Source organism: Peromyscus maniculatus, chromosome X, assembly GCF_049852395.1.
Source record: "Peromyscus maniculatus bairdii isolate BWxNUB_F1_BW_parent chromosome X, HU_Pman_BW_mat_3.1, whole genome shotgun sequence".
NCBI lineage: Eukaryota > Metazoa > Chordata > Mammalia > Rodentia > Cricetidae > Peromyscus > Peromyscus maniculatus.
Window position 1 is genome coordinate 141,868,826 of NC_134875.1, and position 62,815 is coordinate 141,931,640.

The following is a 62,815-nucleotide window of genomic DNA, read 5'->3' on the forward strand; positions in this document are numbered from 1 at the left end:
TTGGGATCTAGGGTGTGTGCGTGCGCGTGCGCGAGTGTGTGCGAGCGCGCATGGGCGCGTACCAGTTCGGGCCCACTACCTATGAGCACCAAGCTCCTCTTCCGGTTTGTCTAGAGACTGCGCATGCGCATCACTGGCCTTTAAACGTGCACCGCCGGTCCATCCGGTAAAAGGATCCGGTAAACAAATTACAATTTTGTTCCTCCGCCACTGAGATGAACTATTTTCTCTCTGTCTGGTAAATACTTTTAACTAACCACCTCCAAATAAGGAGCATATAACACCAGAATTATCTCGGTCATCACAGAATGAAGGCTTCCTAGGATTTATTCTGACTCAAAGTAAATAAAACTCGGAGAGCCACCTCGCGGAGGGATCTGGTTTGTTGTGGTGAGGTGCAGAGGTGGGGGGAGGAGACGCTGACAAACCAAGATGGCGGTGGCGGCGATGAAACCTGCGGCGACTGGGACTTAACTGTAGTAGCGAAGGCTGCAATAGTTGGGAGGCAGCGGTAGGGTGTGGAAGAAACGGAACAAGAATAAGGGCCGGTAATAGGAACCTTAGCCTGAGACTTTTAGAGCACGGCACCCGCCCCCCTCGGCCCTTTACGGGCGGTGGCCGTCCTGCTTAGGGCCTAGACTCGGAGAAGTGCCTCGGTTTCAGACAGCGGCGGCGCCATGAGTCCTTAAGGGCGGTCTGAGCCCTCCCGATCTCTGGCCCAGCCCTCGGGCCCACCATGGAGCTGGGGTCCGACGATTTCCTACCGCCGCCGGAGTGCCCGGTGTTCGAGCCTAGCTGGGCCGAGTTCCGAGACCCTCTTGGCTACATCGCGAAAATCAGACCCATCGCCGAGAAGTCCGGCATTTGCAAGATCCGCCCACCTGCGGTAAGGCCGGGAGCTGATGGTCGCCGGCGGCGAGCTTGTGGGTGGATCCGGGTAGCCAGTGGTGAAGTCCCGGGTGGAGAGCAGCAGGTGTGGGAAGATGGATTGGATGGGATCTTGTGGATGCCTCGCGAATCGAAGGAAGGGTGCTGGGGTCAGGGGTTCTCTCGTTTTGTGGCATGCAAGAGACCTGGGTTTGAGCCCACTCCCACCCTACTCTTGAGAATTTCTCTTGGTTCAGTACACAGATGCTTAGTGGGCTGGGGAGAGTTCGTGGGGAGGCACAAGAATACATCTCTTTCTTTGTATTATCTAGATCAAAGCTATGCTAAGTAAGGACTACTGTCATTTTAAGGCAGGCTGTGTGGTGTAGTGGAAAGATCACGTCTTTAAAGGGAGACAGACCTGAATTTAAAACTACTTAGAAGGTTAGCATCTGTATGACCTTGGGCATGTAAGCTAATCTCTGAGCCTGTGAATTGTGTGCTAGGAATAATTAGATTAAACTAGGTAACATAGTACACTCTGGTAAGTGGTAATTACTGTGACTGTGAAGGTGCTTGATGTGGTCATTGGTTTGATCCTACGTGTGTTGACTCATGTTTACTCACACCCTGTCAGGCCAATTCATCTATGATAATATCCTGGCCTGATCAGTCAGTCAGGAAATCATTCTCACAGTGGGCGCTCTTTATGGCGTCTCAGAGATGGGTTTAAGAAATTGTTCCGTTTTCTAGTTGAAGGCAGTGTCAGAACTTTCTTGCACATGGTCTCCACAGACTTCCTGTGGAGAAATTTAGACCAGTTAGCTTGGTATGTCCTTCTCAGAAGATTTCTATTCTACCTCTGGCCAGAATGTAGGTGATCCTATAAGATAAGGCTTTCTTGGGTTCTCAGAAACAGTGGAGCTATGGAAATCTCCCCTGATTCCCAAATATTAGTAGAAAGGACCCTATTTTTGGTACTAGTCCTGACTAGACCAGAAGTTTTCCAAAGGCTAGCACAGGCTGCTGCCTTGCTGACACTGGAGGAGTCATTTATCAGTGCTTAGGGACCACATGGGATTTGGTGGACTGGATTGAGTTTGCTTGCAGCAATGTATTTCTGAGGAGGTGATTCAGAATGTGGAGTCTTATTCCCACCTGAGGAGAGCACCACAGGTCTCCTTATCCAATGTAATGTTTTTGGTGCCCTTCCACTGGCTGGTTTTAGATGCATCCTCTAGGCCCTAGGGTCTAGGAAGTGTTGGGTAAGCTAATTTCTTCCTTGTTGGAGCCTGGCTACAGGTGTCTAAGGATGCTTTTCTGTGGTGAGAGAGTCATATAGCTGGCAGAGAGGAAAGGTTAGACTCTTGGATCGCCTTAAGGAAAATTCCTTGAAGTAGTCAGGAGGGGCATATCTGACATGGGATTAATGAGGTCGGAATTTCCCTTTTTGTTCCTTGAGCTTTGGGCAGGTTGGCCTTATATAGGTGCTATTACCCTGCATTGGGGGACCAGGATGGGAAGGAATGACAAGTCCATAGTGTGTGTGTGGCCACAGGGACTGTCCTTTGGTAGGCTTCTTTTCTCCGCTCCGATAGCATGTTTCTTTCCAGCCCAAGAGACCTGACTCTGTTTTTGCTATTGTTGATGATTTTGTGTGGGCGCTCCCCACTTCTCTCTATCTCCCTTCAACCACCTTGAGGCCCTAAAGTGTCTGGCTTTCTTCTGTTTGGAACTTGAATTACTCACCCAAGTGATGCTTGGGCCCAGGATGCAAACCTGTGTGTGAGTAGGTATTGGAGTTTGTCTCACAGGGGTGGTTTTTGGTTTGAATTTCAGAGCGTAGGACATGGATGGGATATATGTGAGCATCACAGTTAGTTTCTTGAATTAGATAGCCGTCCTGTTTGTTACCCTATTCTGAGTGCCATTATCCTGAGCATCTGGACTAGTATGGGACTGAAGAGGTTTGCTGAACCTTCCCCATCTGTCTGTTGCGTCTAGAGCTCCTGCTTTAGGATTTCAGTTCTACACTCCTGTCAGGTGCTTGATGTTGCACTGATTCTTTAGGACTTGGCTGAGCAGGAAAAAGGGGTGCCTAGAGTTTGGGGTTTTGAGTACCTTTCTGTCGGGTTTATCTGTGCTGATGAGAGTGTTGTAGTTTGGTAGAAGGTAAGAGGGTGTGGGGAGCTTCCACTGGGCTTAAGCCATACCATTTTAGCCTAATTTTTTTCTCTCCTGCTTTACTTGGCCTCAGGTGCTTTCTGTCTACTACTGTGGGTTGGGGAAGAACATATGTGCTTTCAAGTATGAATCCTCCGAGAGCATGCATGCAGAAGAGATCAATAGCCTCCTTTCTCTTTTCCCATTCCTTTACCGTCCTTTCATATGTATGCACTGGGGTATGAATGCTAGCAGCTTGGTGTAGTGCAAAGAACCAGTGATCAGAGGACAGGGGTTCTGGTGTTGGCCCTATTGCTAACTAGCATATAATTTCTCCTCTGGGTCTTACTTTTTCCATTTGTAAAATGAAGATATTGATCTAGGTTATTCTAGGGTCTTTTTACTACTTCCTATACAACATAACAGAACAAGGAAGAGAAGACTGTCTGGGGAAGTATTCAGGAGGCTGTTGGGAAGGGGAGTCTTCATAGCTATCGTTTGGGTAGGACAGAAAAAGCTCCAACTTGGCATGGTAAAGCTCTTCCTGCTTTCATTAATTTTTCTTGGCTTCCCCTCCGTAAATCCTTGCATTCTTTGCCACAACTATTAGGCTTCCCACTCCCAGACTTCCTTCCCTGCTTCTTATACCAGGCAAGTGTATGAGAGAGGACCACAGGAAGGACACTTTTGAGACCTGGTGAGTGAGTAAGATGTGCAGATTCATGTTCCTTGGTCTTTCCTGCAGTGTCTTCTGTGACTCTTTAACAGAGAGAGCAGACATTGACAGCCTAAACTGTTAATTCCTGCCAGAACCAGAGCTGAGTTACCCCGCATGGGTATTCATGGGTGGGGCAGACTTAGACATCAAATGTCATGTGAAGAAGCCCGGGCCAGAATTCATATGCCCACCTTTACAGATAAGAAAACAGATTCAGAAAGGTAGCTAGTAACTAGTAGAGCTACAACATGAACTCAGGCAGGTCATTTGATTTTTTTGAGCTTTTTATACTTCACAAAATCCTAGCACTTTATTGTTGGGAAAGACTTAGAAGTTTACCAGGGCATGTACACGAGGCCTTGCATATGGGCCTGAGGGACTCTTATGCCCTGTTATAAGTCCTGGGAAGAGTTAGAAGTGGGTCCGTTCAGATGTTTGCCAGGTTGATGGATTTAAGTTGTCTGGAAGTTTTAAGAAGTATTAATGGAACACTGAGCTGCTTTAGGTGCACTGTGATCTTGCATTAAAGTGGGATGATAATCCAAGTTCCTTTCCACTTTCTATTCTCCTAGGATTGGCAGCCACCCTTTGCTGTGGAAGTGGACAACTTCAGATTTACTCCCCGAATCCAGAGGTTGAATGAGCTGGAGGTGAGATTACCGGCTGGTGATGGGGTTTGGAGAGGGTTAAGTGTGCCCAGGACATAAAAGAAGCTGTGGAGCTCCAGATATAAGGGCAGGGACAATGCACTTTTTTTTTTTTTTTCTGGCTTTTCCAGACAGGGTTTCTCTCACAGAAATCTTCCACTTGTAGTCGTCCCCGTCCGTGTCTGCACCCCCACCCCCCCATCCCCATCCCCACCCCCGCTGGGATTAAAGGCATGCAAAACTGCCTCCTGGCCACTTTTTTGATTTGATAACCCAAAGGCTGGAGATGTTCTTTTCCCACAAAACTTTTCTACTTATGAATTTTCCCTGTCAATACCTACCCTACCTGGGACAACAAAAGGTAGTTGTGTGGCTGGCCGAAACCTCTTCCTTCCTTGACCAGCTCACTGTAGCCTCATATCTAATTTATCCATGGCTTTGTGCTTCCTCCTTCCCCCATTAATATGCATCTTTGAGCCTTTTTAAATATTCTAGTGGAGTATTGGGCCCAGCTGAACACCAATATCCTAAATTTTGCTTGTTTTTGGTCATGGGGTAGTTGTGTGTGGATGTACATGAACACAAAACTGTTCCCCATTGAGAACTACTGCCCTAAACTCAGTCTATATATTGTTCCAGTCAGAACCAGAGTAATGTGTTGTAAGAAGTATGAGTTCCTTGGAGAAATAAATCTGACCAGGTTTGTGGCTGGTATAGCTGTGGCCAGGTATTACCTAGCACTGAACAAGGGCGAGTCTTCCAGAGGCAAGTTAATGAGGGAAGGAGGAGCAGGAATGAGGCCAAGTTTGGAAACGTAAGGGGTTCATATGGAAGGTGTTCTTAGCCCCTTAAGGATTCTCACTGCCAAGGAACTTTAATTTTTTTTTGTTTGTTTGTTTGTGTTTGTTTTGTTTTACTTTTTGAGACAGGGTTTCTCTGTAGTTTTGATGCCTGTCCTGGATCTCGATCTGTATACCAGGCTGGCCTTGAACTCACAAAGTTCCTCCTGACTTTGCCTCCCAAGTGCTGGAATTAAAGGCGTGTGCTGCTACCACCTGGCTAATTCATTTCTTACCATAGGTAGACCTTAGTTTTTCTCTACTTAGGACTCAAAGAACTGACTAAAAAAGAAAAGGACCTCTGTCTCACGTGATTAAGTTAGGGATTTAGGACCTTTGGGGACCCTTCTTAGGCCAGTGAGATTTTAGGCAAGCGTGGGAAGTCTTGTTTCTAGTCTCTTTTGTCCATATCAGGTCTTGAGTTATCCAGGTACCATTCTGTTTCAGTACACCATCTTAGTTCTGATGAACTAAGACCATTCTCATAATCCAGCCACTACAAAACAATTTTTGTGGTACAAAAGGAGATGAATGTGCTATTTTGGAGTCCAGTATAGAACTTAGATAAAATTCTAAAGTTTCCAGAGGGTCTTCACTACTCTTGTTAATTAAGTCCATATCTCTGGGGTAAGTGTACTATTTTCCTTTTCCCATTTTTTATTATCTGGGACAGTGTCTCATGTAACCCAGGCAGGCTGCAAATGTAATGGAGACTATACTCGAACTCTTCATCTTCCTGCCTCTACCTTTCAAATGCTGGGATTACAGGTGTAAGCTACCACACCTGGCACTTATTTTCTAATAAAAATATATGGGGATGGAGTGAGTAGTGCTCATTTGCTAAAATGCAGGAAGTCAGTAGTAGAGAGAAAGCTAAGCTTAGAGTTTACTTGATATTGGTGTATCTTAGTACTTGTTACGTGACAACTCTTCTGGTCCTACTTCTTCATCTGTACAAGAGATAATAACACACAAACAACTTTGTCAGGAGAATATATACTCTTATGACCTTCTGGAAGATGAGAGAGAAGTGGGGCCAAGCACTGCCAGAGGCCAGAGCTCATTTCACTGGGAGAAGTCAACTTTGTTCCTTTCCTCTCCTAAGTTGGAGCCAGAACATGGGTTGCTGCGGAGTGTCGGCGGTGGGAAGGAGTGTTGGTGGTAATGGATGGATGGTGGTAGGAGGTGGCCAGTGGTTTTGAGCCATTTCTTCTTTAGGCCCAGACAAGAGTGAAACTGAACTATTTGGACCAGATTGCCAAATTCTGGGAGATCCAGGGCTCATCCTTAAAGATTCCCAATGTAGAACGGCGGATCTTGGACCTCTATAGCCTCAGCAAAGTAAGAACAGGTTTTTCCTCAAATATTCCCCAACCCTATCTCAGTAAACCCTTGCTACTCTAGGACCCCTTTTGGTTTGGATATTGGGTCTCTGGGCTATAATGGAAGGGGTAGACTGGTAGCATAGCAGCATGTTTTCCCACCTCTTGAAGCAGTTTGAGATTGGGAGAAGGGGTAGCTCCTAGTGAAGGGAGAGGCTGCAGGTGCTTCCTTACCCTTTCTGTAGGCCTGCTTCTATATGTTCACATGCTCATGTCCTTTCTTGCTCTTCCTTTCAGATTGTGGTGGAAGAAGGTGGTTATGAAACTATCTGCAAGGACCGTCGATGGGCCCGTGTGGCCCAACGCCTCAACTACCCACCTGGCAAAAACATCGGTTCCCTGCTACGCTCTCACTATGAACGCATTGTTTATCCCTATGAAATGTACCAGTCTGGAGCCAACCTTGTGGTAAGGATGCCAGGCTGTGGTGGAGTAAGAAAGTCTTTATCCCCGGGCACATATTGGCACACTTCTTTGTTTATTTTTAATATTTATTTATTATTTCTATTTGACACAGGGTCTTGATATGTGGCAGGCTAGCCTAGAAATTACCACGTAGCTAGCCCATTTACCACTTACCATGTAGCTCAGACTGCACATAAAACTTCTTTTTGGTGGCAAGTCCGAGGGTGACTAATAAGTCTTCCTACTTTAGTTCCCCAAGTGGGAGATTTCAACTGCCATGTCATTGTTATCTTAGATTCTTTTTTATTTTCTTTTGAAACAGGGTCCTCCTATAGCCCAAGCTGGTCTCAAACTTTGTAGGCAAGGACGAGCTTGAACTCTTGATCCCCCTGCTTCCACCTTCTAGGTCACTGAGATTATAGGCATGCACCACCATGCTGAGTTTAAGCAATATTGGGGATCAAACTCTGGCTATGTCCATGTTAGGTAAATACTTTAACAACTGAACAGCATCCCCAGATCGATAACTTGAGCTTTATAAATTGCATTTATGGTGTGTGCATGCAGTGCACATGGAGGTCAGAGGATCATTTTTAGGACTTCATTCACTTCTTCTACCATGTGGATCTGTGGGATTGAACTGAGATTCTCAGGCTTGACAGCAGGTACCCACTGAGCCATCTCACTGGCCCCTTGGCCTTGAACTCTAGATTCTCTTTTTCTCAGCCACTCAAATGCTAAGATTACCAATGTGTACCACCGCATACTAGTACTCTTACTAAGACTGGTTCCATGAATTGGAGACTAGGAAAGTAGACCTTACCCTTTCCTAGTGGTACTTTTTTGTTTTCTTATAGTCTATTGTCAAAGTCCTATAGTTAGTTATCTGGGTTTAGTCCCACCAGAGGGGGCAAAAGAAAAGAAAAGGCCTTGTCATTGGTAGGAAGATGGCTCATTGGGTTAAGGTGCTTGCTTCTAAGCCTGGTGACCTTCTAAGCCTGGAATACACATGGTGGAAGAAGAGAACTGATTCCCAGGTGTTGTCCTCTTACATTCACATGCTCACTGTGGCATGAATGCCACACGAATAACATAGACACACACAAATAAGCAAATGTTGAAAGAAAGAAAGAAAGAAAGAAAGAAAGAAAGAAAGAAAGAGAGAGAGAGAGAGAGAGAGAGAGAGAGAGAGAGAGAGAGAGAGAGAGAGAAAGAAAGAAAGGAAGAAAGGAAGAAAGGAAGAAAGGGAGAAGGAATTCCCAAAGGTGTTAGTGATAAAGACCAGTTAAACTGGGGCTCTTGGTGTTGATCAGGGGTATAGGCCACAACTTCAGCCATTGGATGAAGGTGAAAGGAAGGTCTTACTTTGGGGGCTGAGATTCCATGCCCTGTGCCTTACTCTTTACTTACCCCTAGCAGTGTAACACACGTCCATTTGATAATGAGGAAAAAGACAAGGAATATAAACCCCACAGCATCCCCCTTCGACAGTCTGTGCAGCCTTCTAAGTTCAACAGTTATGGACGACGGGCAAAGAGACTACAGCCTGATGTGAGTACTTTTCTTCTTGCCACTAAAGGGGCTTTGGGGTAGAAAGAATCCTGCTTGCTGACTGAAGCTGTGCACACTGTTGCACTTTCTTTTGTGCTCTTAAGCATTAGCATGCCTCGCAGTGGCTTCATTATTGATAATTTCTCTACTCAGTTGAATTGGAGATCTGTTTGTACTAGACTTTTTATATATATGCCCTGTGTGCCTGGTTTGTTCCTTTCTTTAGTCAGTCTGCTCAGAGTAGAAGTCATCTTATTTCTATACCCTACCTTCTTCAGACAGAGAGGATTATATGCCATACATTTTTTTTTTGGCAGACAACAGAGAACAATATATACATTATGTGCTCATTGAGGAATACTAATTTATCAGGCCATATTAATAATGTCAAACATTGTTTTACTTTTTTTGGAGACAGGGTCTCACCTTGTAACATTGACTGGCCTAGAACTTGCTATGTAGACCAGGATGTCTTCAAACTCTCAGAGAGCTACCTGTCTCTACCTCCCAAGTGCTGGGTCAAAGGCATGCACCTCCTACACTCAGCAATAATGTTACTCTTTATTTATTTATTTTGAAAGATTTTTTTAATTGGAATTGACTTAATTAAATTATTTCTTCCCTCCCTTTCCTTCCTGTCCCCTCCCAGTTATCCTCCTTCAAACCATGTCCCCTCTCAAGTTGATAGCCTCTTTTTCTTTGATTATATTTTTTGTGTATGTACATGAATATATGCAACAAATATACATATAAGTATATGGTTTCAAAGCTGATCACTCTGCATTGGACAATCAAATAAAGGGGAGAAGCTAATTCTTCTAGCAATCAGTATTTGCCTGTAGTTCTTTGTCTAGGGATGGGACACCATGAAATTTCTCCCTCCCTCCATGTTAAAATATCCATTGGTATTGCCATTGTTCTGGTCTTGTTTATGCAGTCGTTTTTGTGTTATTTTGTTTTGTTTTTGTTTTTATTTTTTGAGACAGGGTTTCTCTGTGTAGCCCTGACTGTCCTGGAACTCACTCTGTAGCCCAGGCTGGCCTCGAACTCACAGAGATCTGCCTGTCTCTGCCTCCTGAGTGCTGGGATTAAAGGCGTGCATCACCACCGCCTGGCTTAGATTTGTTTTTTAATTGTGTGTATGCACATGTGTTTTTGTGGAGGAGTATGAGCATGTGAATGCAATTGCCCACAGAGGCCAGAAGGAGGAGTCTGATTGTCTGAGTCTTTGGACCTGGAATTACAGGTGATTAATTGTGAGCTGCCTGCATGGGTGCTCTTAGCCACTCAGCCATCTCTCCAGCTCTTGAAATTTTATATTTATTTGAAAATTTCATGTATGTATACAGTGTATCTTGATCATATATACCTCTCAACCCTTCCCCCCTTCCTCTAGTATACTCTTATCACATCTCCCAACTTCATATCTTCCTTTTATACTTTTTAATTAATTAATGTTTTTAACCTGTTGAGTTTAATTTGTATTGTTCATTTGTACATGGGTGTGTGCACCAGGGCATGAGGAACCTATCAGTTGCCTATCTCCTTTCCCTGGCAGCTGTCAACTACTAATAGGTCCTCAACTAGAGATGGGACCTCATGAATCCCTCAATTTTTATTATTATTATTATTATTAGATTTGGTGTGTGTGTGTATGTGTATTTGTGTGTGTCCATATCTGTATTTCTGCTTTGGTAAGCATGTACTAGAGGACAGTTTACTGGAGTGGGTTCTTCTCTTCTACCGCCTGGGTCCCAGAGATTCCACTCAGGTTGTCAGGCTTGATGGCAAGCAAGCACCTTAACCTGCTGACTCATCTTGCTGGCCCTTTAAAGATAAGACTTGGGACTTATCCCTAGTCTTCAAAAAGTAACTCTGAATTTTTGCCTTGGCCCATCTGTGCATGAGTTCTTGGTACAAACTTGCTGGTGTGTGTGTGTGTGTGTGTGTGTGTGTGTGTGTGTGTGTGTGTGTGTGTGTGTGTGTGTAGATATGGATATGTAGATATAGTCTGAGCTTTTCTTTTAAGGTTAGGCAGCCTGCTCCAGATAGTAGTCTTGACACATTTCATTTCCTGCTTTCTTTCCAGCCGGAACCCACAGAGGAAGACATTGAGAAAAATCCAGAACTGAAGAAGCTACAGATATATGGTGCAGGTCCCAAGATGATGGGCTTGGGCCTTATGGCCAAGGATAAGACTCTTCGGAAAAAAGGTAAGGTCTGAGATACTGGGGATGACTTCATATGGAGGGGGGAGGCAGGACCGTAAATGTCTCAGATTTAAATATAGAACCACTTTTCTCTCCTACAGATAAAGAAGGGCTTGAGTGTCCCCCCACTGTGGTGGTAAAGGAGGAATTAGGTGGGGATGTGAAGATGGAATCAGCCTCGCCTAAGACCTTCCTAGAAGGCAAGGAGGAACTGAGTCACAGCCCTGAGCCCTGCACCAAGATGACCATGAGGCTGCGAAGGAACCACAGCAATGCCCAGTTTGTAAGGACCCAGCCCTGACTTCCTAGAGCTCTGCTTCTCATCCCTTCAGTGAGCATTTCTCCAACATGGCACTGGACTAGGTTGCTTTAAGTAGAAAAGTGGGTCTAGAGGGCCCTGCCTACAGGTAGCTTACTTAATTGGGGAAAACAAGGCCAGCTAATTTGGAATAAAGAACAAGAAAGAGTAAGCAGCTACTGTCCAAATAAAGTTCTAGAGGGGTCCAGCAAAGACTCCTATTGTCCAGTGCTTCAGGTTAAAGGCTAAAATCTTCATTATCTTCATTATCATGCATGATCCAGTCCTCGCTGACCTCTAACCTCATTGTCCAGCATTGCCTACCTCACTTCTCTTCTATAGCTGTTCTGAACTACTTGTAGGTATATTCATTTTTTTTTTTCTTCAAGAGATGAGCCTTTATTTCTTTCATTATCCTGCATTCCTTGCACATATGGTTTCTTCTACCTCAGAGAATTTCTCTTTGTGCTCTAATCCAGTTGCCAAGCACTAGCTTCCTTTAAAGTTTCAGGTAGCTTCAGATGTCCCCTTCAGAATGACATATTTCCTCCTAGAAGTCCTCCCTCATCTCTAATTAATAAAGTGCTGCTTCTTTCTCTAGGTTCCCACAATATTTCTTATTGGCTACTATGGCAGTTTTTAATTTTTAAGAACATTCTAGAATACCGTGCCTTTTGAAGGCACATACCAGATCTTCCTCATTTCTGTGCCATAGAATGCAATGTTTATTGAATGAATAAAATGAGAAGATTGAAGACTAATAAGACTGTTCTTGCAGGGTGGTGGTAGCACACACCTTTAATCCCAGCACCCAGGAGGCAGAGACAGGTAGATCTCTGTGAGTTCAAGGTCAGCCTGGTCTACAGAGCTAGTTCCAGGACAGCCAAAGCTACACAGAAACCCTGTCTCAAAAAACAAAACAAAAAAAAAGACCACTCTGCTCTTTCATCTCTACTTGTTTGAGGGAGGTGGTACATACATGCAGCTGAACTCCAGACCTTGAATGACTAGTTTGTATAGGGCCATGAACAACCAAGCTAGCAAACCCCTCTGGCTTCCAATGGAGAACTCTCTGGAATAGGATATTGTCTGGAGGGGCCTGGTATTTGAAGATTGGGCAGGGCCTATATTGATAACCCTTTGCTTCTCTGGCAGATTGAGTCATATGTGTGCCGAATGTGTTCCCGAGGAGACGAAGATGACAAGCTTTTGCTGTGTGATGGTTGTGATGACAATTACCACATCTTTTGCCTGCTGCCTCCTTTACCTGAGATCCCGAAAGGTGTCTGGAGGTGTCCGAAGTGTGTCATGGCGGTAAGACCTCCCCAGTCCCAGTCCACATGGAATATCTTACTTTCCTTTGTATAGTCTAAAGGGAGCCTCCTACCTCAGCTATATATAATATTATGTTTGGGGACTTCAGATTGAGGCTAGGCTTTGCAGAACTTTGTGAGAAAGAGGAAGAGAAAATGTAATTTATGCTCCTGTCCTGTGAGAGCTCCCAGACTACCTATGGGGTATCACAATTAGATGGGCTGTGTGTGGATGGATTATGTGTATTGACATGTAAGCAGATGTTAAAACTGATGTTAGAAACCCTCAGTTGTAGTAGTTGACCAGATAGGACAGGTAGGGATTTGTTTGTTTGTTGATTTAGTTGGTTGGTTGGTTGTTTTGTTGAGATAGTGTCTTACTCTGTAGCACAGACTGGCCTCAAACTCACATCAGTCCTCCCTCCTCAGCCTCCCAGAGCCTGAGATTATGGGTAGGAGTCACCATGCCCAGGTCAAGGAAAATTAAGAGTAGTAATTAGGGAAGATGTCAAGAATGAGCTTTAAATGACAGGTTTAACTATTTATCTACAGATGGACCATATAGCTATTTTATTGAATCTAGGGCTTTGAGCATGCTAAGGAAGTACTCTCTACCGCTGAACTATAGTTCCAGCCTGTGTCTTATTTTTTATTTTTGTTTTGAATTCACTTTGTGGCCCAGGCAGGCCTTAAACTTGTAGTCCTCTTTCAGCCATCCAAGTAACTGGAATTGTGGGCTTGTACCATCAGTCCCAGCTAGAAATTAAAAAAAAAAAAAAAAAAAAAAAAAAAATTATGTCCTTTTGATTTCCAAGTATTTTCTTTTTTCCATCATATATATAATTATCTTTAAGACACTTAAAAACTTGTTCTATACTTTATAAAGACTTGTAACTTCATACCTTTTCTTTATTAAATGAATTAAAGATATGAAGTTTTCATCAAATGGGTATAATGATTACTCGCTTTCCTCTTGTTAGGGTATTTAGATTTGGTTTTCAATGATCAAGGCAGTAGAAGATGTCCATTGGTGTTCTAAGTAGGGAAACAGTATTTTGCAGGAAAAGAGATATTCAGGAGAGAAAGTGCCTAGGGCAGGTAGGTGTAGTGTGGTAAGGAGGAGCCACAAAAGTAGCAGTGCGAGCCAAGTACCCAAGATGTCTGACAGTCATTTCATGGCTTTCTCACCTTCGTCTATACTCTCCATGCTCCCTCTACATTTCCCTCTGGGTTTGTGGACCTCAGGGTTTGAGTAGCTAGCATTATAGGCTTGTACGACTGTACCTGACTTAGAGTTTGGGTGTGTGTGTGTTTCAGTGTTGAGGAATGATCTAAGAGTTTCATACATTCTGGGCAAGTGTTCTAAAGTTGTGTTTTGATTTGACATCAGTAAAAGTAAGGAGGAAAGGGGCCAAGAGTATAGCTCAGTGGTAGATGCCTGATTAACATATATAAGGCTCTGGGGGATATATAAGGCTCTGGGTTCAAACCCCAGCACCCCAAAAAAGAAACATAACAGAAACAGTATTAGAAGACATTCCCATGGAGAACGAACTCCGTGAGTATGTTAGTAACTTTCCCATTGCTATAAAGGTGTCTGAGAGAAACAGTTTACTATTTATGTGTATTTTATTTTATATGTATGAGTGTTTTGCCTGTGTGTACCTTGCACCGTGTACATGCCTGGTGCCCACAGAGGTCAGAAGAGGGTTGTGGATCCCTTGGAGTTGGAGTTGCAGATGGTTATGAGCACCATATGGCTGTTGGGAACTGAATCTGGATCTTCTGCAAGAGCAGCAAGTGCTCTTCAACTGCTGAGCCATCTCTCCAGACCCTGAGAGAAACAATTTAAAGGAAGAAAGATTTAGGCTTACAGTTATAGACATTTCAGTCCATCATGGTGGGAACATGCTTATAGTACAACTCACATTATGACAGCTAGAAAGCAGACAGAAAGACACTGTTGGACTGGGGAAAGATACTGCCTACAAGAACCCAACTCCTGACCTACTTCCTCTAGCTAGGCCCTGTCTCCTAAAGTCTGTAGAGCTTTCCGAAGTAGCACCGCCATCTTGGGATGAAGTCTTTAAGACCTGAACTTTTAGGGGAGGGCACTTCATATCCGAACCCTAACAATGAGCAGAAGTATAATACAAATGTTCGTGTGGCATGAGTAGATATGATAAGTTGAGGTGGTAAGAAGGAAAGGTAGAGCTGTAAAGTAACGCTTGCTCAGGAGCCTTGCAGGCAGACCTAGGGCTCTTCTCCCTCCCTACTCCTAGCCCATGTTTCCGTTCCCCTTGAGACGATTCTCTCTTTGCCTTTATTTTTATGACTTGTTCTCTCTCCTTTGGATTTTAGGAGTGTAAGCGGCCCCCCGAAGCCTTTGGCTTTGAACAAGCTACCCGGGAATATACTCTGCAGAGCTTTGGGGAGATGGCTGACTCCTTTAAAGCTGACTACTTCAACATGCCTGTGCATGTAGGTGATGGAGGGCTGGGGTAGTGCTGGGGCTGTTTCATGGGCACTGGTACTGTGCCTCTCCTGAGTTAATATGGCCAGGATAAAATGGGCTCTGATCATCTGCTATCTTTGTTCCCCTAGATGGTACCCACAGAACTTGTAGAGAAGGAGTTCTGGCGTCTGGTGAATAGCATTGAAGAAGATGTGACTGTTGAGTATGGGGCTGACATCCATTCCAAAGAATTTGGCAGTGGTTTCCCTGTCAGTGACAGTAAACGACATCTAACCCCAGAGGAGGAGGTGAGTGGGTGATTATCATGGTTGTTTATGTCAGCTGTATGAGCTTGAGCAAGTTATTTAGTATCTGAAAGACCTGTGTCTTTCAGGGATAATTATGCCTGCCTAAATCAACTTTGCGATTTAGATGAAGTGCTATATGTAAAGAACACAGCCTAGGTAGTATCTGAAATGTGCATGTATAAGATGCTTTTCTCTCCGCCTCTGAGCCCCATTTCTGAATTTGTAATGTGGAGATATACCTACCATGCAAATTTGTTATAAGAATTATGTGAGAAGTAGATAAAGTGACCTAAGGAGTACTTGGCCCTTTCATACATGTTCAGTAAGTAGGATTTGTGTGCACAGGTAGAATTGAAAGTCCAGGCTTGACTGAGGGGGAGAATGTATTTGGGTTGGGGGCGGTGAGGAGTGTGGGGTTTGTTTTGGTGGTTGTTGTTTTGCTTTTTTTCCCCCTTTTTTTTCTTTCTTTGTTTTGCTTTTTTTTCCTTTGTTTTGGTGTTTCTGTTTTTTTCTTTTCTTTCTTTCTTTTTTTTTGGCTTGTTAGGTTTTAATTTAAACTTGAAAAATTGGTTCATAAAAATACTAAAAATATAAATATTAAAATATTGGAGCAGGAGAGATGGTTCAGTGGTTAAGAGTATTTGCTACTTTTGCAGAAGACCCAAATTTGATCCCAGTGCCCACATTGGGCAGTTTACAACTTGCCTGTAACTAGAACTCCACAGAATCCAACATTCTTTTCTGGCCTCCATTTGTATTTAGGTGGTACACATGCATACAGTTACTTAAAAATAAAAATTAATCTTGCTGGTTGGTGGTGGCACACTTTTATTTATTTATTTTTTAAGGATTTATTATGTACACAGTGTTCTGCCTGCATGTATGCCTACAGGCCAGAAGAGGGCACCAGATCTCATTACAGATGGTTGTGAGGGTGGCGCACACTTTTAATCCCAGCACTTGAGAGGCAGAGGCAGGTGGATCTTAGGAGCTCAAGGTCAGCCTGGTCTACAGAGCGAGTTCCAGGACAACCAGAACTGTTACACGAGAAACCCTGCCTTGAAAAACCAAAAATAAGTAAATAAGTAGGAAAACCAAAAATAAATAAATAAAATAAAAATTAAGCTTAAAAAATAAATTATTTGTTTTTATGGAGTGATGTTTCTAAAACATGTATGCATTGTGTAATTAGTGCATATCTTCTAAAACATTTTTATTTCTTTATTATAAAAACATTAAAATCCTTTCATAAAGCTTTTTGAAATATATAGTACATAATTATTGTTTCTAGTAATCCCACTGTGCAATAATGTACTAAAATTAACTACTTCTAACTTTAACTTAATATTCGTTAATCTATCTGTGTATCTCTCCTTCCCCTTTGCACTGCCCTGTCTCTAGGAACCAGCTTTTTACTTTCAGTCTCTAAGCAATCAATTTTTTTTTTTTATATTCCACATTAGAGTGAGATTTGCCTTCCTATGCCTGGAATGTAGTGATCACCAGTTTGATCTGTGCTGCCACAAATAACAGGATTTCATTTTTTTAATGGCTGAATAGTATTCCAATATATGTATTATATATTACTTTTTTTTCTTGGCTGTTTTGTAAAACAAGCAAGTAAAAACAAACTCCCATGTTACAGTAAACATGGGAGTACAGATACCTTTGCAACATACTGATTTTGTTTCTCTTGGTTATGTAACCTGTAGTGGAATTGCTGAATTATGTGATAGTTTTATTTTCCTTTTTGTTTTTTTTTTTTTTTTTTGGTTTTTCAAGACAGGGTTTCTCTGTGTAGCTTTGTGCCTCTCCTGGGACTCACTTGGTAGTCCAGGCTGGCCTCGAACTCACAGAGATCCGCCTGGCTCTGCCTCCCGAGTGCTGGGATTAAAGGCGTGCGCCACCACCGCCCGGCTTCCTTTTTGTTTTTAAATAAGAACTTCCATACTGTTTTCCAGCATGGCTGCACTGATTTAAGTTTTTACTACAGTATTCGGGGCTTCCCTTTGCTCTGCATCACTGCTAGTGTTGATTACTATTTTGTTATACTGGAGATTGAACAGAGGGCTTTTGTGCATGCTAGGCAAATATTCTGTCACCTGTTTTCATCCCTTGTCTATTTGTCTTTTTTTAATTTACTAAAACTTTGTTATAAAAAAGTTACAAATAAAAATCGTCACACAGAACTGTGATTATGAAGCCAGGTGATACCTCATTGTGGGTTTGGCTTGTGTTTCTTTGATTAAGCAAGTAACTTAAAATTTAAGTTCTTGTTGAGTATGATCACTCACTCTCAGCCCTTAAAAGGCTCAGGTAGCATTATTGTGACTTTGATGTTAGTCTGGGCTATACAATGAGATCCTGTTTCAAACTAAAAAAAAATCAAGCCCGAGGAGATGGCTTAGTTTTTAAAGTGACTGCTGTGCTAGCATGAGGCCCCAAGTTTGGATCCCTAGCAACCACATAAAAAGCCAGGTGTGGTAGTTTGCCTCTAACTCTAGTGCTGAGGGAGATAGACAGAGGCAGGGAAATCAATCGGCAGTCAGTTTAGCCAGTTGGTGACCTCTGGGATCAGTGAGAGATCCTGTCTCAAACAACAGCATGGAGAGTGATACAGGAAGATACCTGATGTTGACCTCTGGCCTTCACGTGTATGTTCACAGATGTGCACCCACAAAAACATAGACTCACAATACACCACAGAGAGAGAGAGAGAGAGAGAGAGAGAGAGAGAGAGAGAGAGAGAGAGAGAGAGAGAGAGAGAGAGAATAAGAAAGACAAAAAAAATGCTGGGCTTGGTAATTTATGCCTATAATCCCATCTGCTCAGGAGATTGAGGCAAGAGGATCACAACCTCAAGGCCTGCCAGGGCAGCTTAGGAAGATCCTATCTCCAAATAAAAAGTAGAAAAGACTCAGGGTACAGTGGTAGAACATTTTTGTGAGGCCCAAGGTTCAGTCCTCAGTACTGGGGTCGGGGGAATGCTCAGTTCCTTAGCATAATCCTCATCCTTTTGTACAAATATTTGATCTGACAGGAGTATGCTACAAGTGGTTGGAACCTGAACGTGATGCCTGTATTGGAGCAGTCTGTACTGTGCCACATCAATGCAGATATATCTGGCATGAAGGTACCCTGGCTCTATGTGGGCATGGTCTTCTCAGCCTTTTGCTGGCATATTGAGGATCACTGGAGTTACTCCATTAACTACCTCCACTGGTGAGTGGGGCCATGGCAAGCTGGGGAAGCAGTTAGGGTGGGCTCTCTACATAACCATGTATATGACCATTCTGTATCCCCTTTTAACTTGAACAGGGGTGAGCCAAAAACCTGGTATGGGGTCCCATCGCTTGCAGCAGAACACTTGGAAGAAGTGATGAAGAAGCTGACACCTGAGCTTTTTGATAGCCAGCCTGATCTCCTTCACCAACTTGTCACCCTCATGAATCCTAACACCCTCATGTCCCATGGTGTGCCGGTGAGTACCCAGGAACATAAGCCAAGGATAGGAATGATGTACTGATGACTTTTGTGGTAGTAATTATATTCCTTACTTGTGATTTATCACTGCCTTTTCTTACTCCTGTTCTGCCTTGAGTGGGCTGTAGGTCTGATTGCTCTGATATCCATGGTCATCATGGTTGATTAAATAAACAGTGTGATAGAGTTCTCTGGGCCATGTGTTTGAGGGAAGTACCTCACGGATGCCTTATAGCTAGCTTCCAGCTAGTGGAAAAGGGAAATGGAGGAAGGACAGGGCTAGAAAGTCTCACTTTTCTTTTTAGTTGTATTCATTTGTGTGTGTGTGTGTGTGTGCGTGCGCGCGCGCCTGAGTGTCTGTATGTACACCATGTGCATGCAGTGCCCATGGAGGCCAGAGAAGGGTGTTAAATCCCCTAGAACAGGAATTATAGGTGGTTATGAGCCACTATGTGAGTGTTGGGAACCAAACTCAGATCCTCTGCAACAGTAGCAAGTGCTCTTATCTGCTGAGCTATCTTTCTGAAACAAGGAAGGAAGAAGGAAGAGAGGAAGGTAGGTAGGTAGGTAGATAGATCATTGATTCTCACATGAATTTCTTCTTCCTTTACCTTATTTTTTCATATATGTTCGGATAATGTTTTGTAATAACTTTTAATGACATTTAGTCAAGGATCAGGATATCTAAGGAATTAGACATGGGAAATTGCATCTAACAACATTAGTGCAATAACATTCTGCCATTCTGCATCTTGGGGGCTCTCCTTTTCCTTCTCTCCCTAACCACATTTAAAGATTTCAGGACTAAGTGGTAAAGGAGAACTGCAGAGCTTAGTGTTTGGGTGTATGGTGTATATGCAGCACCACACCACCAAACAGAAAATGATCATGGGCCCTTCCATTTCCACTGATTCACAAGTAGAGATTGGCTCTAACCTTTCCTCAGACTTTTTCTTCCTCTTCCATAGCATACTCCTTGTCTATAATGTAAAGGAAAACTATAGGATAAAAGAGGATTTGCTTAAGGATTAGGGCAGCTAAGATACAGAGTGGGGCAGGGGTCAGAGAGCTGTTCTGTACTTAACCTCTTTTAAAAATTATCACTGACATTCAGACATGCACATTATTTTCACCTCCACAGTATTTTTCTTGTTGATGGTTTACCAGCTTCTCTAGCCAGCTGCTGTTGCCTCTGACTGCCCTGCCCTTATAAACTGAGTAGTTCTCAGCATCTCTAGCCTCTTTGAATTGGCAGTATACATTTCAGTCCAAATCACCTGTGGCTTTCATGTGCCTACTTGGCAGGCCACAGTTTAGTAAGCTATGTTTAGGGCTTTGTATCATGTCATGTTGTGTGGGTTGCGTCCCCACCCCACCCCCCACCCCCACAATACACTACGCTTCCTTTGGGAAAGGCCATTACTTTTAAAGAAACACACCTCCTTTCCAAAAAGTGGAAAATAGGTCATTCCCTATTCCCTCCATCCTAAACATTTGTTATATTTCCATGTTATTTTTTATGTAAAGTTTGATGTAGTAATAAACTGAATTTTATAATCTCTTGTATTTATGATCTAGAACTGCACTGTTCAATTTGATAGCCATTAGCCACGTGTGGCCACTGAACATTTCAAATGTGTCTAGTCCCAGACAAAATGCACTGAGTATAAAATGGATGTAGGAATTGAAGACTTAATATTAAACAAAGAATGTAAAATATTTCACGAATACTTTTATATAACACCTACACACTGCGATGACAGCATTCTGGGTTTGTTAAATAAAAAGTTAGTTTTTTACCTGTTTCCTTTTACTTTTTTAATGTGGCTACTAAAGAATTTTAAAGTGGCCAGACTTTGTTATGTGCTGTATAATCTGAGCTGTTTGAGAAGCTGAGTCAAGAGCATCCTAAGTTCAAGACCTGCAGCTTGGTGTAGAACATTTGTCTAGCATTCACAAGGCCCTGGGTCCAGTACTCAGTACCAGAAAAGGAAGAATATTTTTTTCTAAGCACCTTTGTGCCTGGTATATTTCTTTTGGACAGTGCTGCTCTAGTATGGTTTTATAACTGCCATTGTCTTTTTTAAAGACAGCTTTATTGCAATATGGTTTACAGTCTGTAAAAGTCACCTACTTTAATTATATAATCTAGAGGTTCTTACAGAGGATTGCTGTCGTCACTGCAATCCAATTTTAAAACATTTTGCCACCCCAGAAAAACCCTCTGTAAAATACTCATTTACAGTCATTCTTCATTCTAGCCTGTAGGACTAGGTATCCATTCAATTTATTTTCTAGTTCTAGATTTGCGTTTCTTGCTAGTTCATACAAGTAGAATACTGGTTGGTCTTTTGTGGGAGGCTTCTCTCAGTGTGTTTTCAAGGTTCATCTGGGTTGCAGCATGTATCTGAACTTCATTCTTTTTGTGGCCCAGTAATGTTCACTTCACTCCGGGTTTAAATTTTTGTTGTTATTTATTCATATTTCTCATTTTTCGGCCAGTGAGATGGCTCAGCGGGTCTTACCACCCAGCCTAGAGACATGAGTTTGATTCTGAGGACCCACATGGTGGAAGAAAAGACCTCCTTTTTAATAGCTGTAGAATAGAATGACTGCTTCTTGTTTATTTTGTTGTTGAGATAGTATTGCAGTGTGTAGTAGCCCAGGCTAGCCTTAAACGCTCAGGCTGGCTTCAAACTTGTGACTCTCCTACCTCAGTCTTCCAGATGTTGGGATTGTAGGCATGTACTGTAGCTAGAGTTTTCCTGCCTTGCCCACAGTCAGGACAAATCTTTGTCACCCGCCAGTCCCACAGCCGCTCAGACCCAACCAAGTAAACACAGAGACTTATATTGCATACAAAATGTATGGCCGTGGCAGGCTTCTTGCTAACTGTTCTTATAGCTTAAATTAATTCATTTCCATAAATCTATACCTTGCCACGTGGCTGGTGGCTTACTGGCGTCTTCACATGCTGCTGGTCATGGCGGCAGCTGGCAGTGTCTCTCTGCCTCAGCCTTCCGCTTCCCAGAATTCTCCTCTCTCCTTGTCCCACCTACTTCCTGCCTAGCCACTGGCCAATCAGTGTTTTATTTATTGACCAATCAGAGCAATTTGACATACAGACCATCCCACAGCAATGTACCACCACATCAGGATAGAGGTGCTTTTTCATAACCACCACATAGGAAACGGTAAAGTAACATTGGCAAATGAGCTTAAGAGGAAATCAGGAGCATTATTTTCCTACGTCTGCTATCAGGGACTTCCCTAGAACTTGGCTTTTGCATCCATGAAATTAGAAAGTCTGGGAGTAGATTGTTCAACAGATATTGCTGAAGATCTTTCTGTGTGCAAGGTCACTGGTTACCACCCTGAAGGTCAATAAAGTAATTCCTGCCTTGGGTGTGTAAGCATGAGTGGAAGACAGAGAACATTAAACAATTAAAATAAGTTGAGAGACATCATAGAACAGCAGACTGGGCCATTTAGGACTGGGGTACCTGGATCAGGTTTGTAAAAGTATTTATACCAAGAAGTTTCACAAAAATTTTAAAGATGAACATCCAGTGCCCAATGCACAGTCCTTGATAAAAGAGTAAGAATTTGCCTGCCTGCCAGACTCATGACTCTTTATCCATGTAGTCATGCAGTTTATTCCAGAGGGGCTTGGGCAAGGCATGCCATGGTCAGAGTTCAATTTTTTTTTTTTAACAAAACATTTCTGGTGGAGGCCATAGCAATTATAAAAGCAAGAAATGTTTCAAGACTTACTGCTTTAAGAAGAAAATGTGATGGTGATACATTATTAAATTATTAATTAAATTATTTAATTATTAATTAGATGTTGATTTACCTCAAATTATTCTGGAATACTAGCAGAGGAATTACTAGGCTGAAATAAACTATTTTATTGATATGTATTAGCAGGTTAATGAGCTGTATGTATAGGTCAGAGATCATGGCTTTAATTGTTAGCACCAAGTAAATAAATAATAATAAACAAAAGAAAGAAAATGCTTTTCTGAGAGAATTTGATTCTTATCCTGGTACTTAATCCTTTTACTGTGTATTGGCTAGCATTGAATGTTCATCTTTAAACATTTTGTGAAACTTCTTGGTTAAAGAAACAAATTAAAACAGCTGGCGATGGTGGCACATGTCTTTAATCCCAGCACTCTGGAGGCAGATGCCGGTGCTACACAGAGAAACCCTGTCTCTGATTGGGGGACGACGACAAATTAAACATATAAATGGCTCCTTCCACTCCTTATTGAAACCCAGTAAAGTGACAAAAAGGGATTTTTAAAAAAAGATAAATCATAGAGATGAGAAAACAGAATAAATTGTAGAGGTGGAGAGACAATGATAAAAAAAATTTTTTTAATTGGCATTTTAAAGATTCTTTTTAGGCTTGTATATGAGTTTTTCCTGCATGTATATATATGTGTACACACACACACACACACACACACACACACACACACACACACACACACACACACAAATACACATGCACACAAATGTATGTTCCTGATGCCTGAGGAAGTCAGAAGGCATCAGATCCCCAGAACTGACTGTAGTTACAGAAGGTTGTGAGCTACCATGTAGATGCTTGGAATCAAACCTGAGTCCTCTATAAGAGCAACAAGTGCTCTTAACCATTGAGCTATTTTTCCAGCCCCAACAATAAAATTCTTTACACTAGAGAGCAGACAGTACAATTCAGTCTTTTTTTTTTTTTTTTAAAGTTAGATTTATTTTACTTTCATTAATGTATATGTGTGGCTGTGTGTGTGTGTGGGGGGTGCCCTTGGAGGGCAGTAGAAGATGTTTTAATCCCCTGGGCCTGGAGTTACAGGAGGTTATGAGCTGCCTGATGTGGGTACTGGGAACCTGACTCAAGTCTTCAGTTAGAGCAACAAGTGCTCTTAACCACTGAGCCATCTCTCCAGCCCTGATCAATTGAATCTTAAGCTACTACTGAGAACGTATGAGAACCAACGTGATTTAATACTTTATAATCACTTAAGGGTTATACTCAGCAGAACCTGGCATTCTGAGGGTAGTGATGGATGGATTCATATCTGTATAAGAAACAGATTCCCATCATTTGTGTCTGATGATGTGACATTGCCTCACTTCAGAGATTTATTTCTGAAGAAATTAGAACAGAGGGTTGAGATCTCCAAGGTACAGTTAGTACAGTTAAAGGTAGAATTGGGGTAAAAATAGTAGAATTCACCTTTGTGTACATACTGGATTCCTGACCACCCTCCTCCACTAGGCTGTTAGCTTGCTGACAGCTGGGCCATTTTCTGCAGACAGAAAGTATGAGTATTTTTTAGGAGGGAAGAGGAGTTTGGGAATCTGACTAGTGTAAGAAGAAGAAGAAAAAAAAAAACCTCTAGAATTTCCCAAACTAAATGGTTTATCCAGATCATCCATCCTTCAGTGAAGCTCACAAGTTGATAAATGTCACCTATGTACTTTCTTGGAGCTTCCATTCAGCAGCCTTTTTTGTCTCTTAAAAATAAGTAGGCACCAGGCGGTGGTGGCGCACGCCTTTAATCCCAGCACTCAGGGGGGCAGAGCCAGGCAGATCTCTGTGAGTTTGAGGTCAGCCTGATCTACAGAGTGAGATCTAGGACAGGCACCAAAACTACACAGAGAAACCCTGTCTTGGAGGGGAAAAAAAGTGGGCAACCACAGATTATCTGGTAATCAAAGTGAAACAAAAACCCTAGAAAAAATAGAACCAAATAGTGAGAAGGCAACTTGGAGGAATAGACTAGCCAGGGAGGGGTAAACTTTAAAAGGAAAACAAACCCCATTAATACGTTCAAATGTCTATTATTTTGCTTTCTGTAGTTTTAGTTATCTGTGGTCAATTGCAGCCCAAAAATATTTAGTAAGAAATTCCAGAAGTGAACACTTGTTTAATAAAAATGATATGCTATTCTGAGTAGAATGATAAGATCTCATGTTACTATGTTCTGTCCTACTTGAGGCATTACTCATTAATCAGTTTGTCCAATGTACCACGCTCTAGATGCTACCCATATTGTTAGTCACTGAGTCTGTCTTGGTTATTAGATTGACTGCCAAGTTATGGTAGTGTTTGTTTTCAAACAACCTTTGTTTTACCTAATAATGCCTATAAGTGCAAGGGAGATGTAGAGAGGTCAGATATGACAAAGAGAAGCTATAAAGTTTTTGTTTTTGTTTTTTCTGTGAAAAATTTCAACTTAAGGAAAGACAAAAACTTATGCTAGGGTTGCTAAGATCTGTAAAAGGGAAAAAATGGTGCCAGTTTTGTCATATTGAAGATTGTAAAAGGTACATTGTCAAGATGGAGAGGTCCCATCAAATTCCTATTTGTATGTATGTGTAGGAAAAATGACATTATATGTGGGGTTAGGTTCTGTCTGAGGCCTCCACTGAGTCTTGAATAAGTGAAACTGCAAACCTGAAGAGCAGTATGCCGTTTTAAACAGCATAAAGAGAACACTGGGCAGTGGTGGCACAGGGAAGCAGAGGCAGGCAGATCTCTGTGAGTTCAAGGCCAGCCTGGTCTACAGAGTGAGTTTCAGGATATCCAGAGCTACACGGAGAAATTCTCTCTCTCTCTCTCAAAAAAAAAAAAAGTGCATATAGAGAACATGCTGAGCTCTTGGGACATTGAAATTTTGATAACAAAAGTGAAATCCGGGGGCTGGAGAGATGGCTCAGAGGTTAAGAGCACTGACTGCTCTTCTAGAGGTCCTGAGTTCAGTTCCCAGCAACCACATGGTGGCTCACAATCATCTGTAATGAGATCTGGTGCCCTCTTCTGGCCTGCAGTCATACATGCTGTATACATAATAAATAAATAAATCTTAAAAAAAAAAAAGTGAAATCCAAAAGATGAGGGCATAGAAAATAAGTACTTGAAATAATAGAACGAAAAGATAAAAATGAAAAAAGGTAGAAAAAAATTATAGAATCTATATAGTAAGTTTAATATTCAAATAACAGAAATTAAGAGTAAACAAAATAGTAGAATTATTAATAAAATTATTGAAATTTTTAAAAATGAGATTATTCTTATTTTATATGTATGGGTGTCTTGCTTGCATGTATGTCTGTGCACTATGTGCATTATGGGTATCTGTGAAGGCCAAAAGAGGGCGTTGGATCTGCAGGAATTGGGATTGCAGAAATTTGTTAGTCACCATATGAGTGTTTGTTATTGAACCTGGTTCCTCTGGAAAGTAGTCAGTGCTCTTAACAGCCGAGCCACCTCTCTAGCCCTAAAGAAAATTTCTTGAAGGATTGTTTCTTGAATCAAAGCGGCCACCTAGTTAGTATACAAATAAGACAGATCTATACCAAGATATATATTGTGAATATTTTTTGTCAGACACTGAGAGCAGAATTGTATAAGCATCTTGAAGAAGAAACAGGTTTAATTCAGAATTCTTTTAACAGCACTGAAATCTAAAAGACTTCAGGAAGAGTTCAAAATGAGCTGGGCATGGTGATACATGATTCTCAGTAGTTGTGAGACTCGAGTAGGAGACTTGCCTCAAGTTCAAGGCTTCCCTGGACTATATACCGAATACTTGGCCAGCCAGGCTAGGGTAGTAAGACCCTGTCTTAAACAACAAAAGCCCTTCAAAATGATTTTCATTTTGGAATTTATATGCAGTTAAGTAAGTGTAAGAGTTAGACTAAACACCTCCCTTCCAAATAAGCTGCTTCTGACCATGTTCAAACACAGCAAAGGAATAAATCAACAAAAAGAAGAGCATAGGATCTAGGAAATGAGATCTGTCACAGGATCTAGGGAGAGAAGTGGTTCAGATGAGAAAGATAAGAAATCTGCATGAAGCTAGATGTGTTGATACATACCTGTAATCTCAGCACTGGCTTGGCTGAAGCAGGATTGTGAGTTCAAGGCTAGTCTAGGTTACATATGTAATAATACCCCTATATCCAAAAGCAAAATCCTCAGAAAACAAAGCTGAGAGACTTACAGAAAGGTAAAAAAAATGTATAGGAAAGGATGTTTGGGCTTCTTATCAGAAAGTTAGGGTTCAAGTTAGTATACGTATAGAAAACTAAGCAAATTGATGAAATGGATGCTGTCCTCTGAAGCTGGAGTTATAGGTGGTGATGAGCCACCAATGTGGGGCTGGGAACCCAACTCAGGTTCTCTGCAAGAGCAGTGAACATTCTTAACTGTTATGCCATCTTTCTAGCCAGATAATGCTACTTTTTTTTTAAGATTTATTTATTATGTATACAATACCAGATCTCATTATTGATGGTTGTGAGCCACCATGTGGTTGCTGGGGATTGAACTCAGGACCTCTGGAAGAACAGCCAGTGCTCTTAACCTCTGAGCCATCTCTCCAGCCCGCTACTTTTTTCTTTTCTTTCTCTCTCTCTCTCTCTTTTTTTTTTTTTTTTTTTTGAGGCAGGGATTAAATGTGTGCCCCACCATGTCTGGCTGACGATGCTACTTTTTAATATTTTTAATATAGTCCAGATCCATATTATTATTTTGAGACAGGGTTTCTCTGTGTAGCCCTGGCTGTCCTGGCGCTGGGATTAAAGACATGTGCCACCACTGCCAGGCTCAGATCCATATTATTTAGAGTGGTTTAGGCTAATATTCAAATAATCAGAAGAGATGAACGTGATTGGCCCTGGGAAAGAGACATAACAGCACCTGCTGGTTTTATAACCAATATCATAGAAACATTTGACTCTCCAAACCGAGTAATAAAACAAATGACTATTAAAGTGAAATCATGGTCATCTTACTGGAAAGTGATATTTGTAATTTTATTAAAATATAAACAGGAAAGTTGAAGTGATTGATGCATATATTTCCTACCACTTGTGACTCGAATCACCTTTCAGAACCAGAGGCCTGGGATTCTGTTGTCATACTCTGTTCCCTGAAGCTTTCCTTTGTTTCCTCTAGGACCCTGCTCTTAGGTCAGGTTGCTGACAACTAGAAAAGTTCGATTTATCTCAGTGGTCTTAGCCTTTTTTGTCCCCCCCTTAGGTTGTTCGAACAAACCAGTGTGCAGGAGAATTCGTCATCACTTTTCCTCGAGCTTACCACAGTGGTTTCAACCAAGGCTACAATTTCGCTGAGGCAGTCAACTTTTGTACTGCTGACTGGGTGAGTCTGGAGTGTGGTGGCTAGTAGGGAGAAGCAGAAAGGTTGTGGGGAAGCCAAGGCACCGCTTCCTTCAGGCTTGGCTAAGTTCAACTTTGAACCTGTCCACAGCTGCCTGCTGGGCGCCAGTGCATTGAGCACTACCGCCGGCTACGAAGATACTGTGTATTTTCTCATGAGGAGCTTATTTGCAAGATGGCTGCTTGCCCCGAGAAGCTGGATCTGAACCTAGCAGCAGCTGTACATAAGGAGATGTTCATTATGGTGCAGGAGGAGCGGCGTCTACGAAAGGCTCTACTGGAAAAGGTGAGTGGTAGTGCTTTTGATCAGGCATCCTAGCCTGGTAAAGGTTGAGGAAGACAAGGTTAACTTCCAGGGATAGATGTAGCCTTTATTCTTGGAGTGTAGTGAAAAGAGCTAGGTACACCTGAATTGAAAACCATATTCTATTCTCAGTGCTTACAGTGCCTGGCAACATTACACAAATCAGTTTATTTCACTGAGGGTAAGCTTCCTCATCTAAAAAATGGGAAATTCTGTTTGTCTTTTTAGGTACCTAAGTGAGTTATGGATATTTGTTCAATAATAGACTGTGGTTATAGATGCTATGACCGTTATGCAAATGACCCACTAAAATAGGCAGGTATACGAAACCCCTGTTGCTGATCATTTTGGTCATTTCATCAAGTTACTTAAAATGTGATAGTCTCGATTTCTCACCTTGTAAAATGGTAATAAATTCCTAAGTTTGATTTTGTTTGTTTTCAAGACAGACTTTCTCTGTGTAACACACCTGGCTGTTCTGGAACTTGCTCTGTAGACCAGGCTAGCCTCTAACCCAGAGATCTGCCTGTCTCTTCATCTCAAATGCTGGGATCAAAGGCATGGGCCACCACACCCAGATTAAACTTGTGTTTATAATGGTAGTTGTAAAGCTTGAGTGAGTTGATACTTGTAAAAGAATCTATTATTACCCTTGCAATGTAGTAGCTGCTAATGTTAGTAGTATTAATGCATGAAGATGAAGTGTGGACTGTTTCTTAGGAAATTCTGTTTTATTTACTTAATTTACAAAAGATTTACTTAATTTTTTAATCCTTCTTCACAATCTCCTGAGTCCTGAGATTAATAGGTATGCTCCACCATACCTAGTTGTTCTCTTGAATTTCATTTTTAAGATTTTTTTTTTAAAAGATTTATTTATTTATTATGTATACAGAGGAGGGCGCCAGATCTCATTACAGATGGTTGTAAGCCACCATGTAGTTGCTGGGAATTGAACTCAGGACCTCTGGAAGAGTAGTCGGTGCTCTTAACCTCTGAGCCATCTCTCCAGCCCCATTTTTAAGATTTTTAAGATTTTTGTTGTTGCTGTAATTTATTTTCGGCTGAGTGTAATGGTGCACACCTTTAATTCCAGCATTCCAGTGGCAGAGGCAGAGGCAGGCAGATCTCTATGAATTTGAGAAAGGCCTGGTCTATATAGTAAGTTCCAGGCCAGCCAAAGCTACATAATAAGATTCTGTCTCAAGTGCAGGGAGAGGTTCTATTTATTTTTATGTGTATGGGTCTTTTGCCTGCACATATGTGAGTGCGGTGTGTGTATGCAGTATATAAAGAGGGGTGTTAGATCCCCAGGAACTGAAATTACAGATAGTTGTGAGCTGCCATGTGGGTACTGGGAACTGAACCTAGGTTCTCTGCAACAGCAGCAAGTGTTCTTAACTGTTGCTGAGTCATCTCTCCAGCACCCTCCGCTATTTTCTTACTTTCCAATGTTCCATTCATTAACTTGGGTAAGATAATGTTATCTAATAGAAAGTGATCCTACTTCAATAGATTTTCCATAAGCATGTGTCAGTTGTGTGTGGCTGAGTGGCTGTTGTTATAACTGCCTGGTTAGGGAACTGCTGTAATGAGGATCCTCTATGAGATGATGTGGAAGGTTTAGTATTATAGCTTAGTGGCAGAGTGCTACCTAGCATGTGCAAGATAACTGGTTTGATCCCCAGCATTGCAAAAGAAAGAAAAGATTACAAAGGAATGCTGGTCCTAAGGGATCCTGAGAGGCCTGTTTTCTGGGGTAATGCATTTTTAGTTTAAAATTCCTATATAAGCTGGCTATGGTAGTGCATGCCTATAATCTCAGCGTTTAGCAAGCAGGGAGAAGAGGATTTCCCTAAGTTTCAGGCCAGCCCAGGCTACATAGCAAGGCTTGTCTTAAAACATACACACATAAATATACACTCATAATTTTGCTGTGAGTGTTAAATATAGGCCAAGTTTCAGCTATAGTGATGTTGGAAGGCTGGAGCTTCTCATTTGTTGTATTGGTGGTAAATCTCTTGACTTTTTCAAGTACTTACTCTCTGTGTTATTAAATGATGGCCCCATGCTGTGCCACAGTATGAAAAGAAACAAAATGAAGGTTGAAAGAAAAGAGACCTACCTTCCCATTTGGACAGAATTTTGAACAATTGGCACTTAACACAGAGATGGGTTCTGACACCATAATCTTGAGATCCTTAAGATGTGTGTTTTTGAGTATTTCTTTGGAGATGACTTAGTATGTATGTATACATATCTGTCATCTGAGAACTCTAGGGGCTTTACCCCTCCAGCATTCTCTAGCTTTGGATTCAAAATTGCAGTCAAATCCTCACTTGGACAAGCTGTGGCTTTCTCTGCTATCCTTTAGTAAAATGAGATGTGCTTATGTGATGCATATTCTTACTAAATACTAGAGCTAATAATATTTGTTGAGTACTTCATAATTCATAGTGTTAATGTATATTAAGTTCTTAATTGAAATACTTAGAACAATCCAGCAAGGATGTTAGTTACTGCTGACAAGAGAAGCAAACAGATCCAGAAGATTGAAATCATATTCTCGTGATGAATAGGCTATCACAGCCGTGTTAGCAGCAGTCTGTTTTTAAAGTTGGTATGTAAGACAAAACTATTGGAGCCAGCATTTCTTCTTAAAATTCCTAAAGTTGCTCATAATTGTTGTCTTTCAGTGACTCCAACATATTTGCATATTTGGCTTTTCTTCATTTTAGGCATGGATTGCTTTTTTTAAATAAAACAAAACATGCAGTTGTTTCTGTAAGCCCTATTGGTGCCCGGTGTTTCCATTCGCTAAGCAGTAGTTTTTGAAACAGTAAATGTTGAGTGACTGAAGCCAGCATTGTTTCCTAGGACAGACCTTCTTCCATTTCCACCTCTCTGCTGTTTAGTCCACACTCTTTCTCTCTCTCACTTATAGGCCCTTCGTTCTCATTCTAATCTTTTTTGTTACTTTAGTTTTAAATATTTTATTTAATTGTTTCTTTCATTGTTGGGTGGGTGCATGTACAGTGATGAGCCTGTGGAGGTCAGAGGACAGCCTTTTGAGAATCCATTTTCTCCTTCCACCTAAAAACATGTCTGCTGGGAATTGAACTCAGCTTGCCAGGCTTGTGCGAACAAGTGCCTTTACCTGCTGAGTCATCTGGCTTTGTCCTTGGTTTTGTGAAACAAACAGTAATCCTTCTGCCTCAGCCTTCTGAGTGCTAAATTACAAACAGTTGTCATGATGCCTAGCTCCTAATCAGAATCTCACCCAGATTTTTCTATCTTTATAATTTTTTTTGTCCTGAAGTCCACATGATCAATTCTGATTCATCTGAACCCCTGCTTTGAGATTGTGGACTTGACAGAGGGCAGATGTGATGTGAAGTTTGCCTTCTGATCTCCATGACCATCATCGTAGATTTAAGTTACTCTGTGATAGCTGAGATGGGGGTTTCTGCCACCCTGTCTGCTTCTGAATAATGTGTGGATTTTATGCCCTCAGGGTATCACCGAGGCTGAGCGAGAGGCTTTTGAGCTGCTTCCAGATGATGAACGTCAGTGCATAAAGTGCAAGACCACATGTTTCCTATCTGCCCTGGCTTGCTATGACTGTCCAGATGGCCTTGTCTGCCTTTCTCACATCAATGACCTCTGCAAGTGCTCCAGTAGCCGGCAGTACCTTCGGTAAGTCTAGGGCCTACCAGCAGGAAGTTAGGAGAGTGCAAATTTGGGCTACAATGTGCTTTCCCGTCCTTTTTCCAGGTATCGATACACCTTGGACGAGCTGCCTGCCATGCTGCATAAACTGAAAGTTCGAGCTGAATCCTTTGATACCTGGGCTAACAAAGTACGAGTGGCCCTGGAGGTGGAAGATGGGCGGAAGCGCAGTGAGTGATTCTGCGGGTAGGGCGGTAGGGGTGGGGTGGGAGGGACTCTGCAGACAGTTCGGTTGTCTTTTCTTCTGTGTCCCTGGCCTTTTCCCTCCCTCCGCCTTTACATAATGCTGCCTACTCCTTGTTGCTCTCATTTTCCTCCAGGCCTTGAAGAACTGAGAGCGCTAGAATCTGAGGCCCGTGAGCGAAGGTTTCCTAACAGTGAGCTGTTACAGCGACTGAAGAACTGCCTGAGTGAGGCAGAGGCTTGTGTGTCCCGGGCTCTGGGACTGGTCAGTGGCCAGGAAGCAGGGTATGTTGGTGTGAGCTGTTGCAGCTACTGAAAAGTGTGTTACAGTGGGTGGGTTGTGAATACAGGTGGGTCCCATGGAACAGTAGCAGGAAATTGCCAAGTGTGAGATGGCCTGGGAAGTACTGCAGAGTGCAAGACAGGCAACTTTTTGTGGAGGAGAGCCTTAGCAATAAGAAAACTTAGAAGTGTTTATTTTATCAGTGTCTAGAAGATTTGAGAGGTAGGTTGAGGGATTTTGTGGGCAGGGAAGAGTGTGGGAGGTTTAGGGACTAGAATAGGACACAAGAAAACCTGAACTTAGTTGCAGTAGAGGGTGGATTATGAAGTCTAAGAGCTGGCGCTGTAACTTAATGCTTACCTAGTATATGAAGCTCTGGGTTCTAGCTCCTGCTCCATGCAAGTTAGTGGAGGATGGAAAGTCTGCCTTCTGTTATCATCGGTTAGTTTTTAAGCTCCTTCACCCTCCAGCTGTTTCTCTCTCTCTGTCTATCCCTTCGTCCTACCAATATGCTTAGATTTGAAAACTCTCCCTGTAGCCAGGGCAATTGTGGGAACATTGAGGTACAAGATCAAAGTAGAACAGATATGGTGAGGAATGGTTTGGGCACAAATGGAAGGAGGGACCTGGGTTTGGATCTGAAATCTCACACATGAAACTCCATAGCCCCGACAGGGTGGCTGGTCTGCAGATGACCCTGGCAGAGCTACGGGCTTTTCTGGGCCAGATGAACAACCTGCCTTGTGCCATGCACCAGATTGGGGATGTCAAGGTAAGGAGAGGTGGGCTTAGGTAAGACAGAGTGCATGTGTGGGAAGTTATGGGCAAGTTTTTAGATTTGGGACTTGGGACAGGGAGCAGGAATGTAAGTACAAGATGCTGAGTCAAGAGAGGGTTGGTCTGAGGAAGTAAAAAAGGAGGTAATAAGGGTGTTTGTTGGGCCCTGAAACAATGAATAAAGTTTATACAAATAAAAGTAGGATGGAGAAGGCAGGGACCCCAGAGTGAGCATGAAGGTTTATATAGCGTAGTACTTAGGGTAGAAGATCTCTTAGTGCTTTGAGAACAGAATCCCATGTAAAGATAAAGTAAAAGTACAAAGTTTTGATCAATCATGTATAAAAGTGTCTAGGAATGTGCATTTTAATATATTCCCCAGGGCATCGAAATGAGCAGTCAAGTGATGAAGGAGCTACTGTTTTAGATTTCAGAGAACCAGAGTTCAGGCCATGGTAGATCTCCTTTTCTCAGAAGGTTGTGGTGGGAGGCACTGGAGCAAGGATGTGTAGTGGCCTCTTAAGTGGCCTCAACTGAAGGGTTTGTTTTTCATCCTGTATTTTGGTAGGGTATTCTGGAACAGGTGGAAGCCTACCAGGCTGAGGCCCGTGAGGCCCTGGTCTCACAGCCCTCCAGTCCAGGGCTACTGCAGTCCCTGTTGGAGAGAGGGCAGCAGCTGGGGGTAGAGGTACCTGAAGCCCAGCAGCTCCAGCGGCAGGTAGAACAGGCACGGTGGCTGGATGAGGTAAAACGCACGCTGGCTCCCTCTGCCCGAAGGGGTACCCTGGCCACCATGCGGGGACTGTTGGTTGCGGGCGCCAGTGTAGCCCCTAGCCCTGCTGTGGATAAGGCCCAGGCAGAGCTTCAGGAGCTACTGACCATCGCTGAACGCTGGGAAGAGAAAGCTCACCTCTGCCTGGAGGCCAGGTAAGTCCAGCCCTCCCTGCTATTCTTTACCTTCAAAATTTAGTGGAGAATCTGACAAGAATGGCTGTGGGTGGCTTTGGGCATCACACCTACCCCTATATAGGTATATTGAGTTTCTCTGCTCTTTTGTTCCTTGTCTTGTTCTTTTTTTTTTTTTCTTTTTAAATCTGTATACATAGAGGCAGAGGTAGGCTGATGGAAAAGCAGAGAACGGGTGTGTGTGTGTGTGTGTGTGTGTGTGTGTGTGTGTGTGTGTGGCCCAGTACCAATAGAAGCACAGGAAACAAGTGGATGAGTGGGTATAGGTAAAAAGATGCCACACACAGGGGGGGTCTGACAGACTTCAGCCACAGGTTATGCAAGCAGTTAGCATGTGAGCTTCTAGCAGGCTGACAGAGTGGTAAACATAGGTACAAAAGCTGTGGCGGAGGATATATGGGTACGTGCAATCTGAAGAAAGCAGAGCCTGGCAACCATCTTGACCAACATAAAATCTCAGAAGTGTAACAAGGGGGAACAAGAGCCCAGCTGTTGATAGCTACTGATCAGGCTGGGCTCTGATCCACAGGCTATGCCAAACTGGCCTGCTCCCCCGCCCCTTCTTTTGTTGTTGTTTTTAGGCAGAAGCATCCACCAGCCACACTTGAGGCCATAATCCATGAAGCAGAAAACATCCCTGTTCACCTGCCCAATATCCAGTCTCTCAAGGAGGCTCTTGCTAAGGCCCGGGCGTGGATTGCTGATGTGGATGAGATCCAAGTAAGGACCTCCCCATCCACACCTAGACCTTCCATGTAACAGGGATGATATACAGGGTTGTGCTGTGTTTGCATGGCTAGAGAGAGGATTGAGTACCACATATTGTAAGGAGGCAAAATGTGTTTACAGAGCAATGTTCTTAAGAGAGGGACTTAGGAGGCTGGCCTGAAGGAAGTGGGGTTCTGTTCAGGGTGAGGATGATAGAGCATGAGAGTAGAAAAGGACAGGTACCTACCTGACAGTAGGTAGAAAGGGAAGACCACAAAAGCATAGCTAGTCTGGTCTCCCTGAAGACTGACTGGCTGCTTTGACTGAGCCAGTGAGTACATGCACATGTCATGTATGGTAGAGGGCACTCCTGAGGACAGTGTCAGTTGTTTCTGCTTTGAGACTATGAGGACAGACCATCTTCCCAGCTCAGGCCAGACATGGAGAATTAGTAGATGATTGCAAGCTCATCTTGCCTTTCCTCTCTTGCCTGTGCTTAGAACGGTGACCACTACCCCTGCTTGGATGACTTGGAGGGCCTGGTGGCTGTGGGTCGGGACCTCCCTGTGGGGCTGGAGGAACTGAGACAGCTAGAGCTGCAGGTACTGACAGCACACTCCTGGAGAGAGAAGGCCTCCAAGACCTTTCTCAAGAAGAACTCCTGCTACACGTTGTTGGAGGTGAGGCCTAGCACTTTTACCTACATCCTCTTTTTGCTTGGACTAGCTGTTTCGAGGTAGTTTATATGAGAATCAGGGTTTTTGAGGGGGCCTGGGGGAGGGGAGGAGAAGGTACGGGAGGTAGGGAAGCATGGTCATTTGCCTCTGTCTGCCTGCCTCAGGTGCTCTGCCCGTGTGCAGACGCCGGCTCAGACAGCACCAAGCGCAGCCGGTGGATGGAGAAGGAGCTGGGGTTGTACAAATCTGACACAGAGCTGTTGGGGCTGTCTGCGCAGGACCTCAGGGACCCAGGCTCTGTGGTAAGAAGCTTAGATACAGATGGGTGAAGAGCCTGGTGATGATTGTCTGAACCTTGTGACCATGGGCAGACCACTTGCTCCCTGAGCTCAGTTTTCCTGGTTTGGGAGTGGGGTGTTGAGGAGGCCAGAGAATGAAGGAATCAGGTTATTTACGTTCTTCCCCTTCTTGGGCACGGCAGATCGTGGCCTTCAAAGAGGGGGAGCAGAAGGAGAAGGAAGGGATCCTGCAGCTTCGTCGCACCAACTCAGCCAAGCCAAGTCCACTGGCATCGACTACAGCCTCCTCTACAGCCTCTATCTGCGTGTGTGGGCAAGTGCCAGCTGGGGTGGGAGCTCTGCAGTGTGACCTGTGTCAGGACTGGTTCCATGGGCGGTGTGTGACAGTACCCCGCCTCCTCAGCTCCCAGAGGCCCAGTCTTACCTCATCCCCACTGCTGGCCTGGTGGGAATGGGACACCAAATTCTTGTGCCCTCTGTGTATGCGATCACGGCGCCCACGCTTGGAAACCATCCTGGCACTGCTGGTAGCCCTACAGAGACTGCCTGTGCGGCTGCCTGAGGGTGAGGCTCTACAGTGTCTCACAGAGAGAGCCATCAGCTGGCAAGGCCGTGCCAGACAGGTTTTGGCCTCTGAGGAAGTGACTGCTCTGTTGGGACGGCTGGCTGAACTCCGTCAACGGCTACAGGCTGACTCCAAGCCTGAGGAATCCCTTGCTTACTCTTCAGATGCTGGAGAGGGCTCTGGCAATATGCCTAAGGTGAGCTTCTTAGCCCAGCTCTTAAGCTCGGATTTCTGTCCCCTGGCCTGTACGTAGGCTCTAGCTCTGTCCCTGTGCTCCAGTTTGAACTCTCCTTTGGCCCAGCCTTTTTGTTCCATCCTCTATCTGTCCACACTCCTAGACCCTGCTCTCTGCGGGCACCCCATGTTTGCCCTTCCTCCAGTAGGTAGAGTCTTTCAGGTTTGGCGTGGGTGAAGGAAGAGTAGGGCCTGGCTCTTCAGTTCAGTTACCCCCTGCCTTTTCCTGATCTTGATATTTGATAGGTCCAGGGGCTGTTGGAGAATGGGGACAGTGTGACCAGTCCTGAAAAGGTAGCCACAGAGGAGGGCTCAGGTAAGAGAGGTAGGTCTAGCTATAGTGTGAGTGGGATGTTGAATGGATATTATCAGTGTGGCCCCTGATGTCCTCAGCTCTGTTATAGTGGTATAGGATAAGACCAAGGACAGCCTCTAATTCAGCCTGTCTCCACAACTTCCAGATCTGGAGCTGCTATCCTCACTATTACCACAGTTGACTGGCCCTGTGTTGGAACTGCCTGAGGCAACCCGAGCCCCACTGGAGGAACTTATGATGGAGGGGGATCTGCTTGAGGTGACCCTAGATGAGAATCATAGCATCTGGCAGCTGCTGCAGGCTGGGCAGCCTCCAGACTTGGAGAGGGTCCACACACTTCTGGAGGTAAGGAGAGGAGTCATTGACATGGCCAGGTCAGGCCAAGTAGGTCGGGAGCTCTCTCAGGCCCTGACTACTTGCCTGTGCTTGTCTTTTGGAAGGGGGAGAGTAGATAGGATCTTGTTATGTAGACCTGGCTGGTCTGGTAACTTGATATATATAGTCCAGGCTGGCCTTGAACTCATGGCGGTCTTCCTGCCTTAGCTATGCAAGTGCTGGAATTATAGGCATGCACCACCAGGCCTCATTTTAAAAACCTGTCTTTTTTGCCTTTTGTATTCACAGCTGGAGAAGGCAGAGCGCCATGGGAGTCGGACACGAGGCCGAGCCCTAGAGAGGAGGCGGCGGAGGAAGGTGGATCGGGGTGGGGAGGTTGATGATCCAGCCCGAGAGGAGCTAGAGCCAAAGAGGGTACGGAGCTCAGAACCAGAAGCCGAGGAAGTCCAGGAGGAAGAGGAGCTGGAGGAGGAGACTGGGGGTGAGGTCCCTCCTGTACCCTTCCCCACCAATGGCAGCCCCAGCACCCAGGAGGACCAGGATGGCTTAGAACCAGTGTTAGAGGCTGGTTCAGACACCTCGGCCCCTTTCTCTACTCTGACTTCCCAGCTGTTGATGTCCTGCCCACAGCAGCCATCTCGGCAACAATTGTGACAGTGGCTGAGCCTAGCACAGACCCCAACAAAGATCCTTCCTTGGCCTCAAGGATCCTTTCTGACCATCAAGCCTGCTTCTTGGAGGTGGGCGGGTAGGTGGAGAGACTCCCCCCTCACCACCACCCCAAGACCGTGACTTTTATATTCTGACTCCAAGGTATTGTTCAGACCTCAGCTCCTGGGGGCCGGCCCCTGGAGTCCTGCGTCCCTGGTAACCTGTAACCAGCATTCCCAGACACCAGAGGCAGATAGACAAGTGGGCAGGGGGTTGACTGGGGCTAGGCCAGCACCATTCCAGAGACAAATGCAGGGCACATGCAAACTGGGGACCTCTCCCTTCCCCCCAGTTCTGGCCCTGGGTCAGGCCATGCTACACTAACCTTCCCCCCTCCCCCCACACACTTTTGCCTCCTGCCTCCTTTTTACTTCCTTCTTCCCCTTCATCTTTTCCCTCCCCCGTACTGTTCCACCCAGGAGGAGGAAACTTCCCATGGCTGTCCTCACTTTTTTATTTTCGATGAATTTTGTTAGGGTTGAACAGGGCTGCCTATGGTCTGAAGGCTTTTGGTGCTTGTCCACACACCCACCTCAACCCTTCCTTCCCATCCTCCTCCGTCTCCTCCTCCTGGGTTCATGCTGTAATAAAAGAAGATTGTTGGTGTGTAATTAATTTGTTCAAAGGGAGAAAAACAAAAACAAGAAACTTTGGTTCCAACTAAAGCCTATTTTAATTTTATTTTATTATTTTCCTCGTTAGAAATAAAACCCTTAGGAATGTTTTTTGGAAACCTGTTTCTGAAGTGCATTTCTCTTCCAAAGGAGAGCAGAACCTTCCTTCCTCGCCCGCCCGTTACTGGAGCAGCTACAGTGCTAGCGGTAGTGCCAGGGCCAAGGCCAGGGAACCGGGGCTCTGACTCGGAACCTCCTTCCCAGCTTCTCTCGACCTTGGGAAAGATAGCCCGCCCCTCCCCAAGCCATTTCCCGGTCTGCAGACTGGTGGGCACCCCTCCCTCTGGGGGATCTGCACAGCAGCTTCCCCTAGCTTTGTGCTCTTATTTTCCTGGTCTCCGGGGGACTTTTTCTTCACGGCTTTATTGAAGTATAGTTTCCATGCTATAAAGTCGAGCTGTTTTAAATATGTAAGTTCATGAGTCAGACCATCCTTGATGTTTCTCTGTTAGTTTCTTTCTGCCCCTAATGAATGTGTGGTTAATTTGTAATTTCTGTGTCGCTGTTAAACTGCTCTATTGAGATGAAATTTGCGTACCATACAGTCCATCCAATTCAGTATACAGTTCAGTGGCTTTTAGTATATTTTAGTCATTGAATGAACCTTCATTGCAAAAAAAAATTTTAGAATGTTTTTATGACCCTTAGAAGAAACTCCACATTCCCTAGGTGTTCCTTCCCACTCCCATTTGTCTCTTCTGGACATTTTATATAAACGAAATTATACAATATGTCATCCTTTTGTGTCTGGCTTCTTTGACTTGGCATAGTAGATTCAAGCCTATTAATAGTCCTACAGTAGTTAGATTTTCACCCTTCTGAACCTGAAAGATGAAAGGACTGTGCTTGATTAGCGACTGCCTTCCTGAAGTATGTTTATACATGGTTTTTTGTGGGTATCTGTATGCATTCCCCCCCCCATAAGACCCACCAGGTTGCATCATATTTATAAAGGGACCATAACCCCCCAAAGACCAAGAAGCAGTCTTTGTTGTTCTGGGTGTTCTCTGTTCAGAGTTTACCTAGGGAATAGAGGAGGAAGCAAAAGCTTGGAGACCCTGCTTCACTAGCTAGCTTCCAGGCATCTCTGACTTCTTGAAGGTTTTTCCTCTTCTCAAGGTTGTATGAGGTTTTATAGGCTAAAGTCAAGTCTTGATCGCTAGTTCAGGAACTCAGCACACCAGCACTCTTTTTGCCCTTCCTTGTTTATATGTTCAGAAGGATCGTTTTGCTCCATTTCTCCCCTTTCCAGGATTTCCAGTTGCTAGGACTCTAGTGTTATGAGATAGCCCAACCTCTTTTGGTGGCGCTCTGGTGGGAGCATGGCTTAGACCTGCCTCATCCACTCTTTTGGTCTATGTTGAAAGGTAAACACCATTGAACAGTAAATACCCCTGCCCTGGGTCCATTTTGATCCTAAGTTGTAAACAAGGGGAAAAGGCTGGCCTGGCCTTTGCCCACCTATTGGAATTAATTACGGTTTTCCAATGAGAGTTGGAGGTAGCAGAAGAGACACCTAGAACAAGTACCCAAAGGAGCTTGATCTTGACATCTTCCTACCACTTTACTCCAAGCAGCCAGGCACTAGAAGAAGCAGCCAAAAGAGAGGAAAAGATGCTACCTACAACCCACAGCAGCTCCTAGGCTAGTGAATCGCTCAGGCTGAGGTAGGGGTCCTTTGTGGTATGGACCTATTACCAATTTCCATACAGCTTTTCTCAGCTTGGCACTTTCTGCCTTATCCCTTTCATACACTTTCTGCCCATTTCACAGTGTACATGTAGCCATCATTGATACAAAACTGTCTTACGGTTTCTATGGCTGTGATAAAACACCTCGTCCAAAAGCAGCTTGGGGAAGAAATGGTTTATTTCAGCTTACAGCTTGTAGTCCATCATCCAGGGAAGTAGGCAGGAACTGACACACAAGCCGTAGAGGATGCTGCTTACTGGCTTGTTCCCCGTGGCTTGCTCAGCCTGCTTTCATATAGCACCCAGGACCACAGCCCAAGGGTGTTATATCCCACAGTGAGCTGGGCCCTCCAATATCAGTCATCAGTCAAGGAGATGCACCATGGACTTGCTTAAAGGCCAATCTGATGGGAGCATTTTCTCAATGGAGGTTTCCCTCCACACTCAAGAGAGCACAAAATGAGTGGGAACTTTTTACCTCAGAATCATTTAGTTTACAGATACCACCTTGCTGCTGCTACATTCTACCAGACAGTTCCACTCCTGTCAGGATAGCACCTGAGTATGCAGGGGATAGAAGGAGATACTGCTTCTGCTAAAAACAGATTCCTCTCTCCCTCTCCCCGTTCCTCCCCCACCCCCCTTCTCCCCTCTCTTTGAGACAGGGTTTCTCTGTGTAGCCCTAACAGTCCTGGGTCTCGTTCTGTAGTCCAGGTTGGCCTCAAACTCACAGAGGTCTGCCTGGCTCTGCCTCCCAATTGCTTGACTCAAAGGTGTGCCACCACATCCAGCATCTAAATTCCTCTCTTGTCCCAACTGTCAATTACTCCCTGCCTCTATCTTTTCAGTACCTCCACTGTGCCTTAAATCATGGCCAAAACACTAGGTTTAATGAGTCTCTCCTCCTCCCTGAAACTTCCTATACTGAGAGTTCCTGGAAGAAAGCAGCAAGAGCCAGGCCTGAGTCCTCTGCTGTTTCAAGGCTGGGGGGGGGGGGGGAGGTCTTGCATAGTCAGTTCAGAAAGAGACAGCTACAAACAGTAGTTGCAACCCTACACTGCATGTGAAATCTGTTCCTTCTGCACTGTATGGAGTTCACTGGTCCGGGATGACACTCTGGAAGTATGGCCTGCATCTGGGCCATGGTCATCAGAGCCCTGAAAGAGAAACATTAATCATGTGTCCTAGAAGACCAGAAATAGCAGTGACAAGAGAAGCAAAGTAGAGATAGTCCTTGCCCCTGGGGCACTTAAATCCTGGATGCCAAGCTCCATGTAAGATAATTGGCAAAGTTCTTAGTAAGCACATAAGGGAGAATAGGCTGGGCCTAGGCAAAACCCAACAGGGTTGTGATTCTTTTTTTTTATTTTACCCCCTTTGGTTTCTTCAGATAGGGTTTCACTGTGTGAGTTCCTGGAACTCACTTTGTAGACCAGGCTAACCTCAAACTCACAGAGATCCCCCTGCCTCTTCCTCCCAAGTGCTGGGATTAAAAGCATGTACCACCACCGCCTGACTAGGGTTGTGATTTAATCTTCTGTAAATCTAAAGCTCAATGCTTCACAAGGGGGCTAAGTAATTGGTGTACCACCAGGATATTGCTCATAGTGGAACTTTACTGTTAGTAAACTGGGAACTCAGCAATGCTGACTGAGAAGGTAGAAGCCCATATGTGGCTAAGGCTCAGAATAATCATTCCTGTGCCTGTCTGTGTAGGTATATATATATATATATTGCTATAAGGCAATAGCTTGGCTGGCACATATCTCTAAAACTAAACCTTTAGGAGCAGGAAGATTCCAAGTTTGAAGCTAGGCTGAGTTATACAGTGGGACCCTGTCTCAAAAGCAGCAAGCCAAAACTACCATAAAGCAACATTTAGCCCCTATATCCTTGAGTTAGAAATCTGGGTACAATTTAGCTGAGTTTCTTAGGGTTGTTCCCAGGCATCAATCAAGGCATCAGCACTGCAGGCATCTCCAGGTTTTACTTGGGGAAGGATCTACTTAGAAGTTCTGTCATTGGCTGTTGGCAGGATTCAGTTTCTTACTGGCTGTTGGACAGGGTTCACTTAGTTCTGCTGTGGATCTTTTCACAGGACAGCTCACAACATGGCAGCTTGTTTCATGAGATCAATTAAGATGGGTAAGAGACAGAAATGAGTCTTTATAATCTCAGAAGTGACATTCCATTGATTTTGCAATTGACAATATTCATTAGAAGCCATTAGGTTCATATCCCTTCCACATACAAAAATAAATTCATTCCTTGAGTTCTCTTAAGTCACATTCTATTACCCCTAAGGTGCTAAATATGAATGAATTGCCTTGGGTATAATCCCTACATACGACTCAAGTACTGTTTTTCTCCATGGGTCGAACTGTGAAACTTACAAACACAAGTTCCCCATCCCTAACACTTTCTAATCTATAATGGTGGGAAAGACATGTACAAGCATTTCAGTTCAAAAAGGGCAGAGGATATGTGTGTACCTGTACCAAGTCAAATCAAGCAGGGCAAATGTGGTTTCTTGATTTGATTCCAAGACCAGGAGATGATTTTTCATCCTGGCTCTGCTTTCTAGGCCCTTGGTCCCACCTTCTGTGCTTCCTTTCTCATGAGAGGTAGCACATGTTTGCAACAGAGAATTTTTTTTTCTACTGTTTTTGCCAGTATTTTGGAGGACCAGTGGCTTCTTGTAGTGTCTGTATAGTCAGTTACCATTCGAGACAAAGGGCTTAGAATTCTTTTGGCATTTTGAACATTGAGCAGTAACTATAAGCAGATTGACCTTCAGGACAGCCCTTACTTAGAACTCATGCCGGCCACTTTGTTCAGGAACCTGTTGGTAAGGATAAGGTGACAGCATAGATATTGGCCACATCTGCAGAGTGGAATCTCTCTCCTGAGACCTTCCTCAGTAGTGGTGCTTGTTTATGTGGGTCATGAAAATTCTCACACGGTGTGCTCATTCCAAGATGGATAGCCATCCACATAGGCCTTTTTCCTCAGATGTCTTTTCGGTATTTCAGTCTTGTTCTTTCCAAATCCTTGACTATATAAGCAGACATGAATCAGCCGACAGCTCTCGATGCTTTTGACCATTTATGTGATGGTATTTTTTCTACTGGGAAGATTTCCTTCTCGCTTTTCTTCAGAGTCAACCCAAAGTGGAACTGTAGCTCTGAAACTAGCCACTTGTAGCACATGCCAGCATGCCATGCAGACATCTCTAAGCCAAGCTTGAATAGTGTATCCCTTAGTTAGTTGTCTGGCCTGGAGGAACCCCCAAAAGGACTTGAATGACCCTTTCTCAGGTGAGAAAAGGATGACAATGTAGCAGGTGTGAGCTTCCAGAACTGCACATACTTTAGTGGACAGTTAACACAGATGACTGTTTGATGGATGTCACATACTCAGATGGTCATTCTAAAAAATAATCTACTTTTTCCATTTTTATTTTTTTGCTTTTTGAGATCTTGCCACTTGCAGTTTTATCCTCATTTTGGTTGGTTGGTTTTGTCTTATAAATATGTTGTATCTTGGGCCAGTGAGATGGCCCAGTGGGTAAAAGTGCTTGCTTCTGAAGCCTGGTGGCCTGATTGAATCCCAGGGATCAACGTGGTAGGAGAGAAGCAACTCATACAAGTTGTCCTGATCTCCATATGTGTGCACACACATAAATAGATGTAATAAAAATCATTTTTCAAATGTATCTCTATTTTCTGTTAATTTCCAGAAGTTCTTAGTCTGATCTTTCAACTCACTAATTGTTGTTCTTCCATGTCCCTTGTATTTGTTTTTTAAAATACAGTATTTTTATTTATTTGAGAATTTCATAAATGTATGCAATATATTTTGATTATATCCACCTCTGTTACTCCTCAAACTTCCCCCAGTGTATCCACCTCTAAGTTTCATGTCTTTTTTTATTTTATGTGTATGTGTGTGCTTTAGTGTATGTGTGTGCACCACATGTGTGCAGGAGCCCTTGGATGTCAGAAAAACCATCTGATCCTCTGGAACTGGAGCTACAGATGGTTGCGAGCCGCTATGTGAATGCTGAGAATCAAACCCAGGTCCCCTGCAAGAGTAGTAAGTGCTCGTAATTGCTGAGCCATCTCTCAAGCCCTGTCTTTAGAAAACAAAAACAAAACACTTTTGAGTGCAGTTAGTACTACCTATATGTGCTATATGTGCATGGGTGTGGGGCCCCAACCATTGGAACATGAGCTTCATACAAGTGGCCATACCAAAAAATGACTCTTCCTCCCTTATCAGGGCCCTTCTCTTCTTTATGGCATGTATATTGTGTGTATTTAAATAATGTAACCAGAAACTGGAGAAATCTCCTGAGCCAACAAAATGACTCAGGATAAAACTTCTTGTATAATTTGAGCCCACTCTAACTGTTGGACCATAATGATAGTCTGGCTCAGCAGAGATCAGTACAAGTAGGACTTACTTTGTTAGGCTGCCATCAGTTTTGGTGCTAGGAAAACCATGCTAAATTAACCATTACTACAGATCTACACAGGTTAATTCTGGTTACTGGCATGGTTCTGCTATCCATTACAGAACCCAAACTTGACTTGTCTCTGGAGGTGATCCTATAGTCTCCACTGAAATCTTCACAACATGGCATTGCCATAGTCTATCATCTACATCCTAGTCATTCAAAGTGGAACTGAGCACGGGAGAGGTTAGGAGTCAGACACTGAGCGTATCCAATTGCAGGGGACACTAAGATGTAGTCTGAGTTTATCCTCAAGAAGGAGAGGAAAATGACGTGATGACTACCCGGCCAGTCTCGGCTATACTTCATAATGTATGGTTTCACAATTCTCGTGGAGGGGATGTTAATGTAGTGAGTAAGTTGAATGGTTTACTATGGTTAATCAACTCTAAGATTCTTTTGCCTTAAACATTTGCATTTCTCTGCTACGTTGTCCCACAGAAGTTCTGGCATCTTAACTTCATTTTACAAACTTACTGTTACAGACAGTTGGACAATTGTAAGCTGTCATATGGGTGCTGGGAAATGAATCCAGATCCTCTGCAAGAGCCATAAGTGCTCTTAACCGCTGAGCTCTCTCTCCAACCCTATCTTTTCTGAAACAACCAGTTGAGATAATTAGTGCTGCCTGGATGTGCATGGGTGTGGGACCAGCTGGGCAACCTTCAAGTGGCCGTACCCGCAAAGGAAAAATGACTACCACCCCCAGTAGGACCCTTCTCTTTTATGCCATGTATATTGTATATATTTAAATAATGTATCCAGAAACTGGAAAAATCTCCTGGGCCAATAAAATGACTCATTAACAAACTTGTTGAGCGTAAGTTTTGGATAACCAATAAAACAACTTTTAGAAATACTCATAGCGCCGAGCATTGTGGCACATACCTTTAATCCCAGGACTCAGGAGGCAGAGACAGGTGGATCTCTTGAGTTCAAGGCCAGCCTGGTCTACAGAGTGAATTCCAGGATCGCAAGATACATAGTGAGACCCTGTCTCAAACAACAACAACAACAAACCCAAGAAACAAGAAATACTCATAGCTGCTTCAACTAATAAAGTATACTTAGTATTATATGTATAGAATATATATATAAAGTATACTTAGTATTATATGTATAGAATTGCTAATGTCTATCTCCATATTGAAAAGTTATTAAAAAAATATAAAGCTATCACAAGAAAAGATGGTTACAAAACATCTTCAATGATTATAAACACAAAATCCAAAATCTTCAGTCATATCCAGCAACTATGACAAGTAAGGTTTACTCTAGAAATGCAATAGTGATGCATTGTAAGAAAATGAATTAATAGAACAAAAGGGAAAAGCATGAACATCTCAGTTCATACAGAAAATACATTTCAGATGCAGGAACGATGTAAAGCTAATATATTGCAAAAAGTTGCAAGATGCAAGAATAATACATGCAAATCAGTTTTTACACGTTAATAATGATTCAAAATGAAATTTAAAGCAATTCCATTTTGCAGTAGCATCTGAAAGAATAAAATACCTAGGAGTACACTTAATTATGGGGAAGAAAGACACATTGAAAAAAAAATTAAGAGATGGAGAGGTGACTCCGTGGTTAAGAGCACTGGCTGCTCTTTCCAGAGGACCCAGCTTCTGCACCCACACGGTAAGTTCACAGCTGTCTGTAACTCCAGTTCTGGGGGATCCAATGCCCTCTTCTGGCCTCCAAGGGAACCAAGCATGCAAGTGCACAGGCATACATGCAGACAGAACACTCATAAAATACTAAAACATTTTCTGAAAAATACTTGAGTTGCTGAGATAAGTTAAAAGGCCTAAAGAAATGACAAAGAGACTCATATTCATGGATTGGAAGATAATGTTCAGATGTAATATTAGCCAAAGTGAGCCACAAATTCAATGCAGTCCCTATGAAAATTCAAACAGCTTTTTTTCCCCTAAGAAATAGAAAACCCAGTCCTCAAATTCACATAGATTTGCAAGAGACCAATACAATAAATAGCCAAAATAATCTTGAAAAAGAACAAATGATGCTGGAGATTGAACTCATCTAAATTCTCCCAGCCAGCCAGTTTCTGACAAGGTACACTATATAGTAAGGAAGAGAATAGTCTCCCTCACATATGATGTTGGGAATTTCCACATGCAAAATAATGAAATTGGATACCCTACCTCTCACCATATATCATATACTCAAAATGGATCAACTATTTAAATTTAGGAAACAAAACCAGAAATGAAGTTGGTCACGACCTTAAATTTGGCAATGGATTTTTGTTTTTGTTTTGAGCCAGGGTCTCACTATATAGCCCTGACCAGCCTGGTGCTTATTATGTAGACCAGACTGGCCTCAAACTCAGATCTGTGTACCTGCCTCTGCTTCCCAAGTGCTGGGATTAAAGGCATATGCCACCATGCCCAGCCAACAATGGATTCTAAAATATAACCCTAAAAGTATGAACAACATCAGATACATTGTACTTCATCAGCATTTGGTTCCATATCAAAGGACATTATTAAAGAAGTGAAAAAGCAGCTTTTATAGGAGTGTGTGTGTGTGTGTGTGTGTGTGTGTGTGTGTGTGAGAGAGAGAGAGAGAGAGAGAGAGAGAGAGAGAGAGAGAGAGAGAGAGAGAGAGAGAGATTTTAAAGTTTTATTTTTAATTCTGCATCTGTGCAGGTGCCCTTGGAGGCCAGAAGAGGTCATTTGATCCCCTTGGAGCAGGAGTCACAGTCAGCTAAGAAACACCTGATGTGGGTGCTGGGCACTGAACTTAAGTCCTCCACAAGAGCACCAAGTGTATGCTCTTAACTCCTGAGTAACCTCTCCAGCCCCTTGAATATATTCTTAATTCATATATCTGCTAAGAATTTAGTGTTCAGACTGTGAAACGAACTTACAAGCAAAAAGACACTATAATTTAAAAATGGACAAAAATTTGGGCATGGCAGCATGTGACTAATCCCAGTATTCAGGAAGAAGAAACAATAAGATCCCAAATTAGAAGCCAGGGTGGTTGATGTAGGACAAAAGTAAGGGCATGTAGGGGCTGGTGGTGCACGCCTTCAATCCTAGCACTCAGGAGGCAGAGGCAGGTGATCTCTGACTTGGAGGCCAGCCTGGTTTATATATCAAGTTCTAGGCCAGGAAGGGCTACACAGTGAGACCCTGCCTCAAAAACCAAAACGAGCCAAGCGGTGGTGGCGCACGCCTTTAATCCCAGCACTCGGGAGGCAGAGGCAAGCGGATCTTTGTGAGTTCGAGGCCAGCCTGGTCTCCAAAGCGAGTTCCAGGAAAGGTGCAAAGCTACACAGAGAAACCCTGTCTTGAAAAACAAAAAACAACAGCAACAAAAAAAAAAAATAAGTAAATGCAAAAATAAAAAGGAGATGGGGGCTGGAGAGATGAGTTAGTGGTTGAGAGCACTTACTGCCCTTGCATAGGACCTGAGTTCAGTTCCCAGCATCCACATGGTGGCTCAACTATTTGTGTGTAGTTCCAGTTCCAGGGAATCTGATGCCCTGTGACCACCATTGGCACCCAGCATACACATTAAGCACATACATATGCATATAGGCAAAACACTCATACACATAAATAAATCAGAGGGAAAAAATAGGGCTGGAGAGGTGGGTCGGCAGTTAAGAATGCTGGCTGTTCTTCCTCAACACCCACATAGTGGCTCACAACTGTAACTCTAGTCCCAGGGAAACTGATACCATTTTCCAACCTCTGCAGGAAACAAGGCATGCACATGATGCACAGATATACATGTTGGCAAAACACCCATACACATAGATTTAATTTTTTTAAAGGGCACACAATTTGAATAGGTATTTTCCAAAGAAGATATGGAAAATATCAAGAAGCACATTAAAAGGTTCTTAGTCTCTCACTCTCCCTCCCTCCCTCCCTCCCTCCCCCCATCTCCCTCTCCCCCTTCCCTTCCCATCCCTTCCCCCCCCCTCTCTCTCTCTCTCTCTCTCTCACACACACACACACACACACACACACACACACACACACACACATTTTTTTTCTGAGATGAAGTCTCTCTGTGTATCCCAGGCTGGCTTTATTTACACTTGGATCTTTCTGGCTCAGTCTTCCAAATGCTGGGATTATAAGCACATACCTAGTTCTAATATACACTCATTTTTTTGAGACAGGGTTTCACTATGTAGCCAAAGTTGACCTTGAACGTGATCTTGCTTTTTCCAAGTGCTAGAATTATGAGCATGTGCCTGCCTTGCATGGGCTATAATAAATTTTAAAGCCAGAATATAGTAAATACTGGGCATCTCTACTCAGTGTCCACTCAGTATGCACTTAAAATAACTGAAGAGGGTAACACAAATAGTTATGCACTAATGTTCATTGCAGAATTATATACAATAGCCAAAGGGTGAAATGCATATATCAACAAATAAAAGTATAAAAAAAATGTGTTACGTACAAATACTGGAATATTATTCAGGCATAAAGAAGAATGGGGAATGGAATTCAGGCACACATCCTAAGATGGATGTATTACTAATCAGCTGGCATCTTGTCCCAAGCCATTCTGGAACTCTTCAGCTGTGTTGTTACTACTATTGATGCTGCTACCACTGCTGCTATGGAGACAGCATGTGCTTTGCCACTGTCATGACTCGACTGCCTCTTCCTTCTACTGTCTCCTCTCCATGCTACTAGTTTGGCCTCTCCCCTAATGATAAAGATCCAAAACCACCACCACCACCAACAAAACAGACAAACACACAACACCAAAAACCACACTGCTACTTTCAATGTTGCAACACTAGAGGGACAGCACAGGAAGGCTTCTCCCCGATAATTCGAAAAATGAGCCTCTCTGCAATGAGCACAGAGGGTGTGGGACATCAATCACAAGCCCGCTTGAGACACTAGAGGAGGTGCTCCCTCTCTGGCCGGCGTGGGTGAAGATAGCTGCTGGACTTCACCAAAGCTTGTGATAATAAAAAGACCAGCACCAACTATTTGAAAGCTGTTCAACAGAACAGTGTCTTCTGGGGCTGGGGTTGTCCTTCCATAGCAACTGGCTGTGCTTACAGTGTAGGTTCCTCTAGGCATCCCAGGAGTTTTCAAAGAGGCTGAGGTGTGGGTCAAGTATCTGGCTGCCAAAGAGTTTGGCTGACTCTGTTTGTCATAGCCAGGTATAGGGGAAGGAAGGGCCTCTCAAAAAGCTTGATCTTGAAAGTGTTAACCATTCATAAAATGTTAAACATTAAAGGTTTTTTAGAATGAAGATTTAATAATGGATGACTCAACGATTCTAATAGCATTTAACAGCATTGCTAGAATTTAACAATGCTTAACATGTTTAACGCCATACATGATTCCAGGGAGAGAGGGGTCTGTATAATCCAGATACAAAAGGACAAAAATTTTGTGATTTCATTTATGTGATATTATTTGGGTACACAGATGTCACAGATGTCACAGATGAACCTTGAAAACATTCTAAATGAAATAATCCAGATACAAAAGGACAAAAATTTTGTGATTTCATTTAAGTGATATTATTTGAGCTTGCAAATTCACAAAGACAGAAAGTAGATGAGAGGTTGCCAGAGGCTGGGAATGTGGTGGGGTGATTGCTTGGTGCATGCAGTTTCTGTTTGAGGGGTTTCTGTTTGGAGGGATGAAAAGTTTTAGAACCAGATAAGAGAGATGAGTACAAAACTTTTTGAATATAACTATTGCTACATGGTTGTAAATCGAAAATGGTTAAAATAACACCAAAAAAAAAAAAAAATGCTGGGCTCAACCTAATATTGTGTTTCTTTCTCCTGATCTGGAGTCAGTTTCCACCCATGTCACTGAGCTTTCTCTCAGTCTATCATTATTTGTGTGTATATGTTTTCTCTCCTCATAGTTTGTATTCTACTTCTGAAACATTCAGGACTCAATCTAGTAATGAGGCTGGCAAATAGATCGCCAAATCTCTTTTTTCTTTTCATTTCTTTTTCTTTATTCTCTCACAAAATACATCCTGATTGCAGCCTCCCCTCCGTCCCCCTCCACCCAGTGTCCACCCACCCACATCCCTTCTCTCCCAGATCCACTCACTGTTCCTCCATTTCCCTTCAGGAAAGAGCAGGCCTCCCAGTGATATCAACTGAACATGGCCTAATGAGATGCAATAAAACTAGGCACAAATCCTCATATCAAGGCTGAACAAGCCAACCCAGTAAGAGGAAAAGAGTCCCATGAGCAGGCAAAAGAGTCAGAGACACCCCCACTTCCACTGTTAGAAGTCCTTTCAAATTTTATTTTTTTATATTTTTTTATTTTATAATTTAATTTTACATATCAGCCACGGATTCCCTTGTCCTCCCCCCTCCCATCACCCCCCCTTCCTCCCAGCCCACCCCCATCCCCATCTCCTCCAGGGCAAAGACTCCCTTTCAAATTTTAAAGATTAACTTTAAATGATAATTACTACAGTACCAATTTTTTTCCCTCCATTTTTACTTTTTTCCTTTGGGATTTGGGGTGCACACCTGACTGAAAGATTTGGAGGACTCAGAAGTGGTCATGACCCTCTGACACTCCACGGGCCCCTCCTGAATGAGGGGACCCTACCCTACTATGATTAGCCCAGTGGGAACCCCAGGCAGCCCTCACTTCTACTGGGAGAGTAGGGGATACGGCTTTGATGGAATGGGAAACTTGCTATCACAGCTGGAAGGAGGGGCTGGATAGAGATTTCTCCCTCAAGAACCAGGGCAGAGACTTGTACTGAGACACTTCAAACCAAGAGACACTTCACATCCGACCCCAAGAAACCGTTTGTCTTTCTGGGCAGGAAGAATGGGAGAGGGCAGATTCCTCCCAGGAAATGCCTGGGAAAGATCCACAGGGCAAGTTGCTCTGTTATCTTCCTCACCCCACACTGCTCTCTTGGCCCTTGAGCTGTGAATAGATAACTAAGCATAGGCACCTGGGTTAGGCTATTTGGGGGAAGGGAATACTTACTCAACTTCCTGTTTCTTGAGATGTTCTAGAAGTTAGGCAAAACCCAATGTAGTATTGAGTTTTCCAAAGCAGAGGAAAGAAAGTGATACCAAGCTTGTTTTGCGTTTGAGGTGGGAAGTGCCCGAGAGTCAAATGGAGGAGGTTACAAGTGAGCGAGGAGGGCAAGATCTGGCTCTGTGTAGGAAAGATTCATTGGGTGCTGGCACTCGTGAAGGGCCCGCCCCCCACATGTCCTTATGCTCCCCCATGTCCCCGGGTAGTGAAAAGCTCTCAGCTGGCCCTGCAGAAGACACTGGGCTCTGGAGGTCCTCAAGTTGATGGGTGAGTGGAGAAGAAAACAGCAAGAGTACTGGTTGTCAGGTTGTCTCCGGTGGAGCTCAGAGGGAGAAGGGCTTCCCCAAGCTCACACAAGGCCCTGGGTTCCATCCCCAGCACTGCAACAATCAGCCCGTGTAGCTAAAGGAGTCTTCCCAGCCATGTGCCTCGATCACTGGGAAGCTCATAGAAATCTGCAGCAGCTCAGACAAGCTGCTCTTCTTCTAGTGACCACTAGAGACACAGAAGGATCAGCCTGCTTGGGTGGGAGGCTGGAGACAAGGGCACTCTGGATCTCAATGCTTGCTCTTTCTGTCCACCATCTCTTAGTTTGTTTTTTCTCTAATTGAGATAGAATATGCATGCTCTCCTTGCTACCTGCTTTTGTTTCCGCCCCATGGTGGTCTGGGTACTGCTGTTTTTGTCATCATTTCCCAATGGTTGTGACATAAACGGGCTAAGGAAAAGAGCATTCCATGTTCTTCAGATTATGGGTACATGTGGTAAATTATTCACCCTGAGTGCTTATTGTGCTTGCTTACAGATGGCAAATTTGAGGAAAAAGGGTCAAAGGAGATGTTTATAGGGTTTTGTTTTGGTTTGGATGGTGGATAATTCATTAAGGTCACAAGGTACAAGCTTTTAAACAGTTGGTCACCCCAAGTCTCTAGCCAGGAAGGGTGTGATGGCTAATCTTGGTTGTCAACTTGACTACATCTGTAATTCACTAAAACTCAAAAATGGAGGGCACACTGTAAGGGATTTTTACTTAATTTGAAGTGGGAAGATCCTCTTCTAATGTGGATCTTTGAGGTAGGAAGATACAGCTTTAATGCTAGCTCTCACCTGTCTAGCAAGTCCATTCCTTCACTGGCATTAGAGGACCTGTATTCAAGTGCCACAGCATTTGGAAAGTTGAGAGCCACTGAGCTAGGAGGACAGGTGCTCCGGATTTAGCCAGTTGTCATTGGACTCAACAGCAAGTCTCCTGTTCAGTGTAACCACAGAGTTCAGTTTCATAGAGGAACAAATGCCTTTTGTGTAAAATGTCATATGGTGTTTGAGCAGCTCACTGAGAAGCAGGCTCTGGAGATGGCATTTGGCACTACTTACTACTTTAAGCCCAAGCACATTTGTCTCAGAAATGTCCTCCAAAGACCCCTTTCCTGAATGAGGCTGGCCTCCTGACTCCGCGACAGGGAGAAAGAACAGCAAAACAGCCCAAGAGGAAAGGCATTGTGGCTATTATTTATCTCCTAATATAAAGCTCTCTCTCTACCTGCCACATATGCTCATTCCAAACCAAAAGAGTGGTTATGGTAGGTTACTATATGTACTGTATGTAGACTGTCTTGTGTATAAGGTTTATCTGGGGATTTACCAAGTCCTATAATTTAACAGTATAGACTCAGGTAATATGAATGGAGCTTGGATCCAACTTTTCTTTTATTAAGGAACACTGTCTTCTGAGCCAAACAATGGCTATCTTCATGACATCAGCAGTGCCTGCTTGCAAAAGCTCATCATGACTAGGCCTTTTGACTCCTGACTCATTAGTGTTATTCTGTCTCATAAGATGGCATGTGAGACCTACTACCCCTTTCTGAATAGAGATGGAGGAGGAGTGGATTGGGAGGGGGTAGATGGGAGGTGTGTGGGGGGGAACAGGAGAGGAGAGAGGGGAAACTGATTGATATGGAAAATAAATGAAAAAAATGTTAATTAAAAAAAAGATGGCTGGATGTTTTATCCAGAATGGAAAAGAGAGCTATAAAGGTTAGGAAAGTTACAAAGGTCTGGGCAAGCTATATAAGGTATGTAAAAGATCACTGTTCAATATATTAATGTCACATGTCTGCTTAAACCAGTGGAGTTATTGGTTTATTCTCTGAAACAATTACAAGGACTGACTTAAAGAACAAAAATGTACCGGGCAGTGGTGGCGCATGCTTTTAATCCCAGCACTCGGGAGTTAGAGACAGGCAGATCTCTGTGAGTTCGAGGACAGCCTGGTTACAGAACGAGTTCCAGAGCAAAGAACAAAAATGCATGTTTTTTGAACTATGAACCAATGGCTGAGGGGCCCCCAGCTGGTTCAGGCCCTCTGAATAGTTGAGACAGTTGATTGGCTTGATGTGTTTGGGAGGCATCTAGGCAGTGGGACCCAGTCCTGTGCTCATTGCATGAGTTCGCTGTTTGAAACCTGGGACTTATGCAGGGACGCTTGGCTCAGTCTGGGAGGAGGGGACTGGACCTGCCTGGACTGAGTCTACCAGGTTGATCGCAGTCCTCGGGGGAGGCTTTGCCCTGGAGGAGGTGGGAATGGGGGGCGCGCTGGGGGGAAGGGGAGGGGGTGGGAGTGGGGAGAACAGGGGAACCCGTGGCTGATATGTAGAACTGAATGGTATTGTAAAATAAAATAAAAGGAAAAATAAAAAATAAAAAAAAAAAGACTTTTTTTTTTTTTGCCGAAAAAAAAAAAAATGCATGTTTTTTTGTTTTTTGGCTTTTTCGAGACAGAGTTTCTCTGTGTAACAGTACTGGCTGTCCTGAATCTCACTTTGTAGACCAGGCTGGCCTTGAACTCACTAAGATCCGATCTGTCTGTCTCTGCCTCCCAAGTGCTGGGGTTCAAGGCGTGTGCCACCACCACCCGGCTAAAAATTGCATGTTTAATCAAAGCTTATTTAAATGTTTGGTTTTTGCCCAAACTTTATCTAAATAGACAGTAGTTAAAACTTCCAAACTGTTGTAACTGACCTCCTGAGTGGTCAATATTGATAGTGGGAGGCTATACTAATGTGGTCAGAGGGATTAAAATGGAGACTATTTTTCCCCTTGTCGCAATTAGTGTTGATTTCAGAGAGTGGAACCTGAAGGAAAGCCAGAGGATACAGATAACATAAGGACATAGGGACATCCGGACCTGGGATGGCAGCTTCTTGTTCCTAAAAGACACTGTGAAGAGAAATGTCATGAAAGCAGGGGGGCAGGTATCTACATGGGACTAATAAAAGAAAAGGGAGGATCCAGGAGCTGTAGAAAATACCCAAGCCAGAGCACATTCCGAGCCTTAGGGCTTTCTCTTTCTCTTCAGCTGGTTTTTTCTTTCCTGAATGTTCAATTCTTTTTATTATTATTATTAATTAAATTTATTCGTTTATTTTACATCCTGACTGTAGTTTCCCCTCCCTTCTCTCTTCCCATGCCCCCTCCACCCACTCCCCTAATCCACTCCTCCTCTGTTTCTGTTCAGAAAGGGGCAGGCCTCCCATGGGTATCAATGAAACATGCCATATCAAGTTGAGGTAGGACTAAGCTTTTGCCCAACCAAAGGAACAAGCTCAGCAATCCCCTAGTGGACCACCGGCACCTCTGTTAAGGAGAGCTGGAAGAGGCATTGCCTGCTTGTTAGAGGGTAACTCCATTTGGATTCCTTTTGTATATGTATATGTGTATATTTTAGGAAGCGTCTACAGTAGAAGGTCTCTGTATGGCTTTTCTAAATGTCTTTAGTGTTATTAATCCCTCCCTATACACCCTCTTCTACACTGCCCTCCCACCCCCACCCATTTAACCCTCTCTAATCTATTATCCCCCCTTCTCCCTTCATATTACATGCATTCTATCCCCCTTCCCTTGAAATAAACACATGTATTTCTCTTAAAGCTTTAGTATTTGGACTTTGTTAAGATGGTCTTAATTGTTTAGCTCAGGCTGTCCTTAGACTCTTGGCAATCTTTGAGCCTCAGCCTGCCCCATGCTGAAATTACAGACATGAGCCACTATGCCAAATTTAAATTTTATTTTTTTTATTGTTAAGTGTTATTTTGTGTGCATGTGTGTGGGTATGTATGTCATAATGAGCACGTGGAGGTCAGAGTCAGAGACAGCCCCACAAGAAACCCACAGAATCAACTAACCAGGGCTCAGGGGCTCACAGAGACGGAACCCACATTTTTTTAAGCAGTATTATGTTAGGTGTGGTGGTACACACCTATAGCCCCAGATTTAGGAGGCCAAAGCATGAGAACAATAAGTTGTTTTCCTTTAAGATTTATTTTCGCAGCAATCGGGAGGCAGAGGCAGGCAGATCTTTGTGAGTTCGAGGCCAGCCTGGGCTACCAAGTGAGTCCCAGGAAAGGCGCAAAGCTACACAGAGAAACCCTGTCTCGAAAAACCAAAAGAAAAAAAAAGATTTATTTATTATATATACAATATTTTATCTGCATGTATGCATGCACACTAGAAGAGGGCACCAGATCTCATTAGGTGGTTGTGAGCCACCATGTGGGTGCTGGGAATTGAACTCAGGACCTCTGGAAGAGCAGTCAGTGCTCTTAACCTCTGAGCCATCTCTCCAGCCCAAGAATCATAAGTTTGAGGTCAGCCAGAGATACATAGCAAGAACCTCATTCAAAAGTTTGAAAACAAATAAATGAATAAGTAAATAAATCACAGCAAATTGAATGTAAACTTTACAAAGTACAAAAGTACATTTCCTGTTCCCACAGAGGCACAATCTCCATCTCACAATGGCACATTTTCTTAAAATCCATTTACCTACACTGACTACACTGATATATTAAACCAAGCCCATAGTTTGCATTAAGAGTTTGCTCTTGCCGGGCGGTGGTGGTGGAGGTGGTGGTGGTGGTGGTGGTGGTGGTGGTGGTGGTGGTGGTGGTGGTGGTGGTGGTGGTGGTGGTGCACACCTTTAATCCCAGCACTGGGGAGGCAGAAGCAGGAGGATCTCTCGAGTTCCAGGACAACCAGGGCTACACAGAGAAGCCCTGTCTCATCCCTACCCTACCCCACCCCAGGAGTTTGCTCTTGATGAAGTCCATTCAAAACTACATTAATATATTCGCCATTATAGTATTGTACAGAGTGATTCCATTGTCCTAAAAGTTCTCTGTGTTCCACCAACCATCTCTCCTTTCCCCCAAATCGTTGACCAATCCTTTCACCTTCTATCTTTTTACTGTCCTCATAGTTCTTTTCCAGAACATCATTATTTAGAACTTGGTATGTAAAAATAAAAAAGAATTTAGTATGTAGTCTCTTAAGACTGATGTCACTTAGCAATATGCATTGAAAATTGCTCCATATCTCTTTGGATAGCTTGTTTCTTTTTTATTAAAAACTAATACTCTCTTGGCTGGCTATAATTTCTTTATCCACTTATCTACTGAAGAAGGATTTCATTTGCTTCCAAGTTTGCTTACTTTCGTGTCATTGCTACTACATAGTACCCAAAGGGGAGTTAGCACTTGCTCCGTATCCCAGATTGGCCCCAAAACTCTTTCTCACCAGTTGGACTCCCAGAGCTCCACCTGGGGCCTGGCCATGGATCTCTGCATCTGCTTCCATCAGTCATTGGATGAATGTTCTATCATGACAGTTAGGGTGTTCGGTCATCCGATCACCAGAGTAGGTCAGCTCAGGCACCCTCTCAACCATTGCCAGTAGTCTATAGTGGAAATATCTGGGAGGAGGGGTCTGGACCTGCCTCAACTGAATCTACCAGGCTGGGCTGAATCCCCAGGGGAGACCTTACCTTGGAGGAGGTAGGAATGGGGGGTAGATTAGGGGGGGAAGGCTGGGGATGGGAGGAGGGAGGACAGGGGAATTCATGGCTGATATGTAAAATTAAATTCATTATAGAATAAAAATATTTATATAAAAAAATAACAAACTCTTTCTCCATTTCCTGAGTGCTAGAATTAAAGGTATATGCCATCAGGCCCAAATTTGAACAATTATGAGTAAGGCTGCTGTAAACATCTGGGTGCAGATTTTCCTGTGGATCTAAATTTTGAATTCACAAGTTAATGATCATTAAATGAAATTGCCGGAATGTACAGTAAGAGGATGTTTCTTTTGGGGGCATTTTCCCAAAATGATGGTGCTGTTTTATAGTCCTACCAGCAATAGATAACCTAAGTTCTGGTTGTGCCACATCTCCAGCATTTGGCATAAGCATTTGGATTTCAGTTATTTCAGTAAGTACACAGTGGTATGTCATTGTTATCTTAATTTACATTTCACTGATGGTATATGTGGTTATGCAGAGCATCTTTAAAAATGTTTATTTTAAACTTTGTTATCTAAAAGTTGCAAATAGTAATGATGATGATGATGATGATGATGATGATAAAGCGATTACACTCTGACAATAACCAGATCCAAAGACTACAGAACTCAATGAAGTTCTATACAGGCAGAGTAGCCATTTGAAATGGAAGCTGTGGAACTTCACATCGGATTTTATACTTTCACTATCAAATATATTTTTATGCAGCTATCCACCACCAAATCAAAAAAAAATTCATGACAGAACTAGAAAAACAGTTAACTTTCTATCCTCTTTCATAACTCATGTCCATTACCTGCATTCAGTCCTTCCTCATCTCCTAATATGTCGTATTTTTGCTTTCTTCTCTACATGTTTTTCATATACTTTAAAAAAGATTTTATTTTTATTATCTGTTTGTTTTAAACAGGGTCTCACTATTTAGCTTGGATAGCCTGGGACTTGCTGTGTAGACTAGATCTGCCTATCTCTGCCTCCCTAATACTGGGATTAAAGGTGTGTACCACCACATCCGGTGACTTTTTTTTTTCTTTTTTTTTTTTTTTTGGTTTTTCGAGACAGGGTTTCTCTGTGTAGCTTTGCGCCTTTCCTGGAGCTCACTTGGTAGCCCAGGCTGGCCTCGAACTCACAGAGATCCGCCTGCCTCTGCCTCCCGAGTGCTGGGATTAAAGTCGTGCGCCACCACCGCCAGGCCGGTGACTTTTTTACACACACACACACACACACACACACACACACACACACACACACACACACACACACGTATGTCTGTGTGGGTTTGTGAATGTAGCTACAGGTATGTGGAGGTCAGGAAAGGGCCTCAGATCCCCTGGAGCTGGAGTTACAGGCAGTTCTGAGCCACCTGAAGTGTGTGGGAACCAAACTGAGGTTCTCTGAGATGCCTTGGAGGAGAAAGTTGCTTACCATTAAACCTGAGGACATGAATTCAATTCCAGGGACTCACATGGCAGAAGGAGAGAGAACCAGTTCCTGCAAGTTTTCCTCTGACCTTCATCCACGACACACATTCACACACACACCAACTGTAATAATAAAATATTTTAATTATTTAAAAAAGTATGTGGGGCTAGAGAGATGGCTCAGCAGTTAAGACCAGGAGCTTTGAATGAAAGTTGACTTGTCAAATCTGTGTGTCTCTAAATATCATTTTCTTTGTTTCTTTTTTTGTTTTGTTTGCTTGGTTTTACAAGACAGGGTTTCTCCCTGACTGACCAGGAACTTGCTCTGTAGATCAGGCTGGCCTCCAACTCACAGAGGTCCTCCTGCCTCTGCCTCCCGAGTGCTGGGATTAAAGGCGTGCGGTGCCCTTGTTTCACTTTGCAAACACAGGTAGTTGGTTACAGAAGGGACACGGTTGGTGTGATGAAGTGAAGAATCCCAGGGGAGGACAGACAAGTCTCTGGTTCATCAAGTTCAGCTCCCTAAAACTGTATAAGAGCTCCTTCTAGGGAAATTCAGAGTGTGAAGTGAGTCCAGGGAACTACATCCATGGCTGAGCCAAGCTGGGCCACCAGCAGGACTGGTGTGGGGGACAGAAGCTGGGTTTTGGGTAACTGTGTGTTTGGTGAGGAACAGGCTCACCAAACACACAGGAGAGGAATTGGTTCTCTCGCCTTCTGCCATGTGAGTCCCTGGAATTGAATTCATGTCCTCAGGTTTAATGGTAAGCAACTTTCTCCTCCAAGGCATCTCAGAGAACCTCAGTTTGGTTCCCACACACACTTCAGGTGGCTGATTTTGTCATCTTCCTTCGACTAGCTTTCACCCTTAGGAGACTGCTCGGGGTGACTATTGTGGGACAAAGGCCTCCCTACACCTAATCCTGCTGCATCACTGGAGGGAGGGTGGGCCAGAGCTGCAGCTGCACATGGCCGAGACTAACTGTGTACCTGGTGATTCTGGTTTCAGGCTAACACAGTTTGGTCTGTCCCCTCCTGTTGAAGGACAGAGACTAGGGGCTGGAGAGGTGGCTCAGTGGTTCAGTGTTAGAGTGCTTGCTTAGCATGTATGGGATTCTCAGTTTGATCCTCAGAAGCACAAAGCAAATAATAAATAATAGGGCTGGTGAGATGGCTCATCAGCCAGCCACACAAGCCTGACTTCCATGCCCAGAAGCCACAGGGGAGAACTAAGTCCTGAAAGTTGGCCTCTGGCTAAGTAAAGAGGAGGGCTCAAGGGGGGACACATGGATCTAGGGGAAACAACAGATTTTGCAGGTAGACTGGGGACATGTGGGAATGGGAATAGGAGGGATCAGGCAGAAGTGGGGGATGGAGGGAGAGAGTACTGGGAGAGACGCCTGGAATTGGGGGACAGTGTGTGTGTGGGGGAGGATGTGGAAACCTAGTGCAGTGGAAACTCTCTGGAATCTATGAGGGTTACCCTAGTGAAGACTCCTAGTAATGGGGGATATAGAGCCTGAACCAGCCATCTTGTGTAACCAGCCAAGGCTTCCAATGGTGAGACTGGGATATCAACCTAGTCACAAAACCACTGGGGTAATGGTGGCCAACCAATGATCTGAGACCCATGCCACAAGAGGGAGCCCATGCCTGACACTGCCTAGATGGCCAGGCAGGAACCAGAGGCTGGATAGCCCAGAGACCTAGGATAGAAACAAACATGACTAGCCAAAAAAAAAAAAAAAAAAATGAAATGATCCCTAATGATATTCTGCTATACTCATAGATTGGTGCCTAGCCAAGTTGTCATTAGAGAGGCTTCATCCAGCAACTGATGGGAGCAGATGCAGAGATCCACAGCCAAACATTAGAAGGAGCTCAGGGAACCTTGTGGAAGAGAGAGAGGAAGGACTGTAGGAGCTAGGAGCCAGAAGGGTCAAGGACACCATGGGAACACAGCCCACGGAATCAACTAAGCAGGGTTCTTAAGGGCTCACATAGACTGAAGCAACAATCATGGAGCCTGTTTGGATCTGAGCTAGGTCCTCTGCATGTATATTATGGTTGTTAGCTTGGTGTTCTTACGGGACTCCTAACAGTGGGAGTAGGGGTATCTCTGACTCTTTTGCCTGCTCTTGGGACTCTTTCCTCCTATTAAGAGTTGCCTTGTCCAGCCTTGATATGAGGGTTTGTGTCACCAGGGGTATGAACCCTAATATTTGAGGACAAGATGGAAAGGCTAACTCAATTCCCTAAAGAATTTATATTCCATGGCTAGTGTCAGGAGTCAAAAAAGATTTAGTTCCACACATGGAACCAGGAGAGAGTGTAACCTCCAGGATTGTCACAGCCCCAGGGTGGGTCTAAGGATGCCTATCACATAAACTCCAAGGTCTTAGACATTAGAGCTGATATAGACAAACTCACAGTTACATCAGGCAAACTTGCCATTAACTTTTTAATAATTATCACATTAGCATGTCAGAGGAGACAACTATTCATATATAAATTTCAGTATGTACCAAAGTGTACTAGCATGCTTTCATAGAAAGAGCTGGTGAAGGGTCAGTGTAGTGAGTCAGTTGGCATACTGTACTGTTTTCTAGCTATGTATCATTGCACGTAATGTGTCCTTTGCCTGAATCACATCCTTCTCCCTCTTATTAACCAACTAGAACACTCCTATTCATCATTAAAGTTTCAGTCCATATGCCACCTCTTTCAAGAAACCCCCTTGGTCTCCTGAGCTGGGCTAAATATTCTGTAGCAATTCTTGGTCTACTGTTACCATACTATTTACCCTGAAATTAGGGTTATATCTTAATTATGTCATTCATCTCAATGCTGTCAGTTTGGAGCAGGTGGCTTAAAATGTCAAACTTTGTACAACTATTCATCTAATTAGATGGTTAAACCCAGTGTGCTGATGATTAATGAAATGATATGATACTAGCCTGGAGAGGGTAGTCTCTAATGGCATGCCACATAGCTGTGTATATTAGCATTTTGATAAAGTTAGTGGTGACAAAAGTGTGTGTGTGGGGGATAAAGGTTGGTGGCTTTTAGACAACAGTATTAGTATCCAAAGTCATGCACATGCAGAAACACTGGAGCCAGCCTAGTACCCAAGGGGGTCAGGAGAAAAGTCAGGACTAAAACCTCATAGTCTGCTGCTACTTTGACATAGGGAAGGGGAATCCTTTCAATCTGAAAATTGCCTTCTGTGGTGTTTACCTGGAGAATGGTACTTACTATGTACCAGACACTGTACATTATCCCCTCCTCTCAAGTACCACCGATAAAGTCTAATGGGAGTGATCTGCTTGACCTGAGAACCAAGAAACAGTTCCTCACAAGGCAAGAAAAGGGAAGATGCTACCTAGCTGAGAGAGCCGGGGCTTTGTTTGCCCGTTACCAAGTAACAGGAGGGTCTGACAACTGTGGTGGTAATCTACTTGTACTGAATTATTATTTTGATTGTATGTTAATAAATAAAGTTGTCTGGGGGTCAGAGCTATTAGAGCCATAGCAAGAGTGTGGCGGTGGTGGCACACGCCTTTAATCCCATAGATATCTGTGTGTTCAGGGTCAGAGCTATTAGAGCCATAGCAAGAGTGTGGCGGTGGTGGCACACGCCTTTAATCCCATAAGATCTCTGTGTGTTCAGGGATATAGC

At 43.5% G+C, this 62,815-nt stretch overlaps 1 protein-coding gene across 8 annotated transcripts; it reads left to right on the forward strand.

Moving 5' to 3' along the window:
* The first annotated feature begins 395 nt into the window (after window positions 1-395).
* Kdm5c (lysine demethylase 5C) lies at window positions 396-38,655 on the forward strand. Of its 8 annotated transcripts, none has more exons than XM_006993997.3 (26): window positions 396-886; window positions 4,321-4,398; window positions 6,453-6,575; window positions 6,854-7,024; window positions 8,438-8,572; window positions 10,662-10,785; window positions 10,884-11,065; window positions 12,236-12,394; window positions 14,755-14,874; window positions 14,998-15,156; window positions 18,197-18,378; window positions 18,475-18,637; window positions 27,698-27,817; window positions 27,926-28,120; window positions 31,653-31,834; window positions 31,913-32,037; window positions 32,188-32,335; window positions 33,000-33,105; window positions 33,679-34,037; window positions 34,658-34,796; window positions 35,285-35,464; window positions 35,626-35,763; window positions 35,943-36,521; window positions 36,806-36,875; window positions 37,021-37,220; window positions 37,500-38,655. In XM_006993997.3, exons 1-26 carry the CDS (start codon window positions 737-739, stop codon window positions 37,863-37,865), a joined length of 4,653 nt encoding a protein of 1,550 aa, XP_006994059.1. In that variant the 5' UTR covers window positions 396-736; the 3' UTR covers window positions 37,866-38,655. The 8 variants fall into 8 exon arrangements, 7 of the variants coding, with proteins under 7 accessions (XP_006994059.1, XP_006994057.1, XP_076418112.1 ...); XM_006993995.4 differs by having other exon boundaries at window positions 398-886; window positions 36,806-36,884; XM_042269508.2 differs by having other exon boundaries at window positions 399-886; window positions 8,441-8,572.
* Window positions 38,656-62,815: the final 24,160 nt, after the last annotated feature.

Excerpts from the sequence above, each read along its gene's own strand:
- Kdm5c (XM_006993995.4), top strand. The coding sequence starts at position 737 with ATGGAGCTGGGGTCCGACGATTTCCTACCGCCGCCGGAGTGCCCGGTG. Across the intron at positions 31,835-31,912 it reads AGTAGCCGGCAGTACCTTCG|GTATCGATACACCTTGGACG; the intron begins GTAAGTCTAGGG and ends TCCTTTTTCCAG. Across the intron at positions 35,764-35,942 it reads TCAGGGACCCAGGCTCTGTG|ATCGTGGCCTTCAAAGAGGG; the intron begins GTAAGAAGCTTA and ends TGGGCACGGCAG.